General features: G+C 44.4%; 1 protein-coding gene and 1 pseudogene across 1 annotated transcript; both read left to right on the plus strand.

Annotated features, from left to right (window-relative positions):
• Nucleotides 1-7,050: 7,050 nt before the first annotated feature.
• LOC147620990 (protein SUPPRESSOR OF GENE SILENCING 3 homolog) lies at nucleotides 7,051-52,806 on the plus strand. Its single transcript, XM_086825272.1, has 6 exons — nucleotides 7,051-8,275; nucleotides 17,795-18,694; nucleotides 50,916-51,213; nucleotides 51,386-51,630; nucleotides 52,022-52,197; nucleotides 52,366-52,806. Exons 1-6 carry the CDS (start codon nucleotides 7,610-7,612, stop codon nucleotides 52,601-52,603), a joined length of 2,523 nt encoding a protein of 840 aa, XP_086681398.1. The 5' UTR covers nucleotides 7,051-7,609; the 3' UTR covers nucleotides 52,604-52,806.
• Nucleotides 44,653-45,791, plus strand: LOC147620991 (uncharacterized; annotated as a pseudogene).
• Nucleotides 52,807-72,089: the final 19,283 nt, after the last annotated feature.

A 72,089-nucleotide genomic window follows, 5' to 3' on the forward strand; every position in this document is an offset into this window, starting at 1 on the left:
TGAGTATGAATATGTACTCATGGAGCAGCTGCTACATTAATTTAGCCAAAAGAATAGTAAGGAATAAGCTTAGCAAATATATAGTGGCTATTGCGTGATATGGCTTAATCCGTGATGGGGCTTAAATCGTGAAAGTGCTGGTTTTTAAGCTGTGAGATGGAACTCCGTGAATTACAATTCCATGAGATGGAATTCCGTGAATTTGCTGGTTTTGACCTCGAGGTTTTTTTTTTTAATGGGTCATCTAGGTCATGATTTGCAAGCAACATCTTCTTATGTGCTCATTTCTCACTTCCAGAGGGGTGGCAAGTGCATTGTTATTTTGTTCTTGATGTGCTCCTAAGTCTCTGTATTGATTCTTGAATTTGTTATTGAAATGATGTCGAGGCAATAGAGAAGATTGCTGATTGTTTGCTTGAACATACAAGCTCTTGTGTTGTGCTGAATGCACGAGAGTGGTTGAGTGATTTGCTTGTTGTTTCTTGGGCCTCCATTCTTGTCGAGCTATAGGTGAAGTTGTTGGGGTTGAAGTCGGTGGTGAAGTTTTCTTCACATTGTTCGATTTTAGCAACCATATGATGGAATTACCATCATAGTATTCTTGTTGTTGAAGTACATGCACAAGCACCCATCTTTGACGAACACTGTAATTTGGTGGCCGATGTGCGTGTTGAGGCTTTCTTCTTTGTACAAGCTTAGGGGACTTTGTGATGCGCTTGGGGACCTAAGCTTGGGTATTTCTTTGGTAGTACCCTTGTGCTTGCAGCAGTGTTTTTGGTACCCACACTTGTTGCATTGGTGGAGTTCTTTGAGGAACTTGCATAGGCTCTTCTGGACGGTGTTGTGGAGTACTCTTCTTCTTCCTTGGCTTTTCTGGACGGTGTTGTGGAGTACTCTTCTTCCTTGGCTTTCGAGTGCTACGTTGAGAAAGAGGTTTTGATTGTCGAGGCACCCAAATTTTATTGGCACCTTCATAGTAGCCTTAAGCTACAAGTAGCTGCCTCTCCACCGACATTTTGATACTATTAAGAACCGCCAAGGACGACATCATACTCAAGGGAATCTAGGGTAACATGAAATGTAAATTCCATATCGCCATAAATTATTTGAGTAGTGTATCTAAAGTAATATGGAACTTCAATGTTTTGTTCATTAGTTCCTTTTGCAAGACTATTGCTTGTAGCAATGAGTTTAAGTTGTCCCAATGACAACCAAGTGTCTATTGTCATGATGTTATGACTAGCTCAAGGGCTAATCAATGCGCGTTTACGTTGAATATCATTGCCTGTAGGAAAATCCAACCATACCATGATAGAATCTTCCAAACGAACCATGGGTGCTTCGGTTATTGTTTCAGCTTCAGATCTTGTGTCTGTTTCATACTCCCATTCACTTTCATCCTTTGTTTAGGTCTCAGCATTTTCAAGAGTACCCAATGCGTACACTAGCATACTTGGCCTTCTAACAATTCTTAATGAGGGCTGTTTGGAAACTTGCAAATCCTCACAGTCCTATTTTACGAAGTTCGTTATGTCCTTGTATAACTCAGGAGGATGAGCCATTAAAGGTGCAAGTGCTGATGTCATGCTGGTTCATGAGAGAAGAGCATTCCTCCGAATAAGGTTTTGAGAGACTGTTTTAATCTTGTAAGGGAATTATCGAATTCCTCAAGTGCTTTCTCAAGCCTATAGTTCGTACAGTCTGTTTCATAGTGAAGATATCTATATTAGCCTTGCAAGTCGATTGTAATTCTTTCAATCCTCAAGTGGCTACTTCAACACACAGAGCAGTTCAATAAGAGTCAATATGACTCAATTCTTGTACTTCATGAAATCTGCTTTATAAAAGCACTTAAATATGCATAAAAACATAAAAAGCACATGGGCAGAAGAAGACAAGATCAGGTCCTACTCAACAACATTTGACAAGAATCCTACTCAACAACATTTGACAAGAATCCTACCACACAAAGGGACATCATCACAAGCCAATTACTTCAAATGATGAATGTCACTTCAATGAGGAACTAAGAATCAAATGAGGAACTAAGAATCACCATCTCATTCTGATGATTAAGTCTACATTCCTCCGGATCCTTCGCTCTCTTCTCTCTCTTAGTGTCTCCACTAACAAAAATCACATGTAACCTTGCCAATGATTGCCAAAAACAAATTGAGCCCAAAAAAAGAAGAAGAGGGGACTCACACAAATGTAAAAATGCAATCATTCGCAAAAAACCCCACCCCCACCCTGTTAGGAATTCCCAATACACACCATTAACCTATTCATTCATTAACTAGCTTTTCTTATTCCTTCCGGAGGAATAAAGACCATTGAATGTCACTCAACATCAACGCCATCGACAAATCTTGTTCATTCTCCCCACACAAAGGTCTTCAACGCGATCAGCAGGACGCGATCGCTTCATCAGCAAGGGGGGATGTTAATCCAATTCTAGGATTAACAAGAGCTACCGCCATTATCTTACATCAAGGAGTCACGTTAGATACACCAAAGGGTTATACATTCAAGATAAAAAGCAATAGTGTCCAAAGCTACAACTTGGATGGGCGCCCGTAATGGTGTGACGGAGTATTTATGGCAATTCCCGCTTCAAGAGCGAGTGGTAGCAAGATAGGATGAAGTCCTAAATAATGTACTTAATGGATGTATTATGAGAGTAGTCATTGTAATAGCATTAGGCCCCTTATGAGCCTAAAGTTCCCGGTCGGCCACAGTTTAAGTGAGTGTGAACACTTATGGCCATGTATATAAGTGAATTTCTCTCATAATACAACATACTCTCCCATTGTGGAATCTAGTCTTGCTCTTGCTAATCCTCTTGCTAATCTCTCTCCCTGATGCATGCTAGTGAGTGTGTGTGAGTGAAGTGAGGTGAGAGGAGCAATGAAGACCCGTAGTGCAACGCGGCGGTGTGACAACGCTCGCGGCGGGAGACACGGTGGAATTGTAGAGCTTGGAGACCTCAAGGGTTACGAGCTCGGCCATTGGAAAGATCCTCACACGATAGTTACGGTTCACCAGGTAATCTCTTTTTGGATGTGTTTCAAGGAGAGTTAGGGTGAGCCATAACAATCTCCCACTATCTGTTGAAGTACGCACTAAAAGTTGAGCCACTAGAAACATTGAATATTTTAGTAGAGGATGCTACAAGGCTTAGGCTACAAGGCCTCGATAAAGTGAAGTTGAAGCTCATCGTAGCTGCAATCATGTCGAGATTGACATTAGCTCAGAAGCACCCTTGAATTGGCTTCAAATATCAATAATCACAAAGAGTGACAGTGTGTAGTACATATACTCGTCACTATCAAAGCTATGATAAATGTTGGTTTCATGTGGGTAAAACATTGTCATGCATCGTGTCGATTTGTACTGTGACGACTAGCCAGCTTGGAGAACATCACTTTTTGCGATTACCACAAAGCATACAAAATTGACAAAGATAGCTTTATATCAATAGAAAACCAGTTGCATGATGCATACAAGAATGTTGTAAGAGAATACAAAAGGCTTGTTATATTCACAGAATATCATCCAGGTCACCAAACAAGAGGTTTCTTCTTTCAACATCCTATTCCGAACAATAGTTTTTAGGAATGCATCAAGGCTCACCAGAAAACACATCATCATCATACTTTGTGGAACGTTAATTATGTTATTTTATATTATCAGGGGAAGATCTTAAAATGTACGTAATGGAGTACATGCAATAGAACATGCTACTTTTCGACCAAACGGCCCACATGCTTAATAGAAAGTAGCGTTGAATCGTGAAAACTCTCTGACAACAATAAATGCCGAGCCATTGAACAACAAGGAACACAATCAGAGCAAAATGTTGCTCATGCTCCATGAGTTCTGCGAAGTTCAAAATGCAGCACTCACATTAGAGCAAGCAACAATCTACAGGCAACTAGAGACCGCACGCAATGGGCTACACATCATCACAAGAACATCAGGCAGTGGAAAGAGTTTCCTCATAAAATATCTAACATGTGAGCTATATGTCTAAGCAATATTGCTACAATCGTCCATTACCAATTCAAAATCCCAACAAGATATCAGCAATACCCACTGTCTATACACCAAATATATGAAAGGTTCATAGTGATTAAAGAAGCCGACATAATCATCATCAACAAGATGTCGGTACTAACTAAAATGACATTTGACATGGTTAACATCACAGTTGATACACTTTTGAGCCCTTTCAAGGACAAGTTGCTTCTCCTCTTTGGGGATTTGGCTTAGCTCCCACCAATATGCAAGCATTCAACTGACCTATATGCATGGCATGCAGATTACCCAGTTGGCCCACATTGCACCTGCAACATTGCATAACATTACGTTCTTTGTGCACCATACCAGGGATATCCCTTGGCTTGAACTCATATAAGCAATATGCCACAAGCAACCAATAGAATTGGAGATTTAAAGAACTTTTTCTGAGTGCATAGTGTAAGAGAATGGTATAGAATAGTGCATCGACAACCAGACCACTATCATTTACACTCACAATGAAGATGTTTATCAATATACGATGACGTAATGCTCACAAATTTGTACTTGAAAAAGATATAGTCACCGTGATGAACCTTGCCTGCATCACTGGGTTGGCAATATCAACTTCAGTGAAATACATAAAGTTGTAGTAGGTGCCAAGTGTATGATAAAACGGAGAACATTGACTTGACAATCGAAGCATCAAACGGGGCATCATGCAACGTAGAGAAAATACTTGAAGATCCTAATGAAATAGTTATAGCAATATGCGTCAAAATTGATGCAACACAAAGCACGATAACACTACGTCGTACGAAGCATGCCAGAAGGGCCGTCAATGGTATATGGTAGCATATGCCATAACAAGACACAAGGCATAGGCAACAACACTCTCAACAAAAGTCCTCCTCGTGTGATAAAAGAAGCGTTCGCGTGTGGACTAGCATACGTGATGTTCTGACGTATTATAGAACGTCGACATTTGAAGATACTACAGCTGCCAATGCCCGAAATGTTCATCCCCATGCCAAACCCTTTCTCCACTGCTGCAAGCCTCGAATGACTCTAAATTCAAGTATAATGCAAGCACTATATATCCTTTTTATTTGTTTGAAATCGAATACATGCAAAATTCGAAATACAAACACAACACTCACCATACCATGTGCCCATAATTCGATTTTGCAATGTAATAGTGAATTGTACCCCATTACTTTTCATTCATTTATTGTCAGTTAACTTACGTTCTTATACATCAATTAGCTCCACACACCAAAGTTATTAACAATAGCTATGGATGGCAATAAGGTATGCTTTGAATGCATTCATTCATTCATGCAATAAGGTATGTTTTGAATGCATTCATTCATGCAATTATTAATATAACAACGCACCACGTTTCAAACAATAACATTAAAACATTTTTAACATACAACTATTTGAATTATTTAAGAAAAATGCAACAACCACTCGACAACCCAAACTAAAGTCAGGTCCATCACGCTACTTAACAATAAACCAAATGCGAATGTCAAACTTAACTGGAGATAAACTAATAACATATATTAACAGATTTCTGAACTACATCGAGCTACGCTCATACATGAACAACTCCAGCAAACAACTAAGTGATAATAAGCAGAAAAACTTAAAGGCAGCAACATGTGAGGTGTTATGTACATAAAGACAAACTTTCCTCTCCCCTTACCTAATAACTCTCTAACTGAGCAAAATAATTGTAATATTACCAACATTCTACAGGACTACAAAAGGAGATACTTGTAGAGATCGGCATTGAAATAGACGAGACAATTGGATAACTACTAGAAGTAGAAGCCCAAAAACTTTTGGATGATAAAAGTAAAGGGATAACCATGTACATAATGGAAATACTATGTTATGGATACAATGTTGACATCAATCAACTCTAAAAAATTTGCAAGCCAGATATTGTCTGAGATGATGAAAGAATATGATTACAAGACCGATAATACCCGATCGTTAATAAATGATGAGAAAATAACTTGGCAGTTCGACAGAAAACTCTTCAACCAACGGTTCGACCAAAACACAGATCCATACATGAAGATTGAGAATATATTAGGTAACTAAATGACCAATGTCATAAAATGCAATACGAAAAAAATACATATAAAATGTACTTAAAAAAATAATTCCAGTGTAGGTAATCCAGATCAAGAAGACGGAGACACGTGATGAGCAACCAACAAAAAGACGATGATAGACAAAGAGGATGAATACGTAGTCTACTCCATCAGGTGCTCTAAGAACGGGATAAAATACATTGGAGTTACAAAAGATTATAAAAAAAGAAAAACAGCGCATGCTAGAAAACTACTGAGTAGAATGAAAAAAGATATTGAAGCCTACAAACCCTTCCACACAAGAATTTCACATTCTCCATTTTGCATTCAACCACAAGCATAGTTATAGCTAGAGCATCATAGCAACAATAGATAGCATTAGAAGAAACAACAATAGATAGCATTAGAAGAAACAACAACTGACAAAGGGTATAACAACTTGAAAGGACATCTGACACATTGTACCAAATACTACTATTTGAAACAATATAGAATTTAAATTTTTGTATGTACTTAGATCTTTCTTGAATACTTAATGCGTAAGTTTATCTTTGTAACATGATTAATCAACAACAAATAGAAAATCCGTTTACATCTTTTGTTTTACATGATATCTTGACATCTCAGAATTTTAGAAAAGATTTATTGATTTTAGACAACCCTTTATCTTTGAATGTTATGTGTTAGTATGAATTCAACTTCATGTTTGTTTAAGCACACTTGTGCACTTATAAAGGCATATAAGGGTAACTAAGCATTCTAGTTTAGTATTCTAGTGTAATTTTTGACGGGCATTTTACTACCAAAAAACGGGCATGACGGCCATCACAAAGCACATCCTTTCTCCTACATTGTACAACTGCACACGTGCGAGACATCCTAGGGGTTGGCTTTATGGAATGCATGTGTTATGTTATAATCTCCATTAGTGAACGGGAAAAAAAACACACACACACAGGAGCACGCGCGCACAGGCAGAAAAGAGAGAACACACACGCCATTTCTGCGTGAACAAAACAACCAGCTGGAAGAGCAATCGTTAGTGCAAGCGAAGCCAATCCGGATGCCTGCGGGCAGCTCTCTTCTCGTTCACGCTCTCAGTGCAATTCCGGCCCCTTGCCCTTTCTTCTCCGCTTCCTTTGCAATGCAGGTTTCCATGTGCACCATGAGCTGAGCTCGGGACTGTCACGCGGTGGACATTGAATCGGTTTCTCATTTCTGATGTTCTAGGGTTTCTGCGCTCCGTATGCAACTGAGCCCCGTAACAAGCTGTCTTTTGGACTTCTGCCTTCTGCTTTTCTAGGGCTTTCTGCTTCTCTAGGTTATGCCCTACTGTGATTTCTTGCAAGCGACGCTAAGGGCAAACCGATCAACGAACTAAACCTTCCTGTATGCTTGAATTCTCTTAAAAGCTTCACAAGCCTTGAGGGTTTCTGTGTTTAGGGCTATCTGCATTCACAGAGAAGGTGCGACTTCATCCAATGGCAGCTGAAGCATCAAACAACGAAGCAAATCCGCCTATGGCCAATGACAGTGTGGATGACAAGAAGCATTCCTGGGCAAGCGAGGTTGAAGAAGATCAGGAAGCAACAGGATGGAGCTTGGAACAAGAAACCGCAGGAAGCATCTCCTTGCCTGTGTATCCAGGGGGGCCGACAAAGCCGAAAAAGAACAAAAAGAAGAAGAAAAACAGCCATCACAATGACAAAACAGCAAAGCAAGAAAGGGAAAGAGTGGAGACTGCACTAAATAGTGTGGGGGGGTCACAATTTGAGGCTGAGTTCGAAAACCTCAATGTATCAGTGGACAGAATGTCTGGTCAGAATTCACATGCCACCCCTCAGGATGATGATGGATGGCAGGTTTCAAGCTCTCGGAGGTCCAGGAATGCCCAATCCAACCATACCTTACCTCCATCCAACCATACCTTGCCTTCATCCAACCATAGCTTTCCCTCGCCACCACCATGTAGACCCGGCCCCGGGCTGATCCCTACTCCTGTTTCGAGGTATGCACAGCCTGAAGCAGCAGGCTTTTTTGGTGGAAGAAACTCAGAGCCGTTGCTGGCTCAACCATGGAAAGTTCCTGATGCTCCTCCTCAAAGATCAAGAAACTGTTCTGATCCTTCCAGAGCCGCTCCTCAAAATGTAAGATTTCAATGCATAATATACCATAGGTATTTTGATGTTTGGCACCTGTACCAGTGGCTGAAGTATGCCTTTTTTACTATACCATGTGTTGAAGTATGCTTTTTACCACCTTTTTCAAGGCTTGATTGTCCAGGCATCAATACCATCTGTTAAAGTATGCCTTTTGGTTGCTTTTGTAAGACCTGGTTGCTGTTTATCCTGTTTGGTCCTTTCCTTGAAAGATGCAGGATTCCCTTTTACATATGTGCATTTGATGAGATTTGCTGAGTGCTTTTCGCAATGAGTGAGGTGCGTACCATACCCACCTCGTACCAAATGCCTCTGACGCCTCTAACAACCTTGTAGAAGACCAAGGACAAAGGGATACCAAAGAGGCACTAGAAACCGTGTCGGATCGTCAACCAAGAGGTACAATTGTTCGAGCATGCAGAGCCACAAACAATTCCAGATTCTATGCGAGTTCCAAAGATCATCATAGCCATCGAGGAGATGAAAGTTCACGAGGTTCCCACAATTATCTCCGAATCCATTGATGAGGAGGAGAAGATAAGTACTTTAGTTGTTGAGGTGTTCATGGAGTCTACCATGCCAATAGCGCTTTCAAAGGCAAAGGGGCAACTTCCAATTCCCACAGTTCCCGAGGAGATAGCGGTGGAGACACCATATGGGAGATCCAGTCCGTAGTCGAATCGACAGCATGGAGCAAAGGCGCATCATGTGCACCCAGTTTAGCAAGAGGGAATGTCACGTGCACACCTTAATCCGGTGCCACGTAGACATGATTATTCCTTACAGCTGCCTTAAGGGCAAAGTTAGAGGTTGTATATGGGCAGTTTGGAGCCAATTTGATGGCCCTATAGGTGCCTGGAGGTGCCCATGACATGCACCAATGGTTGGGACATATTATGGGCACAATATGAACACATTTTATGACATTTTTGATGACTTTGTATGGCGTGAAAAGTGAAAACCGACCTGATTACGACTTGCTATCACTTTACTATATAAAGGCAGGTCATGGGTCATTCATAAGGATTCAAAGACAGAGATTGCAGAGCCAAGACCAAGGACATGCAGTCTAACAGTTTGGATCAGCCAAGTACATCTCCAAATCAGTGTTTTCCATTAACGCATAGTGGAGGACAGTAAGCATAAGTTCATTCATAGTCTAGATCTACATTGGATCTATGACAATCATTGTAATTACTCATTCATTCAATAATATATAGTTGGAGTAGGCTAGGTAAAGTGTCTCTCTCTTCTCCTTCTCCTTCTCTCTCTCTCTCTCTCTCTCTCTCTCTCTCTCTCTCTCTCTCTCTCTTCGAACCTGTCTCGCCTCCCTCTTTCGCTTGCTGCCCTGCTTGCTACCCTCTCTCTTCGAACCTGCTACACACACACTCTAGTCTCTCTCTCTTCGAACCTGTGTCGCCTTCCTCTCCCGCCTGCTGCCCTCTCTCTCTCTCTCTCTTCGAACCTGTCGCCTCCCTCTCTCTCTTCGAACCTGTGTCGCCTCCCTCTCCCACCTGATGCCCCGCTTGCTGACGCTCTCTCTCTCTCTCTTCTCTTCTCTCTTGGGATAGTTTCCTACTTTGTTAAAAAGTTCTCTTCTCAATGTGTGTGTGGGTGTGTGGGTGTGTTTGTGAATAAGAAGAGGAAAATGGGCTAACCTTTCTATCACCCAAGTGTGGTAGATTGGTTAGCTCATTTTCCTCTTGAATCAAAGGTCTTGAGTTCAAATCTTGTCGGATAGATCAATTTGGTCTCTTGGGATAGTTTCCTACGACGTTAAAAAGTTCTCTTCTCTCTTCTCTCTTCTCTGCTCGCCCCAAAAGGACTCGGCCATCTCTCTCTCTCTCCTCGTAGCCCCCTCCCGCCACTCTCTCTCTCTCTCTCTCTCTCTCTCTCTCTCTCTCTCTAGAGTCATGAGATACTAGGATCAGAGATGCCTCGGATTATACTTGCTGGAGCTGCGTAGACATAAAGAGGGTCTCTTGAGAGGGAGGGGATCAGAGAGGGAGAGACACCTACAGAGGCAGATTACAGACTTCTTTCGACCAGAGATTGAGCAGTCAGGCCAGCAGGCATTGCAGCTAGCCCCAGAGTATAGCCGCACTAGAGGTACACTGATTGATCGGGCTATAGAGCTGGGGCGGTCCAGGCGCCCCAAGATGAGAGGCCCATCCCAACACCGACGGAGACTACAACAGAGGATCAGGACCATACTAGAACGGCATGGGAGACGTCCAGTCAGAGTACTCACCATGGAGGACATTGAGGATATCCACCATCGATCGATGAGAGACATCTTTGGATAGTGATGTATATGATGCTTACCTTTGTTGCTGGAGTTTTCCTTCCCAGATTTTATCCATTAGGAGCTCCCAGTACCTTACTTTTCCTCATAGTTGTTGTTTCAGTTTCAGTTTGTTGTTTAGTTGTTTTAGCTTTTCTTACACAGACAGTGTATCAGATCCACCAATTGTTGTAACCTTTTTGGTCTCATAGGTCATTTTGGCCTTTTGAGGACGTTAATATATCATTTCATTTCATTTCATTTCTCTCTCTCCCCCGCCTGCTTCCCTCTCCCGCCTGTTGCCTATCTTTCTCTCTCTTCGCAATAGCCCCCTCTGGCCTCTCTCTCTGTGGGAAGTGCTGCAGACACGCACAGAGCTCTTCCTATGGCCAAGGGTTAATTAATTTTTAACGAGAAACCAGCCTTTTTCAGCCCAAGACAAGATGGAGAGGATTGACATTGAAGACCTGATCAAGGCAGCCATCCAACAACACAAGAAAGAGACGGACAATGCAGTTAATATGGTCAACCGGAGCCTTCTTGACAAAGTCAAGAAGCTTGAAGTGCGGATAGCAGCCCAAGATGCAGAGATCGCAAATCTCAAGAAGGAGATAGAAGAAGCACGTGCTCAACATAAGCTCGAGGAAGGTGAAATTCAGCCCGTCATGATGGAGGAGCTGAACACCATCAAGGCCCAAGTGAGAACACTTCAAGAGGGAGAAGAAAAGAAGGCTTGGGAGACCTCCTCGTGGGTGGAGGTACTCACGAAGACGCAAAAGTAAGTAGATGAAACGGAGAAATGGATAGAAGTGGTCAAGAAAGGTAAGAACAAGGAGGCCGAAAGCACATCTACCTCGAAGATTATCAACCTAACCATTGAGGAGGAACAAAGAAGAAAGACAAGGGAACTTCATGTGCGGATCATGGGTCTCAAGGACGGTGACAATGTAGAGGAGGAAGCCAAAGATTTATACACACGCATGGGCATTTCGAGGCCTACACACACGGGGGCTTGGAGAGTGGGCAAGAAAGACAAGAATGGAGGAGAGAGCTCTCATTTTACGCTTTCCCACCTTGGAGGCCAAGATGGATTTCTTGGCCAAGCGCTCCGCCCTTAAGAAAACGGGCATCTTTTTAGGAGATGACCTCACCTTGGCACAGCTAGCACATATGAGGGAGTGCATGCCGGAGATTAGGGTAGCTAGAGAAAAAGGGAAGCTAGCATTTTACAGAGGAGGCAGAGTGGTGATACTAGAGAGACGCACCACTTGACGGTGCGAGACCTATGGGACCAGTCAGAGACTTGCAGTATGGAATTGCAACGGAGCATTGAGATTGGATGTGGGGGCCTTTGAGGACAGCTTCAGAGATAGGGACATCATCTTCTACTCGGAGACACATTAGGCCCTAGGCAGCACATTACCGAGAGTGGCAGGATACAGATGGGAGACGACTTGTAGACAGGAGGCCCGTTCGAAGCATGGTGGTCGCGGATGTGGAGGAGTTGCAGTTCTTTTTAGAGAGGAGCTTCAGCCACTCATCCATGTTATGCGCTGTGATGAGAGCGCGAGGTACATGTGGGTTAGAGTGAGGGCAGATGAGGGTAGACCCCTATACATTGCTATATGTTACTTTCCACCCAGCACATCTCATTATGCAGCGCCCAAGGGGCAATCTCCATATATGATTCTAGATGAGGACATATGGGAGTTCTCCAGGGAGGGAGATGTCATCATACTTGGGGACTTTAATGCTCGAACGGCTCAGTACCAGACCTCCTTCTTTGACACTTCGGAGGAGATGTTGAGAGAGATAGATGTAGAGGAGATGTGTTTGACCCGGAGATCACAGGATGAGGTGGAGTGTACTGAGTATGGGAGATACCTCTTGGAGATGGGGATTGCACATGGGCTGGCCATTTTAAATGGCCTAGAGAGGTATCCACTTGCCAGTGGCTTTACTTGCTTTCCACACAGACATGGGGCCAGCACAGTGGATTATGTTTTAGCCTCGCCAACCTTCATCTCGAGTATCCAAGATTTTGTGATCAGCCCCAGGCCCATCGGAGTTACGGTGGATCATGCACTTCTCTCCATTACGGTGGATTTCCACTACAGTACCCGCCAGGTTGGGCAGTCCTCCTATCACCCGAGATATACCTTCTATAGAGACTCTGATGGAGTATACATTGCAGAGATCTACAGCTTGTTGAGTGCAGAGGATCCACGAGATTGCTTAGAGAGCACCCCCCACTTCCGGCCATTACCTCTCCAGATACATGGGGTGAGTATGCAGCCTCCCTCCACACAGTACCAGAGCAGCCACCACTACCGAACCCTCCAGAGCCTTGTCCACCCACTTCTACCTTCTTCACAGCAGAGATGGTGAGGAGGGCCATCAACAGATTGCATACAGGGAGGGCACAGGATCATGAGGGCATTGTAGCCGAGCATTTCATACATGCTAGAGATATGATTGCAGACTTGCTAGCTCTCATGTTTAATAGAGCCATGTGTGAGGGGTTTCCTGGGACTTGGAGTACTTCCACGATTGTGCCGGTACTCAAGTCTGGAGATCCGAGCTTGCCGACTAACTACCGCACCATTATGATTGGTCACTTTGCTGGCCAAGCTATATGTCTCTATTCTTGAGCAGGAGTTGAGCAGATGGGCAGAGAGACAAGGGGTCCGAGCTCAGGGACAAGCCAGTTTCAGGAGGAGATTCTCTACTTTGGATCATATCTTTACCCTCAGGGCTATCATTGAGGAGGGTAGAGCACATGGGAGGAGGATCTACTGTGGCTTTGTGGATTTCCGCAAGGCCTTTGACACAGTGCCCAGAGCTAGACTGATGCGCAGGCTACAAGACTTGGGGGTTCCATGTGAGCTCATTTGGGGTATTATGGCACTTTATGAGACAGTAGTTGGGCAGGTGCGGACTTTAGAGGGTCTCTCCCATCTAGTACACTCCACTATAGGGGTGAAACAAGGCTGCCCGCTCTCTCCGACTCTATTTGGACTATACATTGATGAGATCTCTGATTATATTGGGACACGAGGGGACAGAGGAGCCTAGTTGGCTGGCACTTGGATACCTCTGCTCTTATATGCTGATGATATTGTGCTTATAGTAGACTCACCAGAGGGTATGCAGAGGCACTTGGATACTTTACATGCTTATGCACAGGACAGTGGGCTCTCAGTTAACCTTGGTAAGACCAAGGTTATGGTGTTTAACACTACAGCTCAGTGGGTCTGGAGATTAGCGCCTATTTTCACATATGGGCAAAAGACAGTGGAGTATGTTGACTCATACACATATCTTGGAGTGGTGTTCAGCGGGCCCACATTTTCCATGAGGGGGGCAGTAGAGGCCAGATTGACTAGAGGATATGCAGCACTAGGAGGTCTAGAGAGGATGTGCTCACAGGTACAGTTTCAGGAGCCACGCACTAAGCTGTGGCTTTTTGACACGCTGGTCACATCGGCTATGCTATATGGAGTATAGATCTGGGGGCCTAGCCTAGATCATCACAATCGATCAGGACACACATACGATGGATGGAGATCGATGGAGAGACCACTTGTGTCCATGATGTCCAGGATGATTCGGGCTAAGGCCTCGGTACCCCATGAGATTATCAGAGCCGAGATGGGAGCATCACCGACCATAGTCTTTAGACAGACTTCCACCCTTCCAGTACTCTCTCTGGAGGCACCCTCTCTCACCTTGACACATTTTGAGATTAGTAGAGTCATCAGACAGGACCTCATTTAGTTGGACAGTAGGAGGACATGGCTCACAGGAGTTGGGGACGAAGATGACTTTCTATAGAGACCATCTTCTCCGCACCATTGAGGATGGCTTTATACTTAGACCGAGCTACACCCATGTGGATGCTGAAATTCAGCAAAATGAACAGCATGTTATGCATGATGATGTAGAAGAGGTTGTGAGAGAAGAGCGGACAGCTCTACAGGAGGCTATATCAGCCCCTAGATGGCTAGTCCAAACTTTGCAAAAGAGAAAGACATGGCTCACAGGAGTTGGGGACGAAGATGACTTTCTATAGAGACCATCTTCTCCGCACCATTGAGGATGGCTTTATACTTAGACCGAGCTACACCCATGTGGATGCTGAAATTCAGCAAAATGAACAGCATGTTATGCATGATGATGTAGAAGAGGTTGTGAGAGAAGAGCGGACAGCTCTACAGGAGGCTATATCAGCCCCTAGATGGCTAGTCCAAACTTTGCAAAAGAGAAAACTCTCAGCTCCTCTCAATAGCAGGACACGAGCTGGTTCTAGGAACAAACCACGTCATGCGGATGTTGCTTGGTTGAGTAGCTTGTGTGACGTTGATGAGCGAGGTTCATTTGAAGAAGCTCAAGAACACGAGCATTGGATGGAAGCTATGTAGGATGAGATGAATGCCATACATAAAAATGGCACTTGGGATTTGGTGAATTTGCCTCTTGGCAAGAAGGCAATTGGCATTACGTGGGTGTACAAAGTGAAGAGGAAAGCTGATGGTATTGTTGAGAGGTACACAACAAAAGGGCATATAAACTATGACGAAACTGTTGCACCTACTTCCACAATGACCACCATTAGGTGCATGATTGCATTGGCTGTCCATCATGGTTGAAAAGTACATCAGTTGGATATTAAGATGGCCTTCCTTAATGGGGATTTGCAAGAAGAAGTGTATGTATCTAAGCTCATTGGATTTGAGGCAAAAAGTCTAGAAAGAAAAGTATGTAGATTGAAAAAGGCATTGTGTTTCCTTAAACAAGCTCCCTGAGCTTGGTATGCGAAGATACATGCTCATTTGACCAGCCAAGGCTATCAAAATAGTCCGACTGAAAGTACCCTCTATATCAAGGTGGACGAAGAGGATTTGATTGTGGTCATTCTCTGTGGATGACATGATACACACTGGGACAAATGAGGATAAGAATGCAGCATTCAAGGTTGATTTGGAGGTCTCATTTGAGAATCGAGATGTTAGAACTCGGCCTATTGCACTTTTATTTTGGCATACAATTTATGCAGACAGATGAGGGTATTGTGCTACTATAGTCCAAGTACATGAAGGGACTGTTGGAAAGGTTTAAATTTCAGTATTTTAAGTCTATTTCTACTCTGGTAGAACGTGCTGAGCGTGGATGATGCAGGAGAGCCTTTTGATAGCACAAGCTATGGGCCGCCTCATATATTTGTGTAATACAAGGCTAGACATTCAGGATGGGATGTCTCAATTGAGTAAGTTTATGCATAGGCGATGGTCAAAGCATTGGCAAGCTATGAAGCGAGTGTTTCGATACTTACAGGGCATCCAAGATCTTGGATTGTTTTATCCCAAGGGAGGTGATTGTCATTTACTTGCTTACAGTGATTTAGATTTGGCTAGTGATTATGACACTAGAGTGTCCACAATTGGGAATTTCTTTTTCCTTGGCAGCTCATGTATATCTTGGTTGAGTAAGACACACCAATTGTGGCCACATCATCTTGTGAAGCTGAGTACAGGGAAGCGTTCACTACTACAGTTGAGTGTGTATGGTTGAGGAGATTGATGGCAGATCTTCGTAGGTGTCAGCCGACACCCACTCCCATTCTCACTAACAGTTAGAGTGCTATGGCTTTGGCAAGGAATCTAGTCTTCCATGATTGCACCAAGCATATAGAGATTCATTATCACTATGTTAGAGAGAGGTTACATGTAGGGGAGATCAGCTTGATCTATTGTCCTACGCATGACAACATAGCAAATCTGTTTATGAAGGCGTCGACTCTAGAAAAGTTTGAAGCTTTCTGCAAAGCTTCAAGCTTACTCCCATTTGGAGAGTGATCTACTACCTTGCACATGTTCGCACTATCACTAAGGGGGGATTTGTAGGATTTTACATCTGTGGTAGTGACCGTGTGAATGGGGGTTTACGAGGGGCACTTTTTCCCTCTACACATTATAGAGGGTTTTTCCCCCTGGATATTTGGTGTGTCCGGACAGCTGTACTTTTACATTTCGGGTTTGTACTTAGGGTACTTGTGGGTGTACACAACTTATCACTTCATTCTAGTGTATCCATACTTCCAAGCTCTCTATTGCTCTTGTGCTCTTGCTGTTTTCTGTGTATTTCTGCTGAACATTAGGGTTTGTCAAAACCCAATATGTGTGCCATACCTTGCTACTGTTTAAAGTCCTTCAATGTGTCTTGCCTTTAGGGAGTTGTGTTGATTCACCTGTGGCAGCAAGACATCTTAATGCTGTTTGTGTTGTTTGGTAATGTTCAGATCCCTTTAGCATCTTTCACATCTATAGCAACGTTTTGTAAGACCTGGCATTTCTTCTTTCTGTTTTTGTTTGATATTGTTCTTGAAGCATGCTCAAATCTGCAATGTACTTTGCTGAAATGACTGTAATAGCTCTCACGATGCGATCAATTTTCTGTAAGACCTGGGATTTTTTCTTGCTGTTCTAGTATATCTCTGACTGTGCGGATTTGTAATTTCTGTTGCTGCTTTTGCTTTTTGGTGATGTTTTGAAAGCACACATTGCTATTCAGTGCCAACCTTCATGAGGGCTGAGCAGTGGGTCTGGGAAGTGATGGTTCAAGGTTTCATGTATGATATCTAGATACCAAGGTTGAGGTCTTTGTGAGTACATTTGCACGTTTGTGGGCTTTCATGATGTGAATAGGGCTGTTATAGCACATAGTTTACACCATGCATTGTGGAGTAGTTGATGTGAAGCTTTATGAGTTATACTTTGCAAATTCAATATATCGGATAAATCCCATAGTACAATATCAACCTAAGTTATACTTTGCAAATTCAATATATCGGAGAAATCCCATAGTACAATATCAACCTAAGTTATTCAACGTCCTCCATATGTCTTTGCTAAGTTTGGGAATTGTACAGACACTGTGTATGTTTGAAAGTTAATTTTTCTGAGACTTTATATTTTTATCTATATTATTGTTTTGTGATGTGTTGAAGCATGCTTAAGTTCACATTTAGCAATATACAATACGCTTATGTTTGGTAAGAAGGCTTTGCATTTCTTCTTTTGTTATTAGTTGCTGTAGTTTATGAAGCTTGCTTGAATCCTTCCATGCACTGGCCTATTTTTTGAATGATTTTGTGTGAGATGCTCGTGTTTGATATGTTAGTCCTGGCTGTTGCCAGTTTCATATGGTAATCTGGTTGTTTTCAGTTTAAGGAAAGTGAAACATCAAACAGAAGGCATTGGAAGGGAAATGTTCAACCACAATGGGCAAGGATAGTAGAAAGCCAGCCAAGTCGGCAATCAAGCACAGATGACGATTGGAATGCAAGAACAACTTCAGTTGCTCAGGTCAGCTCATTTGGGTGTTCAAATGTTCAAAAAGGCCAACAGACTCATGTGAATGCTTGGGAAACATCTCTTCTAGTTTCCACTGCAAAAGAGGAAGTGAAGAAGACTCAAATGAATGATAACATTTTGACGAAGCTTTTGCCTTCTGAGAGAGCAGGAGAGAGAGAGTTTCTGAAAGCTGGCAGCAGTGGTACATCACGCAGTTCAGGCACAAAGATGGGTAATAGAATATCTTTTCCCCCCCCTGAGCTTAATGACTTGTCTTTTACAGTTGATTCTGATAGTGCATGCTCAGATGGTGATTTGGATGATGATAGTGACTGGATTGGAAGTGACCCTTTTGATTCTGATGGAAGTGTCAAAAGTCTGGACACCAGGAAGCAGAATAAGTGGTTGCACTCATTTTTTGAGACACTGGATGATTTCACAAATGAACAAATTCTTGAGCATGATCGTCAGTGGCATTGTCCTGCCTGCCAAGGGGGTGTTGGTGCAATTGATTGGTATAGAGGCTTGCAACCACTGATAGCACATGCAAAAACTCATAGAACAAAGAGAATTGGGCTGCACAGGGAATTTGCAAGGGTCCTAGAAGAAGACCTTGAAAGACGCAAAGCAGGAACTGGATCTCTGGGTGAGACTAAATTTGGAAAGTGGAAGGGGTTGCGAAATGATGATGGCGCAAAAAATCCAATGATTGTTTGGCCGCCCATGGTGGTAATACAAAATACTCAACTTGAGCTAGATGAGCAAGAGAAGGTATGCATTATCTGTCATGTGCTCCTGATTGCTTTCCTGGAATTGTTGATTGCAAGTTTGAATTGCTGTGCATTCTTTTAAGCTCATTTTAAAGGAGTGCAAAATGTCAAATCATAGGCTTAAGTGACTATACTTTTTGTTTGAAGTTGAATGAGCTTTTGAATATTGCATGGGTTGCACATAACGACGTGTTTAGCAAGCCTAACTTGTATCTTCATCCTTGCCATATACTTTCAGGTGGCTTGACGATTTGTATTTTGCAAACCTTTGACCTTTTTGATGAGAGGTGTGGTGGAAAAGTGAATCTTTACTATAGATGTATGAGAATGTGTGTTTAGAAAGGCTCACTAGTGCCTCTTTTTTGGCTGTCATGTCTTAGTGGTCCTGCAAGCTCTTTTTTGGCTGTCATGTCTTAGTGGTCCTGCATCCTCTTTCAGATTTTAAGTGTATTAGGGGCTTTCATGTTACTGAAGCTAGTGTTTGGTTTCTATCTGGTGTCAAACTGAGCTTTGTGCTTGTTATCAAATTCTAGCTCTTAGTATGTGTGAAATGACTGGTTTTCCCCTTGATTAATTGTGTTGCACCCACACGTCAGGCAGGATCAGAAAATGGGTGGCCAGTCTGGACAGATCAGGACGCCCAGGCTGGCCAGGTCTGAACGGGCAGGCTGGGCACAAAACAAGCAGGTCAGGCAGGTCGGGTATGGGCCACAGGTTGGGTAGGCCAGGTCGGGCAGCAGGTGGACCCCCTTCTATAGGCCAACTAGTTCCATGGGGCCCTGTAAATAGGTGCCCCCAGCGCCCACGATAATCATTAAGATATTCTGCAAGCTCTCTTCTAAAGCAAGCAGCGTTCTGGGGATTGGAAGAGCAGGAAGCTTATCTGCAATCAGCATTTGGACAGGGCTAGCTGGGTTACTGTAACTTGGGGTAAATATGAAAGGATTGATCACCTTTTGAACATCAAACATTTAGCTGTACATTTATTATGTGGATTAATACAAGTTTACAGTAGGCTACTAATGATTGTGTGTTCTAAGTCTTCCACTGTGCATCAAACGGTTGGAGTATGCACAGGCAGAAGCATAGACAATACAAGAGAGAGAGGGAGCAAAGGAGATAGAGAGCTTGTGGACAAGATCACCTTTTATAATAGCATGAAGCTTTACAATGGCGATAGCCAGCAAGGGGAGCTGTACAAAGTGCAGGAATTGGATGGATGAAGTGAATAGAGGAAGCCTCTTTATGTAGTGATGTAAAGTAGCTGGCCGATTGCTCATAGAAACAGGCCGATAGCCACACGACCTGCACATGGAGGAAAAAATGAATAAAACCTCATGGATAGACATTCCCCAATACACTAAGATGCACAATTTCTAACACCCCCTATGCAAAATCTGAAGAAGATGCAACCATGGACCCTCCAATATTGCAGATATCGAAATCACCTCGGAGAGAGCACCTGCCAACCTGTTTCCTCGAAACATAAAACCACCACAAACAACAAAGAACTTTGCTTGGCTCCGAATTCACACACAAGTGTGTAGTGAACTCCAAGAATAAGATGATGAGCTGCTGGACACACCACGCCCATTATTCCCCAACTGTGAACTATGAACACATCATGCCCCAAAAGCCTCGAACAATGAACTTGGAACTCATCTAGTCAATAATCTCTGCTACACCAAAGTTGACCTTGTCCTGCCAGATTTTTAATGCTTGGAACTCTGACTCATGGTTCCCATGCACCAGAAAATGGAGCTGCTACCAACAAGCCTCCTCTGGCTGGAAGCACATGGGGGAAATTGTATGTATACTAGAGAAGTACACCAGCTTGGTTCTCTTGAGCCGGAAGCGCCTGGCAGCCCTAGATGAGTTACAAGAAGTATCTGTATCATTGTCTCGTGTTGTGTCTTTGCCCTTCTTTTGAGATGAAGACTTGCCCTTGGTCTTGTTCTTCTTCTTGGACAAACAATCCTTAGACAGATGTCCTCTTTTCCCACATGAGAAGCTAAAGTCATCAAAATCCAGTTGAGTGGTTGTGACCTAGCATCTCAAAGCTCGAGAAACCACATCATACTCCGGGGGAAGCTTGGTGAGGATAAGTGTAGAGAAACGAGGACGGACTCTTCTTCCAAGAGAAGGGAGCTAAGGTCATCAAAATCCAGTTGAGTGGTTGTGACCTAGCATCTCAAAGCTCGAGAAACCACATCATACTCCGGGGGAAGCTTGGTGAGGATAAGTGCAGCCAACTGAGCAGAGTATGATGTGCAGCACCCATTAATAGGTCATGGATAACTTTGGCCTTCATGAGAAACGTCTGCATAGAATTGCTAGCAAAAAATAACAGACCATAGAGTTGCCCTTGCAAAAAGTAACTACTCGCATAGATGAATCTCGAGCAAAGAGATCCTCCAACTTGGACCATATTTGATGAGCACTGGTAAGAGTTTGCACGGTGGGTGAGACCTTTGTAATGGTCCGCACAAGCACTGAATGCACCTTCGAATCACGATCCTCCTAGATGAATAACAGACCATAGAGTTGCCCTTGCAAAAAGTAACTACTCGCATAGATGAATCTCGAGCAAAGAGATCCTCCAACTTGGACCATATTTGATGAGCACTGGTAAGGGGTGAGACCTTTGTAATGGTCCGCACAAGCACTGAATGTCACGATCCTCCTAGTTTTGTAATTTCGCAAGGAATTTATCCTTTTGAACTTGAGTCCAACGCCTCGGGGTCTTGGGACGCTCGGGCTTCTTCTCATTGTCCTGCTCAATTTCCCACAAACCCTTATGGATGAACCAAATCCGCATATTCAGCTTCCAATAGGCATAGTTGGTTCCGTCCAACTTGTCATCCTTGTTCGTATAGGTATCCACAGCAACAAAGTACACAAATCTTAGCACTCCAAGACCTCTCTCGAGCACTTTCCAACGAAGCGAGGCACCAGGACCAATCAGCCCCCTTTCAAATCTGAGAGAGAGAGGCTGGACAGTAGCAAAACAGTCCACCAAAATTCACCGGAAACACCTAACCGGAGGGAGGGGAAGCCGGGGAAGAAGCACAGATGTTGGGGCTACTTGTCAGGCTACACCACACGCGAGTAAACCATCTCCAGGAGATGTCCTTGCTGTTGAAAACAACGGCAGCCACTACGCTAGCCACCAGGACTTGCACCTTGTCACGTACTGAGGTACCTGCTAGATCAACTCCATCTCCGCCTCCCCGTGTAATGAAGTCAACCACCTCATCAATGTATAACCCAAATAGCGTGGGGGAAAGTGGGCATCCTTGCTTCACACCAATGGTGCTAGCAATAGTCTCGGACATACCTCCTGGGCATCTGACTCGCCCAAAAACCTGCTCATATAATGCATAGATGCCCCATGTCATATCTGCTGGTATGCCAAGAGACTGCAGGCGCTGAAAGAGCCTCTCTCGTGGTACTGTGTCAAATGCCTTGCCGAAATCCACAAAGTAGGAATAGAGCTTTCTCTTCCTCACTCTGGCCTGATCAATCATACATCTCAAAGTGAATACATGGTCAGTGGTAGAGAAAGCTCTCCTGAGGCCTGCGTGCCCTAATGAGCGTAAACCTGCTTGCTCAGCATATAAGCTAAGCTCTTGCTCCAACACTGCACCATAGAGTTTGGCCAACACGTGGCCAACCATAACCGTCCTGTAGTTGCTCGGATCGAGCATATCCCCTGTTTTGTGGATCGGCACAATGGTGTGCATCGTCCACTCCGCAGGCAAACCCTCTGCTAGTGCCCTGTTAAACAGGTGTGCAAGAAAAGGAGCGAAAGAATCTACTGCATATATGAGATGCTCACCTTGTAGGCCCATATGGTCGGCGGCCTGTCCATGCTGTAGGCGGCGGATACCATCGAGTGGGTAAAGAAGCTAGCTGTGGTAGGTCAAGGCTCCTGTGGTGGCTGAGGTATAGGTGTGGCTGCTGTGGGGCGTGGTATAGGCCCTTTGCATATGTGTGCCATGTCTGTGGGTCTGCAATGGGCGTCGGTGTTCGGGGCTCTATGAAGTGCCGCCATGAGATAGGGCTATCTCTACTCATGAAGAAATGGAAGATCTCTAGCCCCTGTATCTTTGCTAAGGCCCGCTTTTTGCGGCGAGTAAGTCTCCTCATCTCTCTCCTCGACTCTTGCTCTGTGATGGCTCCCAAGGCTCTCTGTATGCGGAGCCGTGAGTATAGGGCTATGCACTCGTCATCATACCATCTAATCTGGGGCGCAGGCTCTCCTGAGTGGACACAATGTGGGAAGCTCTGTAATGCAGCCGTGTGTAGGAGTGATGCCAGCTGGGCTGTAATGGTATCCATAGGTGCCAAGGGATCCATGAGTAGGAGCCCATCCTCTACTCTGCCAGTGTATGTCTGCCATGTCATGTGTGAAGTAGATGGTAGTGTGTGGCGTCGGTATGTGGGGGACTGGTGATACCGGTGATCCGGCTAGTGAAAATGCGAAGTATGTATGATTTGCCCCAATAGGACGAGGTGGGATGGAGAATGAGGTGACAAGCTGTGATGCCTCCAAAGACCCCATAATGTAGTCTATCACTGTGCCTCCGGTCCGTGTATGACCCCCATGTGGGAAGCATGTCAGCCCTCGTGATCCCGGCCACTGTAGCATCTCGTTATAAATAACGAGACGATGCCTGGCTCCCAGCTCTAGTAAGTGGTCCCCATAATGTCCTCTGTCTGGTCCAGTGTCCTCTGATGCCCGACTAGCCCCTATCTCCTCTAGATCCACAGGGTGGAGGATCTCCATGTCTTCATAGTCATACACCTCACACTGTCTGCTCTGTGTGTGGGCATTGAAGTCACCCGTAATAAATACTTTCCCTAGTGTAGAATAATGCATAATCTTCTCTGACAGACAAGTGTATGGCGAGGCCTTGTATGGCGAGGCTCCTGTCTCCTCCTCCTGTGGCATGTCCTCTGTAATGACATATGAGGATCCTGATGGAGGAAAGTAACATAGGGCTATGTATACCCCGTCCTGTGAGAGCTGTAAGTTGATCCACATGTATCTGGCCTCTGGATCCTGTGCTACCACTCTCAGTCTCCCGTGTAGCTCCCGTCTGAATAGAACTGCTACTCCCCCGACCCTCTCGAGGTACCCAGGCGTGTGGTCCTCGTGTATGCTGACTCCCACTGGAATCCCTCTACTCGAGGTAGCCCTCTCTCTGGGCTCTGATGTGTCTCTGTAAGAAGTATGATGTCTCTCCCCACCATAACATGCTCCAGTCGTCCAGGCTGCACCCATAGTGAACCATTACAGTTCCATACTGCCATGTGTCTCTGTCAGAAGTATGATGTCTCTGCCCACCATAACGTGCTCCAGTCGTCGAGGCTGCACCCATAGTGAACCATTACAGTTCCATACTGCCATGTGTATCTCTATCAGTGGCCTGGTCTGTGTCCCATAGGCCCCAAACCTCTAATCCATGGGCCGGCCATCAATGATGACCCGACCATCTCGATAGAAGGCCTTCTTGCCTTCTCTCCTCGCATGTAAGACTTGTGGCATGCAAGCTCTCCCCTCGTAGTATGACCCTCTTCCTCATGAAGGTGACCCTCTCCGTCTCTCCTGCAAACTGTAGGATGAGGGCTTGCTTGCGTGTTGAGTCTTTCCCGGCTCTCCATGCTTTGGTGAAGGGGAGAGGGTCCTCTTCCCTGTAGCCTAGTTTCATGCATAGAAGCTGTCCATCTTTCTCGGGAGTGGAGTTGGGTGTCTCGGCTATACCAGTGACTCGAATGTTGAGGCGGCGGGCATGCCTCATCTTCCTCTCCTCAATGGTGGTGTGAATGATTTGATGTACTTCCCTTTGAGTCTCCTCCCTCACTTCTTTGCGGATGTTCTTCACCACCTCAACCCATCCTAACTGCTTGGCTTCGAGTTTTCCCTCCATGTCCTTTGTGATCTCCTTGGAGATCTCTTCTTTGATGACCGTGAGAGTGTTCTCATTGATCTCCCCTTCTTCCTTCTCGGTGTTCTTGACGGCTACCAGTTCCATGCACTCACCTCCTCCTTGAGTGCCGTGTTCTCTTGTTCAGGGCCCGTGACCGGTGCGCTTCGAGGGCCATGATGTGCCGGTGTAGTTTGTTCTCCACCTCATTGAGGTTGGAATCGGATGTCTTCTTGTTCTCCTTGATTAGTGCCTTCATTGCCGTCTCGAGGGCCTCGAGTTTCTCTTGGAGACTCGGGGCCATTCCTCGAGATTACTCTACAGCCCTTTCCACAGGCAGGGAGGAGAGAGAGAGAGAGAGAGAGAGTTATGTTGCTACCTTGGGGTCTGAGCAAGGGTGGGTAGGGAAAGGGGACCACAGGGCCTACCGGACAGGCAGGCGGGCCAGCATAGTGCCAGCGAGGCGGAAGGGCTACTGGGCGGCAGTAGCGAACATGGAACAGAAGCGGCGAAGCGGGCGGCTACGCACAGAGGCGCGAAGCGAACAGGGAGAGGTGGGAGAGGGGGCGGCGAGCAGGGGCGAAACAGCGAACAGGGAGAGGGCGGCGGAAGTGAACAGAGAGAGGGCGGCGAGAAGCAGTGAATGGCGAGTAGGGGCGAACTAAGAGAGAGAGAGAGAGAGAGAGAGAGAGAGAGAGAGAGAGAGAGAGAGAGTCCTCGCCTTCGATTTCCCCTCGTTCTGTTACCTTTTCGCCCTTTCTTGTTGCCCTGTGCAGGAGAAGCGGATCCTTGCAACTGTGTATGCACCCCCATCATGGCGGAGAAGCTTCTGGATTTCAGTCATCCCTTTGATGTCCCGCTTCTTGATGCTACTGTCGTTGCTTTCTACGGGACGGGTTCCAAAGAAGAGGGTTTCCGGCTCTAGGGTTTCAGGTAGCAGTGGTGGAAGATTAAAAATAAAAAATAAAAAAAAAGTTCAGGTTTGCAGGTTTTCTCAAGGGTGCAGCAAGGGTTCAAGCAACTATTCAAGGGTTTGCAGCTGCTGATTTAGGGTTTGCAGCTGTTGAATTAGGGTTTGCAGGTGCTGAATTAGGGTTTTCAGGTGCTGAATTAGGGTTTGAGAGAACGGGTTTTCTTTGCTTTTGTACATGGATTTGGATGACCCGGCTGCTGCTGTTGGTGGCATGGCTACCAATAGCCTTAACATGGATCTTATTGAGGAGATGATCGAGAAGGATGTGGTATGCTTTAGATGCCTCGGAGCAACAAAAACGTCAAAGGCTTGATGTTGATGTAAGCTACACTCTGGTGAATGTTGGAGAGAATGCAGAGGAAAGTTCTCATGTACCTTCTCTGGAGTTTGCACGTTTGCCTGCAGATCACTGGTGAGCTTCTGCAAGAATATGTGAAGGCAAATAGCGTGCAAATGGCTGCAGTAGATAATGGTGGTGTGGCTGATGTATGCATGGAGACTCCTTTGTTTCTACAACAGCTAGCAGATTTTCATGATCGTGCTGCTATCTTCTTCTTTACTGGGCGTTTTCCATTGTTGCCTCGTCTTAGAGCATGGTTGGGCCGCTTGGTGTCGCCTGAGGCACTTGAGGAGATTTATGATGGTCCAAGAGGCTTTTATGAAATACTTTTTCGCACTTCGGAAGCCCGTAGGGCAATCTCGTGTTCGGCAGCACTTTAAGGTTCCTCGGACATTTCAGCCACTATGGGTTGACATCATGCATGCAGTTCAGCCTTTTACTCCATTGCCTCGGCCATCTGCAGATCAGCCTTGGCTTGATCAGTGGATGTCAGCACACATACCTGCTTGATGTGACAGTACGCATTGGTTTATGCATCTGTCTGTGACACTTGGATAGTGATTTTGGCATACAGTTTGAGGTGGATACTGAGGTTTTGCAGGGGAAACTTTGCCCAAATTTTTCAAAATCTGTGATCTTTGCCATTGGTGTTGTACATCATGTCTTCATTGCATTCAGAGCGCGAATTGTACAACATCAAGAAGTTCGATGGTACGAACTTCTCGCTCTGGAAAGAGCAGATTCAGGATGTGCTCATTCAAAAGAAGCAGTTGAAGCCCTTGAAGGGGATAACTGCTAAGCCTGCAGATATGGATGCAGAGGATTGGAATGAGTTGGATGCCTTAGCAAAGTCTACTGTTAGACTTCATCTTGCTGAGTCAGTGTACTTTACAGTGGTAAATGAGAAGACTACGCATGAGCTGTGGATGAAGCTATGTTCCACATATGAGAAAGAGACTCCCTCCAACAAAGTCTATCTCATGAAATGGTTATTTGAGCTGCCAGATGAAAGAGGGTGGATCCATTGCATCGCACTTGAATGAATTCAATATCATCTTCAGTCAGCTTCAAGCACAGAAGCTGAATTTTGATGCGGAGATGAAGGCGATATTTCTCTTATGTTCATTGCCATCATCATGAGATACTTTCCGCACTGCTATCAGTAACTCTGCACCTGGTGGAGTACTGAACTTTGATGATGTTGTGGGTAGCTTGCTTATAGAAGAGATCAGAAAGAAGTCTGTAGATCATGGCAAGCAAGATGCAGCTCTCAATGTTGACCGTGGTAGACGGCAGTTCAGGGTGAAGTACATCAAGCGTGACTGTTATGCATGGAAAAGAGAGCAAAAAGAGAAGAAAAAGGATGCAAAGAAGAATGACGACGGACCAAAAGATGATGACAGGAAAGGGAAAGCAAAGATTGAGGAAATCAATGCAGTAACCACTGATAGTAGTGACACTGAGATACTTTTCATGTCATGCCTACCTGCAGAAGCGCTTACTACATCCGATGATGGATATTCTCAGGATTGGATCCTAGATTCAGGTGCTTCATTTCATTTCACTCCCCATAGGGATTGGTTCAGCACCTATGATAGTGGAATGCATGGCTGTGTTCATCTTGGAAACAACTATGCATGTGACATAGTGGGAGCAGGGGACATTAAGTTCTCATTTGCAAATGGTTCGTCATTTACTCTGAAGAATGTACGTCATGTACCCAAACTGACTAAGAGTCTTATATCGGCTGGTCAGTTGGATGATAGTGGTTATCATACTATTTTTGGATCTCAGAGCTGGAAGATTCAAAAGGGCTCTATGGTTTTGGCGAGAGGTGCCAAATGTGGGACGCTGTATCCCTTGCATCAGTGTGCAGGTTGTCTTGTGAGGAGGTTTGCATGTGTCTCCCTCTTTGATTAGTCCTATAGGTCAGATGTGGCCTCTAAAGGACGTTAATATAGTTTTCTTTCTTTCTTTCTTTCTGTATGCAGAAGGAAGGAGGATAGCATTCGTGCACAAGCAATCGTGGGTAGCAGTGTGCAGGTGGCTGACAGAGTTCTGTCGTGCGTTGGTGTGAAGACATGGTTCTCTTGTGTGTGGTCAACGTTGTGAAGGCAGCCCACAAGATTGTGTGAAGGAGCGCAAAGGGGAAGGTAGTGAAGGCAGCGAACAGGTGCGCACGGTTTGTGTAGCGCATAGGTGAAGGCAGTGTTGTTTGAAGGTTGACAGCATTCGTGCACAGGCAGTCGTGGGTAGCAGTGTGCAGGTGGCTGACAGTTTCAGCTGCACTCAGCAGCAAAGTTCGTGAGAAGCATTGGTCATTACTTGGCCAAACTATATATGGCTCTATATTGGAATCGGAGCTGAGCCGCTGGACAAAGAGGCATGGTCACGGAGCACTGGGACAGGTCGGCTTCAAGAGAGGATTTACTACCTTGGATCACATACTTACACTTCGGGCACATATTGAAGAGGGCAGGGCACAGAAGAGAAGGATATACTACTGCTTTGTGGACTTCCGCAAAGCCTTTGACATCGTACCTCATGCTAGGCTTATGCACAAACTGCAGGACATTGAGGTACATGAGGATATGCAGTGGGGGATATATGCTTTGTATGAGTCTGTGACAGGCAGAGTCCGAGCTCCAAGCGGACTATCCGATATCGTGACCAGCACGATAGGGGTGAAGCAGATGCTCGCTATCACCCCCCCTCTTTGGATTGTACATGGATGTGGTCTCCGATTATGTAGACAGATTGGGAGGCCTAGGGGCATGCCCGGCAGGGGTGTTGATACCCATCTTGTTATATGCTGATGATATTGTTCTAATCTCAGACTCTCCGGAGGGATTACAGAGACATTTGGATGCATTACAGGCATTCTGTGCATATAGAGATTTTACAGTGAACCTTGGGAAAACCAAGGTTATGGTGTTTAACACCACACATGCATGGGAGATTAGAGTATCAGTTCACTTTCCGAGGGGAGTCGGTTGAGTACGTCAAGTCATATGTCTTTGGGAGTTACTTACACAGGATCGCGTTTCTACCTGAAGGAGGCAGCAGCAGCTAGATTAGCTCGAGGGCATACAGCCTTGGGGGTACTTGAGAGGCAGTGTGCACACATACAGCTTCAGGAGCTGCGCACCAAATTGTGGCTATTTGATACACTTGTCACACCGACCCTCATGTATGGAGCTCCAATTTGGGGGCCCAGCATACATCACAGATCTCAGAGAGGGACGGATGAGGAATGGAGGCATATGGAGAGGCCACCGATTATGATGATTGCCTGCATGATTCGAAGCAAATCATCGGTACCACAAGAGATTGTTCGGGCTGAGTTGGGTGCCGCACCAGTAGTGACCGAGGCCCTAATCCAGGCAAGTACCTTTTTATAGCGGCTATGGGAGCTCCCTCCATAGGTACTCCCGATTGGCATTGACCTCATCCATACAATTGGCAAAGGATGGAGATACTCATTGCTGGTATGCTCAGATGTGATCATGGTTTGACCTACATGGTTTGCGGATAGAGGGACTCCCACCCTTTCAATACAGGTTGGATTGTCCTTTTTTTGGATCTCACCTGCTCAGAGCAGAACCACGTGATTAGGATGGATGTCACATTGATTAGTCCCCTTGAGCCCTTAGGCATGAAAATGGCTCATTACAAGAGCCATTTTCTGCACCTCTCACCAGATGGTTTTATCACCCGCCTGGCCTACATGGATGTACACCTGGGATATGTTGTGCCATTGGACAGATCCAGACCTCATCACACCAGCTGCGGATTGAGACAGGGTGATATGTGCATTTGATCTCGGATGACCGCATTTGTCAGCTATGCCATCAGCAGGAGGCAGAGACAGAGGAGCACTACATTTGCCGATGTATAGTCTATTATGAGATCCGAGGTAGATATCACTGCCTCTTCCGAGAGGGTTTTGGGCTGTTACACAGGGTCATGGAGTTTGAGGATCAGAGATGCCTGGGATTGTTCCTACTTGAGCTCAGGAGACAGAGAGACCCTCTTGGCAAACAGGAGACCGAGCCATGATGTACCTAGACAAAGGATCCTGATAGATTTCTTGAGCACCAGCACCAGCAGCCTAGCCCACACACCTCCTGATACCTCCTCCATCGGGCCATCAGGACACCAGCCATGCTCCCAGGGAGTCACCATTGATAGAGCAGTCGTCTTATGTCGTGCTCATCGGCCACGCCCACCAGGATCGCGACCACCACGGCATCCTCACCATCGCCAGATCAAGGCCATTATTGCTCGGCATTGGAGGCGCCTACCTCGCTTCTATGACCTCTACATTCTAGACAGCCCCATGGCGGAGATATCTGATCTGAGGAGAGGGCAGCACTTCAACTGATCAACAAACATGGATCTACTTGATATACATTTTCCAGTATTTTCTACTTAGTATCATCTAGGAGTCTTACTTACAGTTCTTATAACTGTAAGATAATGAGTTTATTGTACTTTTCAATTTCATTTGGTTGTTCTCTTTGATGAGACACAAACTTCAGATGTACTCTCAGTTTTGGTCTCATAGGCCATCATGGCCTCTTAGAGACGTTAATATATCATTTCATTTCTCTCTCTCTCTCTCTCTCTCTCTCTCTCTCTCTCTCTCTCTCAGGTCATTTTGGCCTCTTGAGGACGTTAATATATCATTTCATTTCATTTCATTTTTTTTTCGTGAAATGGTGTTTTATATTATATGTAAAAATGTACATCAGCCACATGGCTCACACAGAACCTATGGCCCCAAAAAAACCCACAAAAGATCCTCTAAAGGATCATGACCATGCAAACCTGTACACTAATAAGAAAGCCTCCTAGCCAAATAAGCATCCCAGATAAAAGCATCAAAGATGAGCCAGCCGAGCCGCCGTAGACCATAACGAAATAACATATGCATCTAGTAGCTGAGCTGAGAGAAGAGAAGAAAACTGCCAAAGCAGCAAACCACGGATACGTAGAATGTGCCCATGTATTCCAGACAAGGAATCAAAGATGAACCCATTCCGTGTAGTCCAAATATGCCAAAGTCCTGTCCATCTAAGGAAATGGAATATCACAAGGTGATTGTCCGAAGTAATGACTTGAGGACAAATCCCAAATATCCACTGATGAGCTGAAACAGCTCCCAAACGCGAGAGACAAAAGACCAAATCTGACGGGACACTGGACAACTCATGAACAGATGCATAACTGTTTCAGTGCATATCGTGCAGAATGAGACCGAGAGAGAGAGCGGAAGCAGGAGGAGACGACTCGTATTCTGGTGGTAGCTAATACTACCTTATCTTTCTTTTCTTCCATTTATATATAATGGGCTAAATACCCATATACAGGGGCCTTTACCCCCAACAACCTCCCACTTAAAGGCCAGTGTGGCTCTAAGCGAGAGTGGTACATGCAAGAATAGTGCTCACCCAATGCCCATCATCTCTCTGAGACATGCGAATCTCTCAGATGCTAAACCCTTCGTCAGAAGGTCTGCAGGATTATCATCCGTATGCACCTTGTCAAGCTCAAGCCGCTTGTCCTCAAGTACCTCTCTAATGAAATGATACTTGACCTCTATGTGCTTGGTCTTTGCATGAAAGACCGGATTTCGTGCCAACTGTATAGCACTCATACTATCACTATGCAACACAGGAGTATCAACTGTAACTCCCAAATCTCCCACTAGCCGACTAAGCCAAATGGCTTCCTTGCATGCCTCTGTGGCTGCAATATACTTAGCCTCTGTGGTAGAAAGTGAAACACTTTTCTGTGCACGTGACATCCATGACACTGCACCGCCAGCAAAGGTAAACACATAGCCAGAAGTAGACCTCCTCGTGTCAGGGTGACCTGCATAATCTGCATCTGTGTAGCCCAATACACATGCATCTCGTCTACCAAAGCATATGCACATCTCTTGCGTACCTCGCAAGTAATGCATCAAACCCTTCACTGCCTCCCAATGCTTCTTGCCTGGATTTGCCATGTACCTGCTAACAACTCCCACTGCAAATGCAATGTCGGGCCTCGTAGCTATCATAGCATACATCAAACTGCCAACTGCTGATGCATAAGGAACCTTAGCCATCTCGGCCTTCTCACCATTTGACTTCGGACAATCTTTCTGGCTGAGTTTCACATATGGAGGAAGAGGAGTGCTCAATGCCTTCCCCCCCGCCATATTGAAACGCTCAAGCACTTTGCCGACATACTCTTTTTGGGATAACCATAAGAGTCCTTGCTTTCTGTCACGTGTAATGCGCATGCCCAAAATGTGTCCTGCATCTCCCAAGTCCTTTATGTCAAATGCCTCATGCAACTTGGCCCGAATACCATCTAGCTCATAGCTATTCCTGCTAGCAAGTAGCATATCATCCACATATAGAATGAGTATAAATAGACTGCCATCTGCGGCCTTCTTGGTGTAAAGACAGTGATCTGACTCACTCCGCCTAAAAGGCTGAGATCTCATGAATGCATCAAACTTGTGATACCATTCTCTGGGTGCCTGCTTAAGACCATATAGGCTCTTCTTAAGCTTGCATACCAGCTTCTCTCTGCCTTTTTGCACAAAGCCCTCAGGCTGCTGCATGTAGATGTCCTCATGCAAGTCACCATGAAGAAACGCAGTCTTGACATCCATCTGCTTTAACTCCATGTCATCTTTAGCTACCAAGCCAAGCACACACCTGAGTGTAGTCATCTTCACGACTGTCGAGAAGATCTCATCAAAGTCCACACCCTTTTCCTGCTTGAATCCCTTGGCAACTAACCGCGCCTTATACTTAGGCACCGCATCACCTGTGACTTTCATTTTGAACACCCACTTGCATGGGAGCGCATGCTTCTCTCTAGGCAAAGAAACAAGATTCCACGTATCATTCTTTCTGAGTGAATCCATCTCTGACTGCATAGCAAGCTCCCACTTGCGCTTGTCATCATGAAGCATAGCCTCTTTGTAGCATGACGGTTCTCCGCAGTCAGTCAACATAACATAGTCTGCGCCTGGCACAAATCTATCCGGCGGTCTAGAGATTCTGGTTGACCTTCTCAAAGGCATGTCAACGTGTTGTCCATAATGCATATCAACCATATCCTGCTCATCACGTCCACCAATTGATGAACTATCATCTGCCCTTTGTTGTGAACCACTGGGAGTACTTGGCTGTACCATTTGATCCACATTTGGTGCATGAACAACTTGCCTTCTACCATCATGTGCCAGTGGATTAACATCTTGAAAGGTGACTCTGCGCATTTCCACATGTTTGATGGGTGTCTTATGCATCTTCTTCTCATTGAAGACCACATCATGGCTGCGTATGATCTTCTTGCCTTCTGGATCCTAGAGACGATATCCCATCTCTCCACTTTCACCATAACCCAGAAAGATGCATTTCTTAGATTTCGGATCTAGCTTCTTCCGAAGCTCTTTTGGCACATGTGCAAATGCCTCACACCCAAATATGCGCAAGTGATTGTAAGAGGGCTTCTTGCCACTCCATGCCTGTTCAGGAACGCCATGATCCAAATTCTTATTCGGTGATCTGTTTATCACATGCACTGCAGTCTTCAATGCCTCAGCCCAAAATCCACCTGGCAAGCTAGCATGAGAAAGCATACACTGCATCCGCTCCTGAATAGTCCGGTTCATTCTCTCTGCAACTCCATTCTGAGCTGGAGTACGAGGAGTGGTAAGCTCCCTCTTTATGCCACGTGTCACAGAAATGTCGAAACTCATCAGAGACATTCTCTCCACCATTATCAGTCCGCAAGCATTGAAGCTTTCCATCTGACTGATTCTCAACCAAAGCCAACCATTTCTGAAACACATTGAATGCATCACTCTTACGAGCCATAGGATAAGCCCAAACTTTCCTGGTTGCATCGTCAATGAATGTGACAAAATATTCAGCCCCTCCTAAGGATCGAGTAGGCATAGGATCACATACATCTGAATGAACCAAATCCAACTTGTCAAGCTCTTTCTTAGCCTGCCGCTTGTGGGCTGATTTAGACTGCTTGCCATACACACAATGTTCACAAAATTCAAAATCAGAAAAGCTCAAACTCGGCACATAACCCAAACGGCATAAGCTTTTCATTCCATTCTGGCTCATATGGCCCAACCGGCAATGCCACAAAGAAGTGCTTGGCTGCTCGGTTATAGCAACAACATTATCAGAAACACCTGATACAGGGAGTGGGTTGGAGCACTAGCCGTGCATGATAGTGGTCCATCAAGGGCTGAGAGAGAGCGCGTTGGAGCACTAGCATTGCATACCACACAACAGTTGATGCCATCTAGAGCATGGTATGCTCGGGACAAGAGGACATGTAGATCAAGGGTTGAGAGAGAAAAATGAAATGAAATGAAATACTATATTAACGTCTTCAAAAGGCCAAAGTGACCTATGAGACCAAAGTTACAACCATGTGACATCTGATACACTGTCTGGAAAAGAAAAGAAAGAATTGAAGGTAAGTATCTAGCCCTACAATACATCAGTAGAGGGAGCATCCGGAAGCAGCAACTAGGGAGAGTGGGAAGCTAATGCTACTAGTCAAAATGGGGTCATGAATATGGGGGAGTACAAAAGTGACAGTGAGTACAACAGTATATGGCTGGAGTGGTAATCATCCTAGGAGCTCTAGCATGGGTCTCTGCCGGATGGCCTAGATATCTGCCATAGTGAGATGCCTGGTCGGACGAGCCCGATGCCTCGTAATAATGCTCTGAATCCTCCGGTGTAGGCACCGTCTCCGATATGAGGATCTGCGAACCCTCGAGCGTCTGGATCTGCCCAACTGGATAGCTCTCTCAACTAGAGTCCCACTGCTAGGTTATCGGCTGTGTGTCCTCCTGAGTAGTCCCTCTAAAGAAGTCAGTTATCTGTCTCTGTGTGGACTCCCTGCCAGTCGGGTGTCTGCTCCTGATAATGGACTCTCTGAGCCTGTGGATCTCCAGGAGATAAAAACCCAAGCATCGCTGATCACAATAGTCCATGACTCTAGCCAGTGGTCCAAATCCCTCTCTGAAAAGGCAATGGTAGCGCCCTCGAATCTCATAATATGCTGTGCAGCAATAAATGTAGTGCTCCTCCGTCTCTGGCTCTATCCAACAAATCTGACAAATCCTGTCCCCTAGATGTATGCCTCTAAATCTGCCTGTCTCTATCTCTAACTGATGTGAAGAGGTGCAGATCTGCCCAATGGCGCACCTCAATCCATGAGACAGATGGGTATCCATGTAGCTTGGTCTAAGTATAAAGCCATCCTCAGTGGTGCGGAGAAGATGGTCTCTATAGAAAGCCATCTTCGTCCCCAACTCTTGTGAGGGCTCTAGCCATGTCCTCCTAGTGTCCAACTGAATGAGGTCCTGTCTGATGACTCTACTAATCTCAGAATGTGTCAAGGTGAGAGAGGGTGCCTCCAGAGAGTACTGGAAGGGTGGAAGTCTGTCTAAACTGAACCCGTGGAGCTCAAACCAAGATGCTATCTGCACATACCAACATGAAGTGTCTCCCTCCATGGCTAGCTGATGAGAGGACTCTAAAGCAAGTCGTGCATACCGGTGTCGGGGAAGCTCCCAGGTGCTATAAATGAAGGACATTGATTTGGCAAGAGCCTCGACTACGATCGGTGGTGCTCCCATCTCGGCTCTGATAATCTCATGGGGTACTGAGGCCTTAGCCCGAATCATCTTGGAAATCATGGACACAACTGGTCTCTCCACATCGATCTCCATCCATCGTATGTGCGTCCTGATCGACTGTGACGATCTAGGCTAGGCCCCCAGATCTGTACTCCGTATAGCATAGCCGATGTGACCAGCATGTCAAAAAGCCACAGCTTAGTGCGTGGCTCCTGAAATTGTACCTGTGAGCACATCCTCTCTAGACCTCCTAGTGCTGCATATCCTCTAGTCAATCTGGCCTCTGTTGCCCCCCTCATGGAAAATGTGGGCCCACTGAACACCACTCCAAGATATGTGTATGAGTCAACATACTCCACTGTCTCCTGCCCATATGTGAAAATAGGCGCTGATCTCCAGACCCACTGAGCTGTAGTGTTAAACACCATAACCTTGGTCTTACCAAGGTTAACTGAGAGCCCACTGTCCTGTGCATAAGCATGTAAAGTATCCAAGTGCCTCTGCATACCCTCTGGTGAGTCCGCTATAAGCACAATATCATCAGCATATAAGCGCAGAGGTATCCAAGTGCCAGCCACCTGGGCTCCTATGTCCCCTTGTGTCCCAATATAATCAGAGATCTCATCAATGTATAGTCCAAATAGAGTCGGAGAGAGCGGGCAGCCTTGTTTCACCCCTATAGTGCAGTGTACTGGCTGGGAGAGACCCTCTGAAGTCCGCACCTGCCCAAGTACTGTCTCATAAAGTGCCATAATACCCCAAATGAGCTCACATGGAACCCCCAAGTCTTGCAACCTGCGCATCGGTCTAGCTCTGGGCACTGTGTCAAAGGCCTTGCGGAAATCCACAAAGCCATAGTAGATCCTCCTCCCATGTGCTCTGCCCTCCTCGATGATAGCCTTGAGTTGAGGTTAAAGATATGATCCAAAGTAGAGAATCTCCTCCTGAAACCGGCCTGTCCCTGAGCTCGGACCCCTTGTTTCTCTGCCCATCTTCTCAACTCCTGCTCGAGAATAGAGGCATATAGCTTGGCCAGCGAGTGACCAATCAAGAAAGAAAGAAAGATTTTATTAACATCTTCCAAAAGACCGAACTCGGCCTATGAGACAAATCAGTGTACCTGTCTGGGATATCCTCTGTCATCCCAACAAAATGAAAAAGTACTGAACTAAAAAGCTGAATCTGGGTGTGCAATAAGTACAATGAGTGGGGGAGGGGATGGAGCTCTACTACTAGGAGAATGCAAAGCTATATGCATGGAGTATACAATCATGATATGCAACCTAGCTAGCTCCATCCTGTACCATACTGGGGGTATAAAATGGTATACATCAATGAAGGGGGTGTCCACAGCTCCCTGAAGAACATGCCTGGGTCTGCTCTGAAGCGAGCCAGTCGCTCCGCACCCTCTCTGTGAAACGAAGCTCTGATCTCTGTCATCTCTCTCTGGTAGAGGCGTGGTGTCCGAAAGCCAGGTGTCCTCTGTCTCCTGTGGGCTCTGAGTGTCTCTGGTCTCTGAAGAGTAATTCCCTGCTGTGTAGGGGCTGGGAGTGGGATGGATCTCTGAAAAAATGTAGTAATCTATGTCTGTTGTCCCCCCTCTGGAGCTGTCTGAGCTTGTAATGATGTCTCTCTATGACGCTGTATGTCTAGAATGAATCTCCTCAGTATGCGTTGGTCTGCTGCCTCAAAGAGCTGGCGTAGGGAATGTGGCTCTCTGAATAAAATGGGATATCTCTCCCTGTTGGCTGTATATGCTCTGCATCTGCATACATAATGCTCCTCACTCTCCACCTCCTCTCTGCACAATCTGCATACCCTCTCCTCTCGGGGGATCCGTGCTGCTCTGCCAGTCTCGATCTCCAATCGATGTGATGAGACTCTAAGCTGACCAATAGCTACTTGGGAGCCATGTGGTAAAAAGTCCTCCATGTATCTAGGCCTCTCTATAAATCCATCATCAGTGATACTCATGAAGTGATCTCTGTAGTACAGCATCTTCGGTGGAAGAGGCTGTGTAAGCAATATCCATGTCTCTCGTGTATAAAGCTGCCATAGGTCCTGTCTTAATACTCTGTTCCTCTCACTATGAGAGAGACGGATATGTGGTGCATCCCTCTCATACTGGAATGGTGGTAGATGATCCATGTCTAGGCCATGCTGTGAGAACCAATGTGTGACCTGTGCATACCATGATCCTCTGTCTCCTGCCTCAGCCAGCTGTCTAGATGCCTCAAAAGCTCTGTATGACAATCTGTCTTGTGGCATCTCTCTGAATCTGTCTAGCAGGCATATAGTCTGGAATAAGGGCTCTACCATCATAGGAGGCGTTGCAAACTCTGCTCGGATAATGTCATGAGGTATTGACGGTTTGCTGCGTATCATGCGTGCCATCATGAGGGCCTGTGGTCTCTCTACCTGTGTCCACCAATGCAAGGCCTGGCGCCCATATTGCTGCTCCATACATCAGTGCCGGTGTGACTAATGTGTCAAATAGCCACCCCTTCGTCCGGGGCTCCTGAAAATGCGCCTGGTGGCATAGCCAATACTGCATATCCCCATGTCAATCTAGCTCTGGTTGCTGAACCCATGGTGAAGCGCGTGGCTGCTGCAGAGAAGGTAACCCCTAGGTACACGTATGATGTCACCACCTCCACCTGGCGTCCTGCGAGAGTGAATGTCGGCTGACTCTTGCCCTGTCTCGATGTATGAAAGACCATAACCTTGGTTTTCCCAAGGTTCATAGTAAGACCCCTCTGTGTGCAGAAATTGCTGCTGTAGACCTCTTGGAGACTCAGACACTAATACAATATCATCAGCATAAAGCATAATATGTACTGAGGTACTTGCTAGATCAACTCCATCTCCGCCTCCCCGTGTAATGAAGTCAGCCACCTCATCAATGTATAACCCAAATAGCATGGGGGAAAGTGGGCATCCTTGCTTCACACCAATGGTGCTAGCAATAGTCTCGGACATACCTCCTGGACATCTGACTCGCCCAAAAACCTGGTCATATAATGCATAGATGCCCCATGTCATATCTGCTCGTATGCCAAGAGACTGCAGGCGCTGAAAGAGCCTCTCTCGTGGTACTGTGTCAAATGCCGTGCGGAAATCCACAAAGCAGCAATAGAGCTTTCTCTTCCTCACTCTGGCTTGATCAATCATACATCTCAAAGTGAATACATGGTCAGTGGTAGAGAAAGCTCTCCTAAAGCCTGCCTGCCCTGATGAGCGTAAACCTGCTCGCTTAGCATATAATCTAAGCTCTTGCTCCAACACTGCACCATAGAGTTTGGCCAACACGTGGCCAACCATAACCGTCTTGTAGTTGCTCGGATCGAGCATATCCCCTGTTTTGTGGATCGGCACAATGTTTTGCATCGTTCACTCCGCAGGCAAACCCTCTGCTAGTGCCTTGTTAAATAGGTGTGCAAGAAAAGGAGCCAAAGAATTTACTGCATATATGAGATGCTCACCTTGTAGGCCCATATGGTTGGCGGCCCGTCCATGCTGTAGTAGGCGGCGGATAGCTTCCTTCACCATCGAGTGGGTAAAGAAGCTAGCCGTGGTAGGTCCGTGGTAGATCGAGGCTCCTGGGCTGAGGTATAGGTGGCTGCTGTGGGGCGTGGTATAGGCCCTTTGCATATGTGTGCCATGTTTGTGGGTCTGCAATGGGTGTCGGTGTCCGGGGCTCTCTGAAGTGCCGCCATGAGATAGGGCTATCTCTACTCATGAAGAAATGGAAGATCTCTAGCTCCTGTATCTCTGCCTTGAGTATTTTCCTTTCATAGCTGTTTAGGACTGTTTTAGGACTTTTTTAGTCCTTTTTGTCTTCCTTTTGATGAGACACCATCAGCTGTGTACTATGTTTTGGTCTCATAGGCCACTTTGGCCTTTCGCAAACGTTAATATATGTATCTTTCTTTCTTTCTTTCTCTCTCTCGTGCCCTACCCCCCGCTAGACCCCACTTTGGCGTGACTCTAAACCAAGCCACGACACTACAGCGAGTCTGACACCCCAGACTCCCTGGACCTCGCGAGCAACACAGATATTAGTCCCAGCTTGAGGAGATCTTAGAGAGGCACAGAGCCACCTTCCCACGCTCGGCGGATCTACAGAGCTGTCCACAAGCTAACCCCATGCTTGATATCCTTGACAGCCCCTCCCCCTACCGGGCGGTTGGCTCTATTGGTTGTATGATGATGGTCCCACTTTGTATCATATGGCTCGGATTTGACATTCTCAACTCATAGCTTTAGTCTTTGTTTTCTTTTGCACCATGATGAGATTACATGGACACTATTGTAGCACTTTTGGTCTCATAGACCCACTGGGTCTTTTGAAGACATTTAATATCACTCACTCTCTCTCTCTCTCTCTCTCTCTCTTTGTATCATATGGCTCAGATTTGACATTCTCAACTCATAGCTTTAGTCTTTGATTTCTTTTCCACCATGATGAGATTACATGGACACTATTGTAGCACTTTTGGTCTAATAGACCCACTGGGTCTTTTGAAGACGTTAATATAACATTTCATTTCATTTCATCTCTCTCTCTCTCTCTCGATGACCTGTGCGCTCGCCTGTTGAGATGACTTGTGCGCCGGCCGACTGAAGCGAAGGCAGCCGACTGAACTCTCTCTTCCGACCGACTGAAGCAAAGGCACTCGACACTCTCTCTCTCTCTCTCTCTCTCTTCCGGCCGACTGAAGCGAAGCGCCATAGCCATTTTTCTTTTTTCTTGTTACAGCGCAGTGGTGGCACAGCAGCTGTACATGAAAATCATCGCCTTTTCGAAGGAAGCCAGGCAAATAGGACTGCAGGAGGCGCTTGGGTTTGCAGGTAGTTGCAGAAAGCGTAGAAGGGACTGTACTTCCCTTTCTCTCTCTTCTGCAGTTCTGCGCAGGTGCAAACAGTAAGGTGCATTGCCAGTTTTCAGAACTGCGCAGGTGCAAACAGTAAGGTGCAGGAGGTACAGTCGGGCAGAAGGTACAGTAAGGTGCATTGCCAATTTTTCAGTTCTGCCCTGTTTTCCGACCCACCCTTGCTCAGGCCCCCAAGGCAGCAACTAGTAGGGGAAAACATGTCTCAACCCCTAGAGGGGGAACAAGATGGTGAGACAACCTTTCACACCCCCACGAAGGCACCAAATGCCTACCCCAGAAGACTGAGGGAAGGAATCATGTCCTCCCCTGGCTCACGAAGGATTACGAAGATGGCCCGACGAGATGAGGGCAGATGCATGCCCAAAGGAAAGTGTGAGACGAAACGCTGAAGGAAGAGATATATGTCCAATTGAAGGGAGAAATGCAAGCCCAAGTACTAGTTGAGATGGAATTAGCCCAAGCCTTGATGCACACGGAAATGAAAAAAGAGATGCAAAAATGGACGGATGACATGCTCCAAGAGATTGGCACAACAGTTGCATCGTACGAAGGCACTTTGAAGACACGTATGGCTGACCGCGAAAAAGATGTCACAGAAATGCAAAACACTTTGGAATCATGTAAGGCAAAAGTGGCTGCAGGTGAGAAGGAAATGCATTCATGGGCTGAAATTGCCAGTGCCACAAAGAAACAAATTGAGGAAGTCAACCCATGGATTGAAGTAGTAAAAAAACAGAAGGATACACTCAATAAAGTAGAGGTGATGAATGCTACATTGGAAGAGGAAGCCAAGAGACGGGCACGTGCCTTACATGTACGTGTAGTTGGGTGGGAAGATAAGGGAAATCCCCAAGAGGATGCAAAAGCTCTTGCAACAAAAACTGGAGCCACTGATGTACCCATTACCGGAGCATGGCGAGTAGGGAGAGATGAAACCAGGGCGAAGATATTGATCATCAGGTTTGGTGAGTTGGAGAAGAAGAAGGCCTTCCTCTCGAAAATGATGGCCCTTAAGGGGGAAAAGATTTATTTGGATGAGGACCTTACACCGGCACAGATAGCACACCGGAAGGAACACATGCCGCGTGTGCTTGAGGCAAGGAAAGAGGGGAAATGGGCGGTATACGGAGATGGCGGAGTCATCATTACGGAGAGGAGGCCCGCTTGACGGTGTGCGGCCGATGAGACCTTGCGATTCACGGTGTGGAATTGCAACGGAGCCCTTAGAACGGATGCAGGATACTTTCAGACACAGTGATATTGCTATGTGTACGGAGACCCATCAGTGCACAAACAAGAGGCTTCCTAACGTCCGAGGTTATAGATGGGAATCAGTTTTCCGCCCTCAGCCACGCACAGTGGGAGGTACTAGAGGATCTGGAGGAGTGGCAATACTTTGCAGGGAGGAGCTTCGTGACAAAATACATGTGGTACATAGAGATGCAGATGCGAGGTACATGTGGGTCCGAATATGCAGAGAGGGGCTCCGCGAGCTATATGTGGCGGTACGCTACTTTCCCCCAGCCCACTCCAGGTTCGCACCATCAGGAGAGTCGCCCTATATACCACTATATGATGATATGATGAGGTTTGCCAGCATGGGAGACATATTACTATTGGGAGACTTTAATGCACGTACAGGCACAGAGCAGACAGAGTTGTATGATACTCAAGAGGCTATGTACCGGGAGATAACGGCAGAGGATGTAGGGTTGCAGAGATCAGCACAGGATGAGGGGGAGATTACAGATTATGGCAGGCATTTTCTCACACTCGGGAGTGCACATGGGTTGGTCATATACAATGGCTTATCGAGATGGCAAGGATCAAATGCTCTCACACTGTGGAACTCTAAAGGGGGAGCGAGCACAGTGGACTACTTGATGGGATCTCCTTCATTGATACCTGATGTGCGGGGTTTCATGATTTCCAGTAGGCCCATAGACATAGCAGCCGATCATGCATACCTGAGTTTCACACTAGTAGGTAGATCCCCGAGAGATGGGCCACCCACTCATCTACTTAGGTACCCGAGATGTCAGTTTACACGTGAGACAGTTGGGGTTTATCGAGATGGAGTATTTGATGGCTTGTTCGCTCTAGACCCGCATAGCCCTCTGGACGAGATCACGAGAGGATTGGCAGGTGTACTACATGCATCCGCCTCATATGCGTTTCCCTGCACTATTATCCCTTCCACCCACCCCCGCAGCAGTGCCCCACAGAACAGTTGGTATGATGGCACACATACAGTTTCAGGAGCCACGCACCAAATTGTGGCTATTTAATACGCTTGTCACACCGATCGTCCTGTACGGAGCTCCAATTTGGGGACCCAGTATACATCACAGATCTCAGAGAGGGACAAATGAGGGATGGAGGCAAATGGAGAGACCACTGATTATGATGATTGCCCGCATGATTCGGAGCAAATCATCAGTACCACACATGAGATTGTTCGGGCTGAGCTGGGTGCCCCACCAGTAGTAACCGAGGCCCTATTCCAGGCAGTTACCTTTTTACAGCGGCTATGGGAGCTCCCTCAGCAGAGGTACTCCCGATTGGCATTGACCTCATCCATACAGTTGGCAGAGGATGGAGATACTCATTGTTGGTACGCTCAGATGAGATCATGGTTTGACCTACATGGTTTGCGGATAGAGGCACTACCACCCTTTCAGTACAGTCTGGATTGTCCATTTTTGGATCTCACCCGCTCAGAGCAAAACCGTGTGATCAGGATGGATATCATCAGAGTGGACACAGAGAGGACATGGACTAGCCCCCTTGAGCCCTTGGGCACGAAAATGGCTCATTACAAGAGCCATTTTCTACACCTCTCACCGGATGATTTTATCACCCGCCCGACGTACATGGATGTACACCTATCACATGGGATACGTTGTGCCATTGGACAGATCCGGACCTCATCACACCAGCTGCGGATTGAGACAGGGCGCGATGTGCATGAGATCGTGGATGACCGCATTCGTCAGCTATGCTACCAGGAGGTAGAGACAGAGGAACACTAAATGTGCCGATGTACAGTCTATTATGAGATCCGAGGGAGAGATCACTGCCTCTTCCGAGAGGGTTTTGGGCCGTTACGTAGGGTCATGGAGTTTGAGGATCAGAGATGCTTGGGATTGTTTCTACTTGAGCTCAGGAGACACAGAGAGACCCTCTTGGCAGACAGGAGGCCGAACCATGATGTACCTAGACAGAGGACCCTGACAGATTTCTTCGGCACCAGCACCAGCACCAGCAACCCAGCCCACACACCTCCTGATACCTCCTCCATTGGGCCATCAGGGCACTGACCACGCTCCCACGGAGTCACCAACTGATAGAGCAGTTATCTTATGTCGTGCCCGTCGGCCACGCCCACTAGGATCCCGACCACGGCATTCTCACCATCGCCAGATCAGAGCCATTATTGCTTGGCATCGGAGGCGCCTACCTCGCTTCTACGACCTCTCCATGCTAGACAGCCCCATGGCGGAGATACTTGATCTAAGGAGAGGGCAACACTTCAACTGATCAGTATACATGGATCTACCTAATATACATTTTTCCAGTATTTTCCAGTATTTTCTACTCAGTATCATCTCGGAGTCTTACGGTTCTGTTCTTATAACTGTAGGACAATCAGTTTATTGTACTTTTTAGTCTCATTTAGTTGTTCTCTTTGATGAGACACCAACTTCAGATGTACTCTCAGTTTTGGTCTCATAGGCCACTATGGCCTCTTAGAGACGTTAATATATCATTTCATTTCTCTCTCTCTCTCTCTCTCTCTCTCTCTCTCTCTCTCTCTCTCTCTCTCTCTGTGCTGCCCCCTTTGCGCCCCCTCCCGCCCACCCCTTGCCCCCCTCTGCGCCAGCCCCCTCTACGCCAGCCCCCTCTGCGCCCCCCTCTGCGCCAGCCCCCTCTGCCCCCCTCCTTTGCGCCAGCCCCCTCTTCCCCCCCTCCCGCCAGCAACCCCTTCTGCGCCAGCTCTCCCTCCCACCCTCTCCCGCCAACCCCCCTGTCCTCTCTCTCTCTCTCTCTCTCTCTCTCTCTCTCTCTCTCTTCCGTCGCCTTCGCATCTCTCTCCCCGTCGCCTCTCTCTCTTTCTCTCCCCGTCGCCTGCGCTTTCTCTCTCCCCGTCGCCTGCGCATCCCCTCCCGTGGCTTCGTTTTGGTCGCCGCCTGTGCTGCCGCTGCCGTCATGTGAAGCCCCAGCCCAATCCAGGTTATGTTCGCTACCCTTTCCTCACCCACCCTTGCTCAGGCCTCCAAGGCAGCAACATAAGTGTTAGGGTTCTATCTCTCCGAGGTACATCGACATGGCCAAGGGTGCAAGCAAAGAGGAGATAGTCAAAATGGAGGATAAGCTGAACATCTCCATCAGAGAAAACAAGAAGACGGCGGACTCCGCCATCAACAACATCATCAACCAACTTTCCAAAGTCGAGAAGGAGATCGAAGCTTTACAAAAAGAGAAGGAAGCTTGGAAAAGGGAGAAGGAGACTTGGGAGAAGGAGAGGGAGAAAGAGAAGGAAGGAGGGAAGAAGGAGAAAGAAGCATGGAAAGAGGAGAAAGAGAGATGGAAGAAGGAACGGGACACTATGAAGGAGGAAATCGACATCCTCAAAGCGGAGGTGATCTCTCTACAGGACCGACCACCACGGGAGGAGGGGGAGATTGTGGAAGTTGACAAAGAGGCCATCAAAGAGCAACTCACCAAGGCAATCACCAAGAGCCTAGAAGGTAAGATAGAGGCAACAAGGGAGGGTTGGGTAGAAGTGGTGAAGAGGAACATCAAAAAGGAAGTAAAAGAGGATGCCCAAAGAGAAGGGCTCCAAATCGTCAACACCACCATTGAGGAGGGGCGGATGCGACATGCTCGTAGACTCAATGTGAGAGTCACGGGGATTCCCGAGGTAGCCGACTCTACCCCGGAGGGGTATGGGCGGACACTATGCACACGACTTGGATACTCACATGAGGGAACCCCCCCCTTCCTCAAAGCTTGTAGGGCTGGGAAAAACATGACAAAGAAGAGAGCTCTCATCATACAGTTTCGCAATGTGGAGGCACGCACCATCTTCATGAGGAAGAGGGTCATACTACGAGGCTTAGAGAGAGCTCCTATTTTCTTAGATGATGATCTCACGAGGATGCAGCTAGAGCATAGGAGAGCTTGCATGCCATGAGTCTTACACGCGAGGAGAGAAGGCAAGAAGGCCTTCTATCGAGATGGTTGGGTCATGATTGATGGCCGGCCCATGGATTAGCGGTTTGGGGCCTATGGGACACAGACCAGGCCACTGACAGAGCTACACATGGTAGTATGGAATTGTAATGGTTCACTATGGGTGGAGCCTGGACGACTGGAGCATGTTATGGTGAGGAGAGACATCATACTTCTTACAGAGACACATCACAGCCCAGAGAGAGGGCTGCCTCTCGAGTAGAGGGATTCTAGTGGGAGTCAGCATACAGGAGGACCACACGCCAGGGTACCTCGAGAGGGTCGGGGGGAGTAGCAGTTCTATTCAGACGGGAGCTACAGGGGAGACTGAGAGTGGTAGCATAGGATCCAGAGGCCAGATACATGTGGATCAGCTTACAGCAGAGGACATGCCACAGGAGGAGGGGACAGGAGCCTTGCCATACACTTGTCTGTCAGAGGAGATTATGCATTATTCTACACTAGGGGAAGTATTTCTTACGGGTGACTTCAATGCCCACACACAGAGCAGATAGTGTGAGGTGTATGACTATGATGACATGGAGATCCTCCACCGTCAAGAGGAGATAGGGGCTAGTGGGGCATCACAGGACACTGGACTAGACAGAGAACATTATGGGGACCACTTACTAGAGTTGGGAGCGAGGCATCGTCTCGTTATTTATAACGGGATGTTACAGTGGTGGCCGGGATCAGGAGGGCTGACATGCTTCCCACATGGGGGTCATACACGGACCAGAGGCAGTGTGGTAGACTACATTATGGGGTCTTTGGAGGCATCACAGCTTGTCACCTCATTCTCCTCCCACCTCGTCCTATTGGGTCAGATCATACATACTTGGCATTTTCACTAGCCGGATCACCAGTATCACCAGCCCCCCACATACCGACACCACACACTACCATCTACTTCACACATGACATGGCAGACATATACACTTGCAGAGTAGAGGAGGATCCCCTGGCACCTATGGATACCATTACAGCCCAGCTGGCATCACTCCTACACACGGCTGCATTACAGAGCTTCCCACATCGTGTCCACTCAGGAGAGCCTGCGAGATCTGGGACTATGCCCGAGAACAGATGGTATGATGACGAGTGCAGAGCCCTATACTCATGGCTCTACATATAGAGAGCCTTGGATGATGGCTTTAATCCACTGGTGATGAAGTGGCCGTGGACGAGGTCCTAGTAAGCGTGGGCGTCTCGCTCGACAAAGTGCTATGGCTCTGTCAAGGGTGACTCCTCCTGAAGGACGTCTAGTGGAAGTCCTGGTCGTATCTGTGGGGGTGGTCGTGGCCGTGAAAAAATCTGTCATGGCTCGCTGGCGGGGTGGATCTTGGTGTGCTGTACTGGCTTGTAGGAGAGCCTCTCGATGGTGTCTGAGCTCCAATAAGAAAAGCCCCAAACACCTCTGATCCTCAAACTCCATCACATGTCGTAATGGTCCAAAACCCTCTTGGAAGAGACACGAGTATCTCCCTTGTATCTCATAGTACACAGTACATGAGCATATGTAATGCTCCTTTGACTCCACTTCCTGGTGACAGCTGACAAATGCGGTCTTCTGGCTTCATCCTTTCTGCATCTAGCCTCACAATGTCCAGCCTGATCACCCTTTTCTGCTCAGAGCGACTAAGGTCCAAGAAGGGGCAGTCCAGGCTGTAATCAAATGGAGGGAGTGCATCGATCGTCATGCCATGTAATCTCAGCCAGGTACACGTCTGGGTGTACCAACATCGTGTATCGCCGTCTGCTGGTAACTGCCTGGAAGAGATAAGTGCTAGGTGTGGGTATCTCTGTCTGGTGAGATCCCATATCTTCTGCAAAAATGTCACTGACTGGAACAGGGCTTCGGTAACCATTGGTGCGGCTCCTATCTCTGCTCTGACAATCTCATGAGGTACTGATGGTTTGCTCCGAATCATGCGTGCGATCATAGTCACCAGTGGTTTCTTTAGTACTTGCCATCCATCATAGAAATCTCTCTCTGGTCCGACCTGGTCGACAAGCGGCTCCCTCCTCGTGTGGTAGAGGCTGGGTTGTCCCCATATGGGTGAGCCATGTAAGAGTGTAGGTGTGACCGATGTGTCAAACCTCCTCGTGTGGTAGAGGCTGGGTTGTCCCCATATGGGTGAGCCATGTAAGAGTGTAGTGTCAAACAACCAGAGTTTGGTGCGCGGCTCCTGAAACTTAAATTAGGCACATTGTCTCTCTAGTGCCCCTAGGGCTGCATATCCACGTGCCAATCTAGCCTCTGTTGCTTGCCTCGTAGAGAACTGTGGTCCGTTGAATGTGACTCCTAGGTACACACATGACCTGGTGTACTCCACCGATTCACCTCTAAAAGTGAACTGATGGTTGGATCTAGTCACCCATGCCTGTGCGGTATTGAAGACCATAATCTTAGTCTTCCCACGGTTCACTGTGAGGTCCCTATCTACACAAAATGACTGCAAAGCATCCAAATGCTATTGCAAACCCTCAGGGGAGTCTGCAATAAGTACAATGTCATCGGCATATAGCAGTATGGGTATCCAAATCCCTGCCATACTCTATGAGAGAGAGAGAGAGAGAGAGAGAGAGAGAGAGAGAGAGTACACCAGTAATGCACGAATCAATGATAGCTTGATTAATGATTCATGCTATACACCAAGTACAATGCTTATTGTAGGCATTAGAGCATTATCTTTTGACTCAATCACATGACACATACATATAGGCACATGCCACATGGCACACTGACACAAATATCTTATCCAAATATAAGAGGGTGTTGACACCTAAGCAAGTGTTCACACACTCGTACACATGAATAAGGTTGCGCGCACACACACAGGGCGGACATGCATACACTTAGCCCTTTTAGAGGCTGTACACACGTACCCGCATAGGTATACACGCACACGATGGGCACATACATGAAGCTCCGAAATACCCAATAGTATTTGCTTCATTGAATGATGTGAAGGACTGACCGCCTAGAGATATTCTTTGGCTGGAAATCTGCAGTCTGAAGATGACGTATTCTTAACCTTCAAGTTCACCTTTGCATGAGCCTCCCCTTGGCTGTCTTGGCCCTTGGAGTAGTTCAGCACTTGTTAATAGTTAGATGGATTAGCCTATTCCAAGCCTATGCTTATATATGGCTTCCTACTGCTGGTCGGTTTGCATAAATACCTGTCAGCCAGTTTGCTGAAGTCCCACGACCTGTTTTAACCACCATGAATGTGACTCTTTTTCACACGTGGCCCCCAAGGGCTGGCCGGCTGCTTCTGCTGGCCGACTAGGCATTAGCCCTTCACATGGGCTGCCGCCTGGCTGCCCAGCCCTCCTAGGCTGGTTGCTTGGGCATGGGGCCTCCTTGGCCCCTAGGGTGCACCGCCCACAAGGGCTGCCCACCTTGTAGGCAAGGCCCTTAAGGCCTTATGGGGTGGCCCATAGGGATGCCCCTTTGCGTAACCAATGCATGCTTTCAACAAGATTCCTATAACCTATCATTGGTGTCCCAAGCAGAGCTCGATACACCTCTACATCATTCCAGAGGGCGACTTACAGTACAGACGTGCACTGCTCCATGTGCGGGACATGCACACTTGACCATGACCATGTACGGGACTTGTACACTTGACCGTGGACGCTTCAAGTGGATCCCTGGCTGACTCGTCTTGGACTAGGGCTCGCAACGAACCAGTTACCACTTGAGGTCGTGCACGTGCTGTATAGATATGTCCACGTGGTATCCAAGTGCAAGATGCACGTGACATTCCCTTCTTCTTAACTTGATGGAAGCTGCATAGTCTCCAAATAGTCTGTCAATAATGCCAGATAATCTTCGAAAAAAGTCTTGTCAAGCCACACCGCTTCATATGTCTCTCGGTCGTGAAACTTCGTGAGGAACTGTCTTTCTCTCAACCGGAGCCATGCTTGAAGTGATGCAAGAGGATTTGTTCTGTAACCATAACTTCAGCTTCGTCCACCTGTTCATCGTGGATAACAAAGAGAGGAGGTCCTATATAGGGCTTCAACCAACTGCCATGGAACAGATCATGCATGGTCCAATTGGGAGGTAGCTTCAGCTTCATAGAAAACTTCTTTAGAAAGGGAAAAGCTCCGAAGCTCCGGAATGATAACTTTGGACATTGCTTGCCCACTTGTTTCAACTTTTGTCCTGAACACTACGAGACCAATTTGCACCCAGTGCAAAGGCTCAAGTTCTGTCCTCGCTGCATCAACATCGAGACCAGCAAAGAAACCTGCAGATGACCAACTTCTGCCTGATGCATTTCCAATTATCCAACCATCCATGCGTTGAGTATCCTCCGATAGCAAGTATACTCTAGAGGATGGCCTGGCAAAACTCTGCTATTCCCACTCCAGCTACGAATGCATCGACTCAGATGGATCACAATACCTTTTTGCACCAATTCCAATGCACCCTAAGGGAAGAAATCAAAACCAAGAACAATATTCCTTAGGGATACACCACCAGTCATTTCTGGAGGGCATTATTTGATAACTTTGGTACTAAGTTGAATTTCTCCACGGCATTTCACCCACAAAAGAATGGTTACTTGGGTACCTTGGATGGGCTTTGCTTGGATCGTTTCCTTTTATGAAAGGGCACTTTATATGGACACCATGCAACTGAGGACTACTGTGATGCAAGTGGGGGAGAATCTGACACACCACCAATAGCAGTGCCACGTGGCAGCTTGTGAGCAGGCCGGCCAGCAAGAAAGCATGTAGGATAGGCAGTAGTGGTCGGTTGTAACATGGCAGCCTGTGTCACTTGGAATCAATTAACGCAAGTGGTCTTGTGCAAGTGTTGGCTGTGATAGCTGTTTGCATTCTCAGCCACCTTTGAACTTGAGATTCAGTTATATTAATCTCTTCTTGTATATTATACAGACAATAGTTTAGAAATCGTGTGAGTGTTGTGTGAGTTGTTTCTGCTGCACTCTTCTCTCTCTCTTTTCAGATTTCAGATAGGTGCAAGTGTTCTTCAATCAATATGAAAAAAAAGCAGAATTACTCAATCCTATGCTGTTTTGCACGTTTCAAATAAAGGAAATCTTTAATACATTGTGTGTGTTAAAACATTGTTTAGAATCATACATAATTAATGAGATGTTGACAGCTTGGGAAATGACTTCCTATGCAGTGGATTGGAATGGGTAACAAGGAACTTCTAGATATGTTTAAGGAGTACTGTCCGATGAAGGCTAGGCATGCATATGGTCCTCAAGGCCATCGTGGGATGAGCCTTGTCATATTTGCAGACTCACCAACAGGATACTACAATGCTGAGTGCCTTGCAAAGCACTTCAAAAATTCAAGAAGAGGAAAAGAGTATTGGGATCAGCCGAGCAAGATAATATTCCACCCAGGGGGTGACCGGATATTGTACGGATATATGGCAGGGGCTGAAGACATGGAGATCTTTAACAAGCATAGCTCAGGTGAGTCTTGCACACAGTCATGAGATTTATCACTATATTTAATCTATGATCTTAAAATAACATTCTTACTTCAACTCAAATTGTTAGTGGATCTCTGATCTATGCGTGGTAATTTGCAATGACTTTGGTTGTACCCTTGCTTAAATGCCGATTTTAATGGTGTCTTTTGAAGGTAAATCCAAGCTGAAGTGGGAGCTTAAAAAATATCAAGAAGCTGTTGCCCAGCCAATGAGACAAATGTATGAGGACAATCAGCAGCTGCACTATTATAAAGTCAAGGCGCAGAAGCAGAAAGAGCACAGCAAAACACTTGAAAAGTCAATGAGTGTCTTTACAAGGAAGCTGGAGCTGAGAGAGAATGAAATCTCTATCATACGACAAAGAGCCAAAGAACAGCATGAAGAAAACCAGAAAGAAGTAGGTTTTTATGTTTTGATTGCACTTGAGTTGTCAGTGTTTTTGTATGCGGGGTACTTGCATCCTGGTTCAATGGCTAGGAGAGTGGTACTCGCATTCTGTTTGGATGTCTAGGAGAGCGCTACTTGCACTGAAGTGCACCTTCGGAGGAGTCCTTTAGGGGCATGTATGGCTAGGAGAGCACTACTTGCACTGTGCAATATGCATTTAACGAGGTGCAACCAGGCATGTATGGCTAGGAGAGCAGGACTTGCCGCACAGTATGGCTTTAGGTGATGTCCAGCCAGATTTGCTAAAAAAGGGTTTGAAAAAACACTCTCCTGATTCTTTTGCTTTGGCAGTAAAGAAGGGAGAAACTTGAATGGTTGTTCTCAACTCTTCGATTTTGCAGATGGATGATCTTGAGCAAACTTACAAAGAAAGGATAATTCAACTGCAAAGGGACAGTGCTAAAAGAGAACAAGAGATTCAGGAAAAGCAAGAGGAGTTTAAGCAAGAGCATATAGAGCGTTGTCAACAACTCGAGAAGAAGCTGGGAGAAGAACAGCAGCAGCCAAAGCAAGCCAAGTAAAATAATTCTTTATTTTTTGATGTGTAGTTGGGGTGGACTGTTTGGCGAGTTGAAGTCTAGCTAGTTGCTTGTACTGAGCTGAACTGCATTCATGCCTGTGGTATCACTTCTGTTTGCATGTATGTAAAAATCATACTTTCTGAGTTATCCTTGGACTTTTGCAGAGTCGAGGAGGCGATTGCACGGCAAACTGAGATCGTTGAATCTAGCTTGCGGGATTCTGAAGATTACGAATATCAGAAAAGAGAGCTCTTGAAGCAACACCATTTGAAAAAGACGGAGTTCATAAGAAAGCAATATGAGCAAGCGCTTGATCTTGAGAAAGAGTTTGAGAAAGAGAGGCAAGCACTTCGAGATAAGTACAGCAGGCAAAGGGAGGAAGCAAGTTCTAAAGTTGAGTAGAGAGTTTTGTTCAGAGGAAAGAGAACCTGCATACCTTTGTAGAGGCAAGTAGATAAGAGGTCGCTCGATGATATTCACAATTATGGTGAGAAGCCTGGATTTTGTAGGTTACAAACTCTCACCAGAGAGATGAATCTCTAAAAACCTATGGTAGCATATATTCTCACTATATTCAATGATTAGCAGCTACGCTCTTTTCACCATATCATTTGTTTTTCTATAGGAACTTTCAGTTTAGTGGACGTTTTTGAAGTAAAGCGATCTGCAGGGAACCAGCTTCATGTAGTTTTTGCTTTGGAAATGCATCTAAAATGCAATTTACCTTCCACAAAATGTTCTTTCGTTGTGCTCTTGGGTTTGTAAAAAAATGTGGTTAATCTGGTACTATCTTCTTGAAAAGATGCAGGAAAAGGCCTGCAGTTTGTTGTTCCAATGATATAGCCACTCTGTTGTAATGATGAACAAGAACAGTCCCAATTGGCTTTTGTGAAGAGACCGTCGTCATCTGCTAAGTTCAGTCAGATACTCATGCTCATCTGTGCATTTAGGATCCCCCTTGGTGTGGAATATGCTTCAGCTAACACTCTTAAATAATCCCCATCTCTGTCCGTTGTACAAGCTCTGCTGGTGGCACTCTAATGGAAGGGAAGGAAAATGGGCCTGCCTGTCTGTGCACACTGTATTGAGGAGATTGTCTTAAATCTTAGCAAAACAAGTGAATGGTTTATTTTATTCACTTTCAAAAGGGTGGATGATATTAAACCCAAGTTCTGTAGTGAGGCTGATACTAACCGTTGAAGAAAACAATTAAAAGGAAGAAAAGCTCGCACATTGTAGATACACTCTATGTGTCGTATTTACGTACATTCTTAAGAGATTTGAGGGTCTATAGGCTGGGAATTGAGGGTCAGTGCGTCTCTATCTCGCTGGAGTATGTTCCTGATCGGGAGCTGCCGGGCTGAATCTCATAGCTCTCTTCAGAGATTGTGCCCTCTGGGGTGATAGTTGAATGCTGGTATCACTAGGCATGGTCTCCAGTGCCATCCATGGTAAGATCTCGTGCATCTCTCTGATCTGTCAGCCCTCTTTGGTGCGATCACAATTGGGTGTCTGCTGTCGCCGTGTGGTATGACAGAGAGAGGGGATGTTGATGATTGTTTTGTCTTTCTTGGGAATACAAACACACGTTTAAGTGTGACATGCATGTTGTGTACTGTGTACAATCCATGCACACAACAGTGTAGGCCGATCATTTGTCGTGGTTGGTTGAGTAGGTACTCTTGATTATGGAGAACATCAAGGGCCCCTAGCCTACCATCACGTGCTGGCAATAAACCTTTCCAATGCTTCTAGTTTCCAACAAATGAATGCAGTATGAGTAGTGGATTTAACTGCCAATTGCTTTTTTGAATCTTTTATATGCCACTCCCAAGTGCTTTTGGAGGTCCTTCCTCCCGAAGCCTCTACTCCATACAAAAGAACTGGTGCTCTAAATAGATAAGATTTCAGATGCCATTTCCGGATACATACTAGCGTGATTACATTTGTTCTCAAGGCACGATAGCTGTTTGGTTGAGCCTGCCTAAATCATGTATTCCGTGCATTTATGCCGAATGTGGTTTAATAAGGTTTGAATGCCTAATAAGTACTAAATGTGCTCCACGGTTGCTCTTTGGGATGAGCTATTTTCACACAATCATTTTTCCCATACTTACATATAGCCCATTGCATCAACAAAAGTGCTTTTGTATACCTTCTTGTTTGAAAATGTAAAAAGCACCATAACATCTACATGCACTTGTTAATCTACGGACTTGGTAACCACTCCGTAGGTTGACGTGGTTTCACCCGTCCAACCTACCTCAAGGCGCTTTGCCATCTTGCCTGCTCGAATGAGCACTTGTCTTTTATAAATGGGTACTTGTCTTTTATGAAGATGACGCTTGAATATATAAAGTGGCCTTGTGTTTAATGTCAAATAAGGAAAGTCTAAGGACTTTGTATACAGACTTGTTGAAGACTAGTAATAAAGGCCATACCATTTTTAAGTTTGGTTGGCCTAATGTGAAAACTCGCCACTTGTATATAAGTCCTTTTTTACAGTGAGCAATACACAATCATTCCCTTGTAATAGTTTACTTGTGAACTTTTCCCTTCTCTCTTCTTGCTTGCTTGTATGCCATTGAATCTTTCTTGCTCGACGGATGCATTGGCTGTAGGTTTTCTTCTTGCATTAACTTCTCTTTTGCCAAGGACTAGCATTGGATGTAGCTCCGTTTATCCGTCCATTCCAAGCTATTGGGATCACCCAATGCTCGGTGTTGATTACGAGGTAACATTCTGAAAAACTTACGGTTTTAAAGCCTTGGATGTGTTAGTTTTATTACTTTTGATTTTGATTTGAAGTTTATTTACATTAGGACATTCTATTTTCATACGTTGGGTGGAAAAAACCTTGGTTTCTTGGTGATTTGTATGATTTCGGAGCCCATAAAAAGCTTTGATCTTGTTGCGTTGAGCTAAGGAATAGCTTAGAAATTATGATTAGGAGTGGAATCTTCTTAAAGACTTGCAAGGACATACTTACTTATGTCTTTTAAGGTTTTCTTATCATATAACATGTATCGGCTACATTTTTGAGAAAAGTTCTTATCCTTTGTGATTATTAGGGTATTAAAGTATAATTATTATCCAATAATTGCATATAATTAATTGAAGTAATTACAAAAAAGAATTTCTTAACCTTTGTAATTATTAAGACATAAGGTATACCTAATATTCAATAATTATATACGAATCCTAGAATATAAAATTTCTTAAGTTAACGGATGTAAGTCAACACACATGAACCTAAAAAAATATAATAATAATAAAACTAAAATTATTTAAACTTATAAAAATAAATTATGAAAAACAAATGTAGCTTGAGCATAACAGAAGGGCCGTAGTTAGATTTCGGTGTGATTGCTAGCGTGGAGGTTTTTTCCAGCTTATGTGGCAAAAACGAGCGTGGCCACGCTGGCAGTTACCACGCTGGCAGCTACCAAAATTGCTTTGAATGCGCCGCATAAGCTGGACACTGCCACCAACCTCGCACTTATTCCCTGTAAACGAAACAGAAAGCCCCGAAAAGAAAACAGCGCAGGAACTACGGCCCACCCAGACCTCCTGCGCACCATGAATCATGGCGATGTTAAGACCTTCAATGTCGATTATCAGTTAAATTTGGGGATCATAAATAGCAATTTAGCGATCGAAATTCAATCGCGTGAGGGGCTTTTGCTTACCGAGGATGATCGGAACGAATAAAGACACTCGTATAGCTGCAGTGAACCATGAGGTTAAGTGAAATTCGTAAACTTTTTAGCCAAATTGTAACTAAAATGTATATAAATTTGAAGGTTTTGAAAATCGATACTTAAATATATACACGTAAAACTGTAAATTTTACAGTAATTCATTGTAATTGTTCACAGGTTTTCGTGAAGACTGCGAAGGTCGGCTAGGTTTAAGGTATTTACTTTTACAGCTGCTTCCGTCTTTGCGAGACATTCTTCCTCTGCTTGACTACAGCAGGTTCTCATACCAGGATCTACATGAAGCAACAGATTCTCACGATGGCCGTAGCTGCTTATTGGGCCTCCGGCAGCCGCCCATAATGCTTTTCTCACAGACTTGGGCACTGGTGGATGCGGCTCTGTATATGGCGGCATGCTTCCAGACGAAAATTGCTGTGAAGGTACTGGAGTTCCTGTTGAAAGAAGCAGTTCCTGGCTGAAGTGACCACCATAGGTCGCACGAGCTGGTTTATTTTAGCTCATTTAGCAACAATCGATGGGCACCCCTGTTCCCACGCATGGTATTTTTGATGTTTCCGGAATACAATGGAGACTGGTACACAATGAAAGGTCGAAGTACAAAGTGCAAATGGAAGCTCGTATTCCATGGGCTCATGTTGGCGAGTTTGTGAACAGAGAAGCACAAAATCCTGACTTCCCTACAACGTTTACGAGGTACTCCCACCATCATCGCACACCAGGCTCGCTAATACGGCCATTCAAGGATTCATGGCTTGAGAGCACCATGTAAGTGTTTATTTTCCATTACCTTATTTAAATGATTAGCATGCAAGGCTTTAGACTTATACCCAATTATCATTGCCAATAGATATTGGTGTGGTTTTGGGACACGTTGTGCTTCCAAACGTGTATGCCATGTGCATGAACAATCGGGTGGAAAAGATGTAGAGTGCAAGAGTAATGTGCATGAAAATGAGCTTGACGATGGGGAGTTACATGGTTGTCCTACCATCAATGAAGACAGCGTAAAAGCCTCTACCAAATTAAATGCCAATTTGATCAAGAAAGAGACTAAGCCAAGGCGGCCACCCAAGGCAGCACGACAGCGCATTCGAGGGTGTCAATGCCATTTCATGGTGAATCGTCTATACTTGGATCCTAGCATCGCAGTTATATCTTATATTAATCCCTTTCACACAAATAAAGAAGATATCATCTGCCATGGGGAGCCTTGTAAGAATGAGGGAAACACCCTTCTTCTCCTCTCTCCATGGATTTCATTGGAAAAAAAAGTTTGGGTTTCTAACTTGTTGTTCAAGGGCTTTACTCCACAACAAGTTTTCGATGCACACATTCAAAGTTTGCATATACGACAAAGCAAAGAGCCCAAATGTCCAATGGTGAGGGATGACTACTTATTCCTCCAAGATATACTCAATATTGAAAGGAAACATGCTATGGAGACATATCAACTACATGATGATGATGCAGAGAGTACAAGGCGATGGTGTACACAAAATGCGGATATGATATTTGTTTACCAGGAGCAAAATCTTCAAGTACAGAAGGAATTCTTTTTAGGGATCCAAACCCCATGGCAAAGAGAGATTTGTGACAAGTTCGGAAATGGAAATTTGTTGGCTATGGACTCCCCATTTGGAACGAACAAGTACAAGGTATGCTTCAATTCTTGTCTGTTTTTTGCCATGTTCAAGTCAAGGTACTTGTACTTATTATACCTAAAATGATGTAGTTCCATTTGTATACAATTCTCGTATTTGACACACATCGCAATGGCATCCCAATTACGTGGGTTCTTGCCTCAAGTGCCACCTTTGAGGCTGTGCGATATTGGTTGACAAAGTTTCGAGATCGCATGCTTGATCACCATAAATCGTGGCAGCCAAATGCTTTCATGGTGGATGATGCGGAGAGAGAAATTGATGCACTAAGGTAATTTTCCTAACATAATGCATGGTGCTTGGACAATGCTTTATGACCATTGCTTGGATTTGTACCCTCAATACTTGGATTTGTACTCGCAGGGTCGTTTTCAGTTTGCCGGTGTACTTGTGCTTATGGCATGTACGTAGGTGTTGGCTAAAACACCTCATTCGAAAGGTGAAAGATTGGCCAACACGTGCGGCCATGTTTCGGATGCTTGGTAACATCATGAATATGCGGGGAGGGTCCTCGTCTTCATATGAGCTCACCAAGGATGAAGCTAGGGAAATGATATGCAAGTTCAAGGAAGATTTTCAAAGTGAGAAGGAGTTCCTCCACTACTTTGAAATGCAGTGGTGGCAGCCTAAAATAGGTGACTATGAGCTATTTTTCTTGCTTCAATGTGTTCCCAATGTGTTATGTTCTCTTATGGTCATATATGCTTACAAGTCTTCATTATGTTAGACATGTGGGTGCGTGCGACAAGGACATTGCCACATTCCAATCAAGACACGAATGGTGCAATCGAGGCGTACCATGGAGTTTTGAAGTACAGATTTCTAGGATCTTCTAAGAAAATGGTGGGGCGTCGAGTGGATTGGCTTCTTTACAAGCTAACCACAGCTTGTGTACCTCATTATTGGTACATACAAGTTGTGAAGGAAGGGGGATTTAAGAGAAACAATGCCATTGAGAAGGTAGTGGAGAGCTCGCGTGAACGAGCTCTCAAAATTCCAGATGATTATGTGTCATTCATTGGTAGCAACATGAAGGCAGATGCTTATGTTCGAAGCCTCTCCAATCCAAACCAAGTGTACACTGTCTACAACTCAGATTGTCAATGGGCATGTTGTACATGCCATTGGTCCGAGCTTGGCAACATATGCAAGCATCAAATCAAGGTGATGCTCATGGCCGGTGTTCAGGAGCAAGGTATGGTGTCACATTGTGTGAGCATGTATGAAGATAGTGCCTTGGAGATGGTCCCGAGGAGACTACTTGAGATTAAGCCTGATGACCTCAACATCGGAGTGCCACTTGAGGATGATGCGAGCTTGGAGGAAGGGCACAATTGTGAGGCTGCATCTTCAAAGTCTACAAAGAGGTCAAGCTTGAATCATTTACATGACACTTTCCAACAACTTGTGGATTTTGTGCAGGATGATGCCGAGCTTATTCATGAGGCTACCACTAGCATGAAGAAGACACTTGGGCAACTACATACATTGAAAGCACAAAGAGAGGAGGGCATTGAGCTTGCAAAGTCTTTTGTACGAACTAGAGATGGCTTTGGGAATAGTTTGAAGAGAGCAAAGTCTTTCATTGAGAAAGGGATCAACAGGAAGAAGCGCAAAACAATGGATGGCAATCAAGTTGGCACCTCCTTCATTGCTACAGTTAAGGGTAGACGCCCCTCCATGCAAGCCAAATTGGATGCACGTGCAGTTAAAGAGTCGATGCAAGCAACAATCGAGCTAGAGGGCAATGACGCCCAGATTACATGATGGCATCTATATGTATGAATGTATAACCATTGTATCATGAAGCCCATATTACATGAAGGTGGATTTTCAAATCTTTATAGGCTCTCTATTGTGATTTACAAATTGTTGTTCTAAGGTTTGGTAATGTACAATGTAGGCTCTCTCTATCTCCCTTGTCTACATTCTGAAAATTGAAAACTGATCTGAACCATAAAAATGAAAACTGAAAATGTCAAAATGTCATCAAAAAAGTAGGGTCTTCAAAATGTCATCCAAAACGTAAACCCCATGGCAAAAAGTACATAATGTCATCATAATGTCAAAATGCCATAAATAGAGATAGGCAGCCCTTAAGCTCATGTGTTCTTCCCTAGAATAGTCTCCACAAAAGCGTCGTCGTTCAAATCCAAGCCTTCATTCACATGAGGTTGTGAATTTCAATATAAGTAAATTTGAATTTCAATATAAGTAAATTTGAATTTCTCCTTTAATTATAGTAATTATAGGCATATGCTTAACATATACATATGTTTTTTAAGTTTGTTTGGTGGTAGTATAAAAAGTGCATGGTTGAAAAGAAAGACCCTTTTGCACTGAGTCATTGACCTAGTAGATGGGATACCAATATTGTAGTCGACAAACTTGATTATTACGAAACTATTCAAAAAACGTCTTAGGGGTTGGAGTTAGAACATTCAGCTAATCTACCTTTGATGTCAAATGGTTCAAAGGGGTTGGAGTTAGAACATTCAGCTTATTTACCTTTGATGTCAAATGGTTCAAAGGTGGTGTGTGGAGGTGTTGAATATCAAAATGGTGGTATGTTATACAAGTGACTCCTCTATCAAATGGTGGTATTTTATATAAGTCATTCTTTTATCAAAATGGTGGTATATCTATCAAAATGTGTCTTTCAAGGTCAAGATGTTGAGGAGACATTGGAGGACGTAGAAGTGAACCATGACACATCATCAACCATTCAACATGACAATGAGAATGGCCATGTTTAAGATAAATAAGAAACCATAGTGGAGCATAAGCAAACTTGCACCAATATTGCATCATCTAGTAGTGAAATAAAACTTTTATAGACATCAATGATTAGTCAGGTGTTGATATAGAGACGGCATGGATGGTTTGATATAGAGACTGAATGGTTTGTTGCAAGATGGAAACGATGAAGAGAATTGCTTAATACTAATATCATGGATTCAATTTATCAATTATGTTTATTTTATACTATCTATGTCATTCATGTTTCATGCAATTGGGTTCTTATTATTTTTAGATATTCTACTAACAATCATGAACAATTGTTGGTAGAATATCATGAACAAGCACGAGGTGATTCATCATTTTTATTTTCTGGTGGTGGCGGTGTGAAGCACGAGGTGATTCATCATTTTTATTTTCTGGTGGTGGCGGGACGCGTAAGATTGTTCCCTCCTCATCAGTATTAATGCTGCAGGGTTGCACTGAGGTTTGGGTTATGTCATGACGATCAATGGTAATCTCCTCAGAGGGAGTCATCGGCCTACTAGTGTGAGACTGTAATTGATTGTTAGCGAAGGAGAGTTTAGGTTTATGTTGAGATTGCTCCACATTAGAGGCGGCGCCCTTAATTATATCAAGCTCGGTTTCGTAAATGGAAAAAACCTCCACGCTGGCAACAGCTTATGCGGCGCATTCAAAGCAATTTTGGTAGCTGCCAGCGTGGCCACGCTCGTTTTTGCCACATAAGCTGGAAAAAACCTCCACGCTGGCAATCACCCCGAAATCTAACTACGGCCTAACAGAAGTGTCTCAAATTAGTTTTAGACTTGTTTGAGGAAGCACTAGGAGACAGTTTTATCTGGGTGCACAACCTTTGATGTGAACCCGACCTGGACTAATTATTGAAAACAATATAATTGACTATAGTGCATCGAACCAAACTTCCTCAAACCCATCCAGCCTTCGAGTCCAGAAAATGACCAACACTCAAACAGAGCACTCCCTTTTTGATAAAGAAAAACTCCTTCAGATCCACCTCAAGCGAGGAGCTTTGGGACGAAATGAGTCAACTAAACGTAAATGTAAGCAGAGGAACAACGGAACACCTGAAAACAGGAGCCATCACGGTTCTCTGAGCCCCAGATTCACTAGCTAGCTTTGTAAACACCATAAACTTCATGAAAAGAGCATTAAACTACCTTATTTTAGGAAAAAGCTCCGGTGAAGGACCAGAAGCAGAGCTATGAACCTCAAAGTTCGCTCCCTCAAGAAATGGCTAAATCATTTTAAACGTTACAATGTTTCAAACATTGGGGACATGTCTCCTATGCTATGCCATTAGGGACACGTATTCCTCACAAAACACACAGTACAAGCAAGAGCCCCACTTTCCAATGGAGCTCATTATTATAGAATCATCTTCACTACATAACTAAGTTCTAATTCTTCATCCATAAGGGCATTTACATAACGTGTCCTAATTATTTACTTGTTTCTATGGGTGAAGATTATAACATGTCCTTAGTAGAGAGCTAGCAGTCTCACAGCTAGGCCGTAGGATAAGTGCCATTGGAAACCACATAGCCCAATCCTATGGGGCAAGAAATCCCAAACCCTGAAAGTGTAACCACTCCCTTACATTCCTCTACCCACCACGTGAAAATACATAAGACTTGTTTAGGATGATGTTTGAAATGGGAAGGGGGGTTGCTATAAACATAATATTTAGAGACTCAAGGTTGGGCAAAACAAAGCCAATCCACATCTCAAGGATGATGACCAAATTTGATAGAACTGGAGATCCCATTAAGTATCTAGAGAAGTTCGATCAAATTTACCAGGCCATAGGAAGGATCTCTAAAAACCCATATGAAAAGGCTATCTACGAGGTCTTGAGACACATTTTTTGTGGGATTCTTGTCCGGTGGAGCGTGTACATAGATCTATAACCTCAAGCAAGATGAGGGTGAAACAATGTGGATTTATATTGTTAGAACCAAGTATATCTCCATAAGAAATGCATCCCTTGTCTGCAATAGACTAGTAGATGACTTAACACTCACATCGATCGATTTATGATCGGTCTCAAGAGCAAGAAGCTACCTCTACTACAAGAATGCATTTAAGCCCTGCTAGAAATATTACTCTACCCTATTAGATAATTTGGGAACACCTAGATTGTCTTTGTGTTGTGCAAAATTATGTTAATATTGTGGGTGATTCCATTATAAATATTAATAAGTTTGGTGCACATTGACATATATTTGGGGCCTCTAATGTTTGTTATAGTTGGTTTGTAAGACTACCTCTGCTGCTACACACACCCTTCCCCTTCTTCAGCTTTTAGTTCACAGAGTGACATCTTCTTCAATTCTCCCTCTTTCTTTCGAGCTCTTCACAATAAGCTTCCCTATGGAGCCCAACCTTGACAGTAGTGTTTCTAGCCTCCACTCTCTTCCTTACGAGCTCCCTTGCCCTGTTTTATAAGGTTACGAGGCATTGTGAGAATTGTGGCAAGCTTGCCAAGTGGCCGGACATGCCATTAGCGATCAGTCCCAACGTTGCCAGGGATAACTGTCGTGTCGCTCTGTCATCACCTTTCTCTGTGCTGCCATACTGGGCCTTCATTCATTCATGCTAAAGAGAGGACCCCCATGCCCATCTGGATTAGTCTCCACACCCCCAGGATCAGTCGGATTGTTGCCCACGTGGGCTCCTGCTCCATACTCTAGCTATTATCCTCCTCCTCTCTCTCTCTCCACGAGCTCTTGATGCCGCCATCACACGTAGCTGCCATGCTGCATACACACCACTAATGCGTGGTCGTCCGTCACATGACTGCCCATAGTCTCCATTTTGAAAGTTTTTTAAAACCTAAGTAGTGTATTTTTTTTGAAGGAGATCCCAAAGCCCTTGTTCACATGGCTAGGCTTCCACTTAACAAGTCCATCACAACACCACCACATCCACTTGTCCGCGGCCACCACTCTCTCACGAAAGCAAGTTTCTCAAGATGGGATAGCTACAACTTCATTATCAATCCAATTCCCAAGTGAGTAAATGGCACCATCAAAGTCTCCGAGATTAAGAAAGCAATGTCATTAAGAGTTGTCATCATCCCTTGAGCCTTGTTGTAAACATACACACATTAAGAGCTTCTTTAGAAGAGTTGTCATCATCCCTTGAGCCTTCTTATCAACATACACACATAATGAAACAAAAAACATGCTATAAAGATGAATTGAATCATCACTCAAACCATAATGCAAGCATACTAGTTGATCATTAGTACATCGCCGTCAGAGGATCCTACTACTCCTCCAGTCAGAAACACAAAGTGCATTCATTTGAGTATACCAAAGCTCAACACACACTGCCTTGGTTACTTATGTACAAGGTTTTGGGAGTTTCCCTTATCTCCTAACATGTTTTGCCCACCCCTTAGACTGCTAGGGCATTTATGTCCAACAGTCTCCATTTCTTCTTTTTGTTGAGTGAAAGATGGATCATCAATCTCTGCTACAAAATCTTCTTTGGTGATTACCATGAGCCAAGGAACATACTTCTTTAATCTAAAACCATTCACTCTTCTATTGTGCAAGGTGCCATCTAGGTCAGAGAGTTGATAAGAACCATTGAGATATTTGTATTTAACTTGAAAAGGTCCTTCCCATTTAGTTTGAAACTTAATTTGAAAAGTGTTATCCAATTTACTGTTGTATCATAACACTAAGTTCTCTTCTTTGATCGCTTTTTCTTTGAGTTTTGCATTAAACTGCCTTTGATTTTGTTCTTGTGTTCTCTCATAATGCTCAAATGTTGCATGACAATCCAGTTGCATGGTCTGGAGAGTTGTTAACTTGCTTTGATATAGTAATTCTTGTAGCTTGATGAGCATCTCAAAGCGGGTATTTCCACTTCAATTGGGAAGCAAAGCCTCTTTGCCATAACGCAAGTGAAAGGGTGAGAAACTTGTTCCCTCCTTAATTGATGTTTTGTAGGCCCACAATGCACATGGGAGCTCTAGATCCTAGGTTTTCCCGTGACTCATCATTTAGATTAATTCTCCATTGAATTGCTCATTCAAGCCATTACACTGAGGGTAATAAGGAGTGACATACCTATGTTTGAAGTATCTTGATCTAGTTGACTAAAGCCTTGAGCTTGCCATTTTTGGTTTGCCAACTACCTAGCACTTATTTGATAATCAACAAAGCATCCCCTTTGATCATTAGTTTTCTTATTCCTAGTCGCAAACATTCAAGCAAACCTTGATGTAGGGAATTGTATTTTGCCTCATTTTGTTACTTGTAGTTTTCAATCGAAGACTGTTGTTTCACCATATGTCCTTGTGGATGTTGGATGAAAAATCCTCCTCTAGCCTCATTGTTGAGACTCTTTTCAAAAAGAGCCATCAAAATATACAGTGTATGCATTTCAGCTCCATCTCCTTAATTGAACTCTTATGTTTCTCCACATCTTTGACCAAGATTGGACCTTCCTTGTAGGTAAGAAGATCTGCCAATGAAGCTCGAGTAGATTATTCCACTAAGAAAGAAAAATTGAACTCTTGCAGTTCAATTATCTGCCTTATCATACTTTTGGACAAATTAACATTGTTGACCAATTGAGGCAAAAGAGTGTAGCTAGTTAATACAGTAAAAGGTTTAGGAAGTAAATAATATCTAAACCTTCTACATGCAAACACCAAGCTAGAAAGAATTAATTCCACCTCAGTATACCTTCTTTTTGCTTCAGACTTCACCTTGTTGGCATAATAGACTGGTTGCATATACCTTGCATCTTGTCCTTGTTGAAGTAGAATAGATCCCAATGCATTTAGACCCATTAATGAGTTCACATAAAACATTTTCTTGAAGTCAGGTGCTTGCATTCTAGTGAGTCCTCCCAACACTTCCTTCACCTTTTGAAATACTTCCTCACATTCTTCAGTCCATTGAAGAGGATCTTTCTTCACCACTTGTTGCGGAGGAAATAGAAGTTGAGATGTTAAAGGAATAAACCTTGACATATATTTTACCTTGTGTATGAAAGTGTATAATTTCTTGGTAGTATAAGGACAAGGCAACAATTTGTGATTCTTCACCTTGTGAAGATCAGGTTCAATTCCATTCTGAGATACAACATGCCCAAGGAGTTTAACTCTAGGTTGTGCTAAAAAACACTTCTTTGGATTCAATTTCGTGCCCCTTTCGTCAATTCTTTGAAGATTGTTTCCAATAGAGCACAGTGCTCCATCTTGGAACTGTAGATGCAGGTATCATCAAGAAAAACCTTAATAAACTTGTCAAGCAATGGGGCATACACCTCATTTGCCCTTGTTGATACCATGAAGGTGCATTTATTAGACCAAAAGGCATCACCCTATAGCAAAAACATCCCCAAGGTGTTATGATGGTTGTCTTCCTTTGGTCCTCTCTAGTGCAATGGCAATCTAGAAATATCTTCTCGTCTTCCTTTACTATAGTGGGGATGCCTTAGGTTGCATTAGACCTTTCATGGTCTCTATGGTGCCCTCTTCTTGGATTACATGTGCCTTTTGAACTTGCATCACATGTGTGTCTTCTTCTTTAAGCAAAAAAGATACTTGTCCTTCTTCTTCAAGACTAGATTTCTCACTTTCTTCTTCACTCTCATCATCACTCTGTTCCTCACTTGTCTCGTCTTCATTGACATTAATGAGTTCCTTGTTAGTATACACTCAATGCCTGCCTCTCAGCATGTATCTCACTTTGATGTATAATACACATTTGTTAGGCCCCCATTATGAGGAGTATCCATGGTGCATATGTCTTTAGTGGGAACCCTGGCTTAGACGGTGATGGGATCATTATTGTGACCATTGATGATGGTTAGGAGATGATCAACGCCCCCGAGGTGACGGTATGAGGAATATTCCCTAGAATATTTCCTCAGATACTAGGTCCATCAAGTTAGTGGTCGGTGGGCCGCGTTCTTGATATGCAGATGGTGACCGTGTCTATGTAGTGTAACCGCCCTAGTTGTATATGCGTCTACCACACCAGCTATACGGTACTATATATAGACATGGTTGCTCCATGAGCTATGGTATCCAATGCTTGTTGGTATCCACCCCCTTCTACACCTCGTACATACTCCATCCAGAGTTCGTCTAGATCGCCATCTAAGCTCTACTTGAGAGCGCATGGGTGGACAGCACCATCACTTCTACCTCTTTGGTATAATCAGAATTTTAAATTCTCTCCATTGTGTATCTATTGCATTGTCTATTGTGCTTTGTCTTGCTATCTCTTTCCGCTGTGCCATATTCTTATATTCCTCTCGGCTAGACATATCATATCTCTTCCATTCCCCAATACTGTTGTGCACTGTGATAGTTCCTCTTTCTTAGTTTTGAATTGCCCCTACTTTCCTTAACCATGGTCTCCCCAATATCAGTAGAAATGTACCTAGATGAGCAGGCATAACATGGCAATATATTGTACAACGGACCCCAAATAAATCAACTTCCATACCCATAACTGTCCCTAGACATTTCACTTTTGCATGGTTAGCTAATCTAATTCTAAACCCATAATGTGCAGCAAGTTAAAGACCCAACTTTTCCATACAAGACTGAGTAAGCACACAAATTTGAGCACCTCCATCAATGTAAGCCTCCTCAATCCTATACCCTTTATGCCAGGCCTCATCTTTAAGAGAAAGGACTGTAACATTCCCTTTCCTTGGTTCCTTCTCTTCCACCTTCTTTGGGTTGACCAATTTCTTCTGCTTTCTTTTCAATTTAGGACAAAGGGCCAAAAATTGCCCGAAAGTAATGTCTAAAGAGAATGTGGGGGAGAGGGAGAGCTTCAAACCCTAACAAGCAAACACACACACACAAGAGAGAGCAAGACACAAGAGAGAGATGGATAGCTGAATTTTATTCTATATTCTTCTTCTCTACTCAACCAACATAACATAAAGATAAGAGTAAACACTATATGGGTTAGTACTCAACTACTACAACATACAAGGGTCGGTCCATAATGTGAACCCGACTAAATGAGCTGGCGCTATAACTATGCCAGTCTCTAGTAATCCAAAATAACTCACACAGCCTGTCATCCCACTGGCGCCATATCACCCATAATCTCACCAACCATGCCAGTGGTGTATATGCAGAAGCGATCACCCAGGCGGGTCATCAATGTTTGTTGTAGCACTGGTTGAGCTCGATATCTCAACACTCCTCCTCAAGCTCAACTCCACACACTGCACTCCAAGTAAGCTCCTAAACCTATGGAGCTTCTCTGTGCCCAATGCCTTCATGAAGATGTCAGCTACCTGATCCTTTGTGCTGACACATACCAGATCTACATCTCCTGCTAGAACCTTCTCCCTCACAAAGTGATAATGCACCTCAATGTGCTTCATTCTAGCATGATATACTGGGTTAATGGCCAACTGTATGCTACTCATGTTGTCACAATGTATGACAACTTCCCTATCCACGGGCTCTCCCATGTTACCAAGTAGCTTCTGAAACCAAGCTACCTAAGAAGCTGCCATAGTAGCAGCACCCCTGTACTCTACCTCTGTACTCGACAAGGCAACTGTTAGTTGCTTCTTACTGCTCCAACTCACAACAACACTCCCAAATGAGAACATAAAACCACTGGTAGATCTCTTATCTGCAATACTACTAGCACAATGAGCATCTGTGTACCCATGCAACTGTATCTCTGTACCAGCCTCATAGAGAAGTCCATAATCAACTATGGACTTTATGTACCTGAGAATCCGTCTAGCCGCATCCAAGTGTGGCTTCCTAGGGGCCTGCATAAACTGATTCACAAGTCTAACAGCAGAGCTCAAGTCTGGCCTTGTAATGGTCATGTAGATCAAACTACCCACTATGCGCCTATATGTAGTGCGGTCCTCCAAAAGCTGTGCGATCCCACTGCCCCCTCTGTACACCGGATTCCCGGTAGCTGGCAGCAGAAGCAGCTCCCTCATGCGCGGGGCAGGGTTTCCCACTCGGGGCCTCGCCCTCGAATGTTTGGGCACGAGACTAAGCTGGTGGTCATTTCGAAAACCGAAATCGGGAAAATTTTCCATGCTCGAAAAACGGGGATGATTCCACCATTTTTATTTTCTTAACGAATTTTTCTAACGAAGTCAAAATACTGAACTAACCTTCATTTGACACCATTTTTATTTTCTTAACGAATTTTTCTAACGAAGTCAAAATACTGAACTAACCTTCATTTGAATAATTCAGATAGAAGGAAAACTATTACAGACTTAACTTGAAGGGATCAACGCTTTTTTCCTAATTGAATCAGGCACAGCCGTTGATCTATTCATTAGAGAAGTCTTCAGGATTTTTTTTAACTACTCGAGTTCTAAACGTATTCCTATTAATCAATTTTATAATTAAAACTAAACTGATTCCAGCCTAACCCCATCCGGCCCATGGGTTAGCCACCGCCCAACCAGTGGAAATGGTAGAACCAGACAAGTACTCACCCACCCATAATTGAATGCCTTTCTTAACTTTTGCTTTAGAATACAGATACGCACACACTCCTCTTTAAACTTTAACTTGTAAAACAATCCATTGACAAACAATTATTGGTTACAGATATCATAACTCCAAATTTTCATCCAGTTCCTTGTTTCTCAAAAACAAGTATCACTCTGGACTCTTCGTCAAGACTAGCTGGTCAGCAACGAGATCCAGTAACAGATTACAATAATTTTTCATCATCATACATATATATCTTCCATGACATACGCATGGGTGTCCTATGCACTGCGAGTCCGTGCATCGCCTGGTCAGAACCCTCCAGGATCCTCCTTAGGTGTCCTGGCACTTCACTCAGGGACTGCTTCGTCGGCCCTCGAGCATCGTACCGGAAGCACACCATTTTTCACCATACTAAGGCTGGTCTCAAGACTTGGGTAGGTTTTTGCCGCTCGCGTGAGCCGTCATTTGAACACTCCCCGCTAGCTGTTGCAATCGAACTTCCCTTAGAAAAACACATATACCAAATGCTCATTCTGGCGTAAGACAGTCCTTTAAGAAAACAAGGTTTCTATGCAAGTTTTCAGTTTTGATTTTCTTTTGAATACAATGAGTATATCTTAATTCCATATCCCAAGACTTTTAGATCACAGGTCTGGATTCCCAAGTAGAATTCCTCGAATTCTGTAATCTTGATCCTCAAATCAAAATCAAAGGTCTCAATTTAATTTCAGATTCGGTGGGTGATGTGATTGAATTTTCCTGAACTGGTCACATCGTCTTTTTTTGAAACTGACGAAGGAGATTAAGTTGTGGTCATAGTCTGATTCAGGTCGAGTCTGGAAAGGTTCTCCTTGAACTATCTTTCTCGAAGGGTAGTATTTCAAGTACTACTTTACTAAATTTCATTCATTGAGTATTTTGCTTAACTGAATTCAAAACTAAACACGTATTCCTATGAGGAATAAATTAATCATTTATCTAAAATTTCAACTTCGATAGATCTTCTGAATTTTCTTGTTACCATCGTAGAGAATATGAAACAGTAGAATTTTCCTTCACAGAGTATTTACTTATTCATTTACCAATATTCATGGGATTTAAACAATGATTAAAGAGAACTCTCATTTTGATATTAAAATAAAAATCAATATTGATGAAAGTAACACTTTTATAATTAAAAAAATGCTTTATGCATCTATTTATGCATAAAAATCAATATTGATGAAAGTAACACTTTTATAATAAAAAAAATCTTTTATGCATCTATTTATGCATAAAAATCAATATTGATGAAAGTAACACTTTTATAATAAAAAAATTCTTTTATGCATCTATTTATGCATAAAAATCAATATTGATGAAAGTAACACTTTTATAATAAAAAAAATTCTTTTATGCATCTTTTTATGCATAGAAATCAATATTGATGAAAGTAACACTTTTATAATTAAAAAAATTCTTTTATGCATCTATTTATGCATAAAATCTAATATTGGTGAAAGTAACAATTTTATAATTAAAAAAATTCTTTTATGCATCTATTTATGCATAAAATCAATATTGGTGAAAGTAACACTTTTATAATAATAATAAAAATCCAATATGCATCTTTCTATGCATAGAATTTAAATCTAATGAAAATCACTCTTTTATAATAATAAAAAATAACCAATATGCATCTTTCTATGCATAGAATTTAAATCTAATGAAAATCACTCTTTTATAATAATAAAAAAATAACCAATATGCATCTTTCCATGCATAGAATTTAATTTTAATGAAAATGACACTTTTATAATAAAAATATTTCTACTATGCATTTTTCTATGCCTAGAATGAAAATAACACTTTTAGAATACACAAACGGTGGGGATTACTCTTTTTGAATAATAAAAGATAAAACTTATTTCATAAAATTTAAGAAAATTTTACCATAACCTCCTTTGTATGGCTGCCCATTTTTTAATTTTTTCTATCCTTAAGTCATTTAAAAATTATCCCCAAATGGTTTAAAGCTAATCAAAACTAATCAAATTTCACTTTTAAAAGAGAAATAATATGAAAAGTTTAATTCCAACAATTAGATTACTTATCTAGGATAAAGAAAGGTTGAATTTAAGAATGAGAGAGGGGGAAAGCCTTTCCAACAAGGCATAACATCATTTTTCATTTTAAAGAAAACAAAAATTAGAAAACCATTAAATGGAATAAAGAAAAAGTAGGATTTCTAGCTTACATGAATTTTTGTGAGCTTTCCTTTGGCTTGATGGTTTGAGGGATCTACTCTTGTTTGCAACAAGAGTGGCCACCAATTCTTTTGAAGAGGAAATGGTAAAAAACTAATGAATTATCAATAAATTCACTGTTTTTGGCTCTAAGGAGGAGTAGAGTAACAGTGCATAAAACACTATTAAGCTTCTACAAAGGGGGAGGCTTCTATTTATAGGAAAAAGTGAGCTTCTAACCAAGCAAACTGATTCTAGAATTTTCCAGATCAGTTTGGTCAAATTTTGACCATTTTTGGGTCAGATTAGTTTACTTTTTGGATCCAGTTTTGAATTAGGAGAGAGGAGAGAGGAAATATCTCATTATTTAAGAATTTAAAACTCCACCAGACATGTGAAATAGGCGCCTCCCTCATGAGGGGGAATCCCCACTCTGAGGTGTCAAAAATTTATTTTTTTAGTATTTCCTTTGGTCCTTAGTCCACTCTTCATCTTATGTGAGTATTTACTTATTTTTGGGGGGATTTTCTTTATTTCTTCAATTTACCTCCTCCCTACATTTGGATTAATCTTATTGGTCCATAGGAACCTTAATTTAAAATTTTCAAAAAATCTGGACCCTTAGTATAAAGCCTTTTGAACAGATTATAATTTATTTCTAATGCACCTTCTGAAATTCTTTTTGAACTTCTATTTTGGAAAAATTTATGTTAATAAGATGAGATATTTTTCCATCCAAAAATATTTAAAAACTGAATCACCTCTCTGTAGAAGATTTTCTCTCTCTAGGTCAAAACAGGTAGAAACAAGATCTTTTATATTTCTGAAGAGGGATTTGATTACAGGGGAAGATACTAGACTTGTTAAGACGTTGGGGAGAAATCTTACATTCTCTCCCACTTGAAAAATGTGAGATGTCTTAATCTCGCAAACTGGGGATAATCTCGTAATAGTTCGGCTTTTTTCTCCCAGGTGGCATCTTCAAAAGGATAGAACTTCCATTTAACCAATAATTCTCTCAGAATT

Source organism: Cibotium barometz, chromosome 31, assembly GCF_041138505.1.
Source record: "Cibotium barometz isolate CiBa-2024 chromosome 31, ASM4113850v1, whole genome shotgun sequence".
Lineage (NCBI taxonomy): Eukaryota > Viridiplantae > Streptophyta > Polypodiopsida > Cyatheales > Cibotiaceae > Cibotium > Cibotium barometz.

Excerpts from the sequence above, each read along its gene's own strand:
- LOC147620990 (XM_086825272.1), top strand. The coding sequence starts at position 7,610 with ATGGCAGCTGAAGCATCAAACAACGAAGCAAATCCGCCTATGGCCAAT. Across the intron at positions 8,276-17,794 it reads CCAGAGCCGCTCCTCAAAAT|TTTAAGGAAAGTGAAACATC; the intron begins GTAAGATTTCAA and ends GGTTGTTTTCAG. Across the intron at positions 52,198-52,365 it reads CAGCAGCCAAAGCAAGCCAA|AGTCGAGGAGGCGATTGCAC; the intron begins GTAAAATAATTC and ends GGACTTTTGCAG.